General features: G+C 46.4%; 1 protein-coding gene and 1 non-coding gene across 3 annotated transcripts; both read right to left on the bottom strand.

The window, feature by feature from the left end:
- Positions 1 to 14,314: 14,314 nt before the first annotated feature.
- On the bottom strand, positions 14,315 to 21,123 carry LOC147855936 (uncharacterized). Of its 2 annotated transcripts, none has more exons than XM_087329593.1 (5): positions 20,969 to 21,123; positions 19,468 to 20,231; positions 19,299 to 19,380; positions 18,822 to 18,933; positions 14,315 to 14,754 (listed from the first exon to the last, which is right to left on the bottom strand). In XM_087329593.1, the coding sequence occupies exons 1-5, from the start codon at positions 21,089 to 21,091 to the stop codon at positions 14,639 to 14,641; spliced, it is 1,197 nt and encodes a 398-aa protein (XP_087185719.1). In that variant the 5' UTR covers positions 21,092 to 21,123; the 3' UTR covers positions 14,315 to 14,638. The 2 variants fall into 2 exon arrangements, with proteins under 2 accessions (XP_087185719.1, XP_087185720.1); XM_087329594.1 differs by having other exon boundaries at positions 20,981 to 21,123.
- On the bottom strand, positions 17,250 to 17,322 carry TRNAN-GUU (transfer RNA asparagine (anticodon GUU)). Its single transcript has one exon. It is a non-coding gene; the product is annotated as a tRNA-Asn (tRNA).
- Positions 21,124 to 62,608: the final 41,485 nt, after the last annotated feature.

Here is a 62,608-nt window from a genome sequence, read left to right as displayed (position 1 = left end):
ATCAAAGCACAAACTCATGCAACAAAAATAGGCACAAATCAGATATATTACTAGGACAGAAAAGATTACAGAACACGGCCTATGGCCGGCGACCTTACGAGTTTATCTAATTACGAATGACAAAGCTAGTGCTTCCGCCTATAGTTTTCTTCTCTCCCTTCTCTGAGGTACTGGTCCTCGTTTAAATAACTTTTCCCCTAATACACAGCCGAGCCGTCGGTGGCTCGTGATACTCGGACTCGGCGTTTGCTAATTTCCTAATTTTACATTTCTGTCCTCTCTGGACAACACCTGGCACGCCCGTGGGACAGGACCTTGTCCATAGGACCCACGACTTACAAAATACTAACAATATTACAAAAATTGCCTTTTAGGCGTGATCCTCGTTTCATTCCTCCTTTAAGATGTCGAGGATGCTTTCGGGGTCCGGGGTGGTGGTAGGGTGGTCTGGTTGGACTGTCGGTGCGGGGGGTTGAGTTTGGTCCGGGGGTGGCATATCTTCTCGGGCGTCCACCTCGGGTGCGGCCGATTCTTCCGGTGGGGGTGTGGGTTCGTGGGCGCTGACCTCTACTTCGACAGGATCTGGTACCGTGTGGGCGTCCATGGGATGTCTGTTGGCCGGGGCAAGATCCTCCTGTGCCGTGTCCGTGATCTCCTTGCTGGAAGGTTCTTCCTTCTGCTCTGTGGCCGTTGGAGGGCTGGTGGGGATGGCTGCGAGTCGTTCTCGTTCGAAGGCTTCTGCTTCCAGACGAAACAACATCTGACCGTCATTGAAGTCCTCCATTATTTGCTCGATTACCGCGGTGTGAGATTTTGCCAAGGACTGGTAATCCTCGGTTAAATCTGCACGCAGGTTTTGTATGCTGGCTTCGTCCATTTTGTAGAAGCCGCGGCCCTCCTTCCGTCGGTTCTCGGCGTCGGCGCGTAAAATATGCAATTCGGCAGCTTGGGCTGCCCATTCGTCTCCTGCGCAACTTAAATGTTTCCTCGACCTTTTTGGTAAGATGCTAGCGCTGTTTCTCGATCAGTATTCTAATGCGTGTCTCATCCATGCCGGGCTGTGCTCGGATGGCTGCTAATTCCTGTTTTAAGCCGTCGACCTCGGCCTGAATCTTCTGTGTTCTTAGCTCATAGATGGCCTGAGTGTTCTTTGCATCCGCGGTTACGAGCTGGAGAGCCTGCTCGTAACGCTTGGTGAGTTCTTCGGTGGCCTGCTCCCGTTCTTTCTGACACGTGGCCCGGATTTGTTCCCGTTCGACGATTCTTTCTTCTTGTAGGGCGAAGTAGGAATCCAATAATGCGTCTTTTTGCTCCGAAAGTAGCTTGCATTTGATGAAAAACTCGTCAGCCATCTCTTTAAGGGTCGTACGCTGACTCTACAGCTCGGCATTCTCCGCGTTCATCCTCTCCTCCCGTTGGCGATTTCTTTCCTCCTGCCGCTGGTTCCAGTCTTTTGCATTGTCGAGCGCGGCCTGTAGGTCTAGAACCTCCTTCTCTTTCTTCACCACTGTGGCTGCGTATTCCTCCAGCTTGCTTTTGAGTTCGGCTTCCTTGCTCGCGGCTTGCGCTTGTACCCGGCCTAGTGCTTGGTTCTGCTCGTGTATCCTTTGGTCGACCTGGGCTCTTATCTCGGCCATTTGCTTGGAAGCTTCTTCTTTTAGGCGAGCCATCGCCTCTTGATGCCGTTGTTCGTGTCTCTCGGTTCGCCGTTGTTCTTCTTTAAGCTCCGCACGGTAATCCCGGAGCGGGGGTTCTGTCTGGGTTGCCACCTCCTTGGGTGCACGAGGTGGTGGTATCTCGGTCTTCTCCATGGCCGTGGGCGCCTCGGTTGTTGTGCAGGCATCGACCATTTGTAACGAGTCCGTTTGTGTACTGGCCTGCACCTTCAGGATTGAGTCGGTGATGGTGCTTGCATCCATCATTGTTATGTGTGGAGGCGCTGGGAGGGCTTCGGTGGTCGTTACCAGAAGGCTCAAGAGTTGTTGTTCTGGCCGGTTTTGCTCCCAGGCTGCCAGCTTCTGGTTCGCAGCGTGCCATAGTTCTGTGGCCATCTTAGCCTGTTTTTGGGCTATTTTTATCTTTCGGGCCATGTCTTTGGCTGCTTGCGTAGTGCGATCCAGGTCCCGATATGCCTCGATGAGGGTTGTGTTCAACTCGGGGACCTCCATGAGGAGAGCGGCTTGTTTTGCCTGCTTCTTCCTCCCGATTTTTTGTAAAGCCCTGTCCTCCTGGGGCTCAATTTCACCTATTAGCGCGCATTGAATCATTTTTGTTTCGGCGTGCTCCTCTGCCATTCGAGCGGCTGCCGCCACTTGGGCTCTGGCGAGGAAGTCGACCAGCTCGAATGACGTACCGAGGCGTAGGAGCGCACTAAATGTGTAAGCCTCCGCGGGGAGGTCCTTATACCCGAGGACTTCATCCTCCGAGATCTGCGTTGTCTGCCCATGCTCGATCGTTCCCTGGTTCAGCGATGCCTCCTCAGGGGTGATGGCTAGGTTGCTCTGTCTGACCACTAAGGCTTGCTCCTGTTGTGGCTCTTTCTGTTCTTCCGAAGTACGCCTTCATCTTTGATGCCGGGGGTATGTCGACCTCATGGTCCCCTCCTCGTTGCAGATCCAAAACAGCCCGAAGCACGTTGTTGGTGATGGCTTCGGGACTTATACGTTTAGCCACAGTTTGGGCATCTGGGTGCGCGGGGCATCGATGATCTTCAGGTAACCGCCCATTCCTCGTTCCTGGAGCCAGCTGTTGAGGCGGTAAGAGGCATGGTGGAGATGGAGACAGGGTTCGACTGTGTGGAAGCGGGTAGCAAAGTGATGAGGCGAGGGCGAGCCACAGGAGGAACAACAGGAAGAGGAAGTCCAATAGAGGGGTTATGAGAGCGAAAGAGGGCTTGAGAGCAAGAGCGCTTAGCGTGATGAGGGCGAGACGGGGGTTCTGAGCTTGAGAGCGATGGAGATGGGGAGCGATAATGGTCTGTGCTACGTTTTGGAAACGGTTTTAGTAACTTACTCCTAGGGTTTTGTGCCTGAAGCGATTCCTGAAGATTCTGAGTCGTGGGTGCCATAATAAGTGACTAGCACCACGTGTCCTGAAGGTGAGTGGGGTGCTTCTAGTGCTTTGCATGTGCTTAAATAGGTATTAACTGAGTGGTGGCGAGGGGTGCTCCTAAAATTGTGGGTGCCTAGGTGGGTGGTGTAGTTGTAGCTAATCAGTGGCTAAACTATGGTTAATCCTACCTACTACTACTTTTATTAATTTCAAGAAGGTGGGTGAGTCCTTATTCAGGGGGACACGTGGCGTCCTCCGTGGTGATCTCCCGAGTCTTGTTTGTGCCGTGTGGTTCGGTAAACGGTTTGGGTGGTGTAGTCCCTCGATATGGTCGAAGTCGAAAACCATTGGCCCAGCTTTTGACCGTGTCGCCGGTGAGTGTGCCGAGCTGGAACGTCCCGTTGAACTCGTCGATAATCCAGAATGGACCGGTCCACCGAAATCTTAATTTTCCCGGCATTGACCCGAGTCGTGTTTGGAAAAGAAGAACTGGTTTGCCGATGGTGAGCTCCTTCTCTAGCCCATGTCGATGTCGATCCACGAAAGCCTTGCGTTGCCGTTGGCGTTGTTCGAGCTGGGCCATACTCTCTATCCTATCTTCCCCGAGTTCGAGGAGTTGTTCCAGCCGGTATTGCTCGGATTCGGCCTCGGGGAGCCGTGCTTTGACATGAACTTGGAGGCTTGGGACTTGGAACTCTACGGGCATTACAGCTTCTAACTCGAACGCCATTCGAAAGGGGGTCGATTGGATGCTTGTTTTGAAAGTCGTACGATACGCCCACAACGTGCTTTGGAGTTTGTCATCCCAATCGGTCTTGTTTTCATTCACGATCTTCTTCAGTATGGTTTGGAGGATTTTATTGATCGATTCTGCCAAGCCGTTCGCCTGCGGGTAGTATGGTGTGCTTTTCTTGTGCACCACCGCGTAGTGGTGTGTAAGCTCACATATTATATGATTGATGAAGTGCCCACCTTGGTCACTAACGAGCTCGATTGGACATCTGTAACGGCACCAAAGGTGCTTGTACACAAATTTAGCCGTGGATGCCGCCGTGTTATCTCGGAGTGCCTTAGCCTCGACCCATTTGGTGCAGTAATCCGTGGCAACGATAATATACCTATTGCTTGTTCGGGCCGCGGGTGGTTTGAAAGGGCCTACAAAATCCAAACCCCATTTTTGAAATGGGTCCAACGGAAGAATCGGCTGGTGTGGCATCCGTGACTGTTCCATTGGTTGCCCTAGACGTTGGCACAAATCGCACTGCCGGCAAAACTCGTGAGCGTCTTTCTTTGTTGTTGGCCACCATAATCCACTTTGCCAAACTTTCCTTGCCGTGGAATCCCCGGCGTAGTGTCCCCCAGCTACTCCCTGGTGGGCTTCCTGAAGAACGGCGTTCTTCTCGAATTGCCAAATCGCTCGGCGCCATATGCCGTCTGAGCCTTTGTGGTAGAGAATGTCCGAGACGAGGCAAAAATTCCGGCTACGCACTGCAAGGCGTTTTCTCGTGTCAAGGGTCATGTGCTCGGGAGGTACACCGGTAGTGAGAAAATGGGTCATCTCCGTGATCCATTCATCTCCGTTATCGTCTAGTACCGTGGTCAAGTTAAATAGGCTGGCGTCCGGTAGCTCGTCGTACGTTGTTTTCGCCGGTTCTCCTGACTCAAGACAGCTCAAGTAGTCGGCGACGGCATGTTGTACCCCGGGTCGATGCTGAATCTGAAAATCAAACTCTTGTAGTAGGAGCATCCACCGAGCCAACTGTCCGGTGAGGGCTTGTTTATTGACCAAATAAAGAAGGGCCGAGTGATCCACGTGAAAGGTAAATTTTCGGCCCAAGAGATAATGCCGAAATTTATTGATGCTATAAATCATACCGAGGGCCTCCCGCTCGGTGGTGGAGTAATTCTTTTCCGCGGTCGAGAGCCGTCGGCTGGCGTAGTACACGGGCCTATACCAATTCGAGGGTGTGCATTGCATCAGGGCACTGCCGATGGCGATGTCCGAAGCATCTACGAAGACATGAAACGGTTCGGACCAAACCGGAGACTGGACCACCGGGGCATGTGACAACATTCATTTCAGGGTCTGATAGGCCGTGTCCTCGACTGACGTCCATTGGAAAGGAAGGCGATGGACTGCCGCGAGTAAGGGTGTCGTGAAATCGGCCAGGTGTCGTATCATTTGGCTGTGCCACCGGATCTGTCCCAGAAAACGGCTTAGTGCCTTAGCGTTCGAGGGTGCGGTGGCATTCAGGATTGCCTTTACTTTATCGGGGTTCATAGCAATGCCTTCTTGACTGACAATGTGGCCGAGAAGGTTGCCGCTGGTGACTAAGAACGCGCATTTCGCCGGGTTTAAACTCAATCGAGCTTGGCGACATCGGTCCAGGCAGAGTCGTAATTGGGTCATGTGTTCCCGTCGATGGCCATACACGGCGAAATCGTCGAGAAAGACTTGCATGAACGCCGGGATGTAGTCATGAAAGATTTCGGTGATGATGCGCTAGAACGTAGCCGGCGCCGTTTTTAGACCGAACATCATAACTTCTGCTACAAAAACACCCCATTCTGTGACGAAAGCGGTCTTCTCCTGATCCTCCGGGTGCATTCTTATCTGGTTATAGCCGCTGAACCCGTCGAGGAAACTGTAGCATTCGTGGCCGGCTACCGTGTCGAGGACACTATCCGTGAATGGGAGAGGGAAACCGTCGGTGACTGTTGCCGCGTTAAGCTTCCGATAGTCGACGCAGATGCGGATTTTTCCGTTCTTTTTTGGGACCACTACGATCGGGCTCAACGATGTAGCCCATTTAACAGGGCGAATGAAGCCCACTCGGAGTAGTTTGTCAATTTCCTCTTTGACTTTAGCGGCGTAGTTGGGGTTCATCCTGTAGCGCCTCTGCTGAACCAGCCGAGTGTCGGGTAAGATGTGAATTTGATGTTGGTAGTATTGAGGATCCAACCCCTTCATATCGGTGTAAGACCAAGCGAAAACATCCTAGTAGTCGGTGAGGCATGCCCGTTCGTCGGTTGGTAGATTATTGGCAATTTGTATCGTACGGGGATTCTCGTCTGAACCGAGGTTTATTGTTTCCAGGGTTGATGGTTTCACTCGTTGTGAAATGGCGAGTTCGCGTTCGAAAGCCTCCCGAGCATGACGTAGCTCGGCAACTGTGGTTGCATCTGGTTCATCCTGGGGTGGTGACTCCTCCGTGACTTCCTCGTCTTTAGATGGTTCGATGGTTGGTAAAGGCATTGATTTCAAAGAGAGGGATGATCGTGGGATGATCCTCTAGGAAGTCATCGACCTCCTCATCGGCCAACCCGTCGAGCATATGGACCCCTTCCGCGTATAACGGCGAAGTGTTGAGGGCGACGGGGACTCGTTCTTAAGTGATGATTCGGACTTTTGTCTTTCCTCTTCGGAACGAGATCATGTTGCGTTGCCAATGTTGCTTGATATTCGCTGTACGCAACCATGGTCGACCTAGTAACATTGGGTAGGCGCCTTGTGTCTCCAGTCGTAGCACGACGGCCGAGATTGTGAACATGTGGCCTCCGAGTGTGAAGTCGAGATGGAGGATTAAACCAATGGGGCGAACGGAGCGGGTGTCGGCCATCCGAAGCCAAAAGGGGCATGGTTCCCATTGATTCAAGCCTAGGTTGAGACACGTTGACTCGCTAATAACGTTTACGCCGGATCCGCCGTCGATGATGCATCCGTGCAGGTCTTGTCCCTTAATGATGATTCGCACGGTTGGGTTCTGAGAATCCATGAGTGGTGGACCAGTTCCTGCTTCGGTGAGGTGTACCGGTGGTGTCACGGCCTTAGTATTGGCCTGGAGTGCCGCCAGGGTGTCCCGAAATCTCGGCATGAGTGGTAGCAGTTTATGTAGGGGTAGCGAGATGCGGGATTTGGTAAGAACATCCCATAGCTGGTCGTCCTCCGACGACGTGGATGGTGCCGAGGTTTGTGGTACTTCACTGGGCCCGTCCCGCATGTCAGTTTGCATGCGTACGACATTATTTTTATTGGCCTTGTCGACCCATTCTTTTGCTGCCTAACGTACTTCATCCTGGATTTGCCACTGAGTAGTCTGCGCTTTACTCCGGGTAGTGACCGTTTGAACATCGGCCATGATACTGTTCACCGCGGGTGCCTTGCCACGGTTGGTTGTCGGACATTGCGTGGCGTAGTGGCATGGTTGATTACATTTAAAACATGTCACGTTGGCCGAGCTGCTGGTGTCCGCTCAGTCTGTGTGTGGAAGTTGTTGTTGTTGATTCTCGGTCTTGTTTGGTGGTGGGTTGTTCCGAGGTGCGTTGGAGTTGCGCTGGTCATGTTGAGGAGCGTCCCGTCGGCGGTTGTGATTAGGTCTTCTATTGTTGCGTGAGTTGCAGTTGCCGTTTCGCCGATCAATGCGTGAGTTCCTTCGGTCATACCGATCATCGTGATCGTCATCGTATCGAGCATAATCGTCGTGCCGGTCATCGCGATAATAATCACGGTGGTTATCACGTTGGTAGTCGTCGTCTCGGCGCCATCGATCCGGGGATCGCGGTTGGTCGTTATCCTGGTCTCGGTAGATATATCGCTCGTCTTGCCGAGAGTATGTATTTCGTGGCTCGATCTGGCGGACCGGTGCCGCCGTTGTGCGGTTCAACATATTATATTTGCACTGCTTGACCGTGTGAGCTCGAGACTGACAGATCGGACACTGTGGTCGGTGGGGACATTCGAGGGCCAGGTGCCCCGATCCTGAACACGCAGTGCATTGGAGGGCTTGGCGAAAGCGATTTTCCTCTTGGGGAAGAGCGTTTTGCAAGGATGTCATCGAGAAGGCCGTGCCGTGCTGGTTCCGATCGAGGGCGAGAACGCGCGCTATGACTTGTTCGATAGTATGGTTGGCGAAATTTGTAAGTGCGAGAGTCGTTCGTAGAGGCTCTCGTAAACGGGATAGGAAAGTGTCCGGTATATGTTGTGCCGAGACATCATCGACCACTTGTCTGTAGAGATCCTGGAACCGGATCGTAAACTGCGCGACCGTTTCGTGCGGTTCCTGGCATATAGAGAAGAATTGCTAGAGCAGTTCCCGTTTAGGCACCTCGTGATGAAAAAGTTCAAGGAACTTTGTGCGCACGATTTGGAAAGTGGTGGCCTCTCCTATTTCGAGACGAGAGTACCATCGTGCGGCCGGTCCATCGAGGGAGAGTGTGAACTCGGCAATCTTCGAGGCATCGATTTCGGCCGGCGTGAGGCGGTGCGTGGAGTGGTTAGCCTGCCACGTGGATATGAAGGCACGGACGTGTGACTCTGCGTCTGGTCCGTCGGTATATCGTGGGTATGGGTACGGCATGATGTCGTACTGTGGGTCTTCTGGTAGCACCGAAAAAGGGTTTAGTTCCGGTTGATTGACGTCCGGAGGGCTCGACGGGGGTTCTGGTGGTGAATCAACTCGCAATCGAGTGTCCAGTGGTGAGGATTGCACTGGACAAGCCCCCGATTGATCGGGAAAGGATTTGCACTCAGCCATACCGAACTTGTATAACAAGTTGAGGATGTAGTGCCGTTGAGAGATCATGATTCCGGCCGGAGTCCGAATTACCTCGATGCCGAGGAAGTAGTGGAGCTCCTTCATGTCCGTCATCTCGAACTTGTCGGAAAGGAAGGATTTGACCTTATTGATTTTGACGAGATGCTCACCTCCAATGACTAGGTCATCCACATATAAGATGATGACAATCGGACTTGCGGAATCGCTTCGTATGTAGAGGGAGTTGTCTGATTTTGACATACGGAAGCCGATTTGATGAAGATATTGCGTTATCTTCGAATGCCAAGCACGTGGTGATTGCTTGAGGCCGTAGAGTGGCTTCTTCAGTCGGCATACAACTTTCGGATGGGTGCTCGCGTTGAAGCCGGGTGGTTGTATCATGTACACCTCTTCTAATTTGCCTTGTAGAAAGGCGTTCTTGACGTCCATTTGATGGAGGTGCCACCCTTTTGCCGCGGCAAGCGCAATTACGGTCCGCACCGTTGTCATCTTTGCCATCGGGGCAAAGGTCTCCTCGTAGTCAACTCCGTGCGTTTGGGCGTAGCCTTTCGCTACGAGTCGCGCTTTGTAGCGATTGACGGAGCCGTTAGCGTTGTACTTCATTTTGTAAATCCATCTGCATCTGATTGCCTTTTTGTCTGGTGAGGTGGGAATGAGATCCCACGTCTCGTTCTTCTGTAGTGCCTGCATCTCCTCGTTCATTGCTTCGATCCATCGCGGGTCCTTTGCGGCTTCCGAAAAGGTTTCCGACTCCCGTACTATCGCGACCTTCATCATAAAGGCCTAATGGTACGCCATATAATCTTTGTAGCTGAATTGGCTTACGAGGTTCTTTTCACGGGTGGATCAGCAGAGTTTTTCATTTGCAGAGATGAGGGCTTTCTTAGCTCCGATTGGTACCTCGAAACCGCCGAACTCACTGTCGAGTGAGTGAGTCGACTCATCGTCATTGAAGCGATCGTCTTCGTATTCCGACATTTTCGCCTTGCCTTTGTCCATCTTCGGGCTAGGCCGTGATGTGCTTTGATCGCTCAAAGGCTCTTGTGGTCTGCTCAATCGGGTCGTGATCGGACTTTCTTCGAATATGCGCGTAAGGCGATCTTCATCCTCGATCTCTTGTTTGGAAAATTCCGGGTCGAGCGGAGTCGGAGTCGAGGTTGTCTCTGGTGTGTACCAGGATGCGGACTCGTAAAAAATGACGTCTCGACTTACTCGAGATTTTCGAGTTGAGGGGTTGTAGCATTTGTACCCCTTTTGCTCCAATGAGTATCCTACGAGGATACATTTTTCCGACTTCGGGTCAAGCTTTTGACACTTCTCATCGGGGATGTGCACGTACGCTATCGCGCTGAATATCCGGGTGTACGATAAGTTCGGCTTCTTTCCGAAGTATTTTTCATGCGGAGTGACCTCGTGCACGCCGGATGTTGTGCACTGGTTCATTAGGTAGGCGGCCGTATTTGCAGCTTCGGCCCAATAAGACTTGGGCATATGCTTCTTGTTCATCATGGCCCGCGCTACTTCGAGGATGTTCCAATTTTTGCGCTCGGCTACCCCGTTTTGTTGCAGAGTGTGTCGGCAAGTGAATTCTCGCCGAATTCCTTCCTTTCAGAGATACGCCGTGAAATCGTCCGAGAAGTACTCCTTGTCGCCATCCGATCGGAGACATCGTACATGTCGGCCCGTGGCTTTCTCAACTTCATTCTTGAATTTTTGGAAGTGTCCGAACACTTCGCTCTTTTGCCGCATCGGATAGATCCAAGTGTGCCTAGAAAAGTCGTCGATGAAGAGCACGTAATATCGACATCCGCCGAATGTAGCCGTTTGCACTGGTCCCCATACGTCGGAATGGACTATGTTGAGTAGACCTTTGCTCACGTTCCACTCTTTCGGGAATGGGTGTCGGTGTTGCTTGGCGAATTGGCACGCTTCGCATACACCTTCAATCTCCTTCTCTTTGAATGTCGGGAGTCCGATGACGACTCCTTTCGATTTCATTGCTTTGAGCTTTTGGAGATTTATATGGCCAATCCGCTTGTGCCATAACTCTATGTTGGAGTCGGCTTTCATGCCCTTTGCGAACATGGCCGATTTCATCTCATGTGGGTCAAGAATGAACATTCGGCCCTCTCTTCGTCCGCGTGCGATGAGTCGGCCCTCTTTTTCGATGAAGCAACTGCCTTGATTAAATCGAACTTGCATCCCTTGCTCTACAATTTGGTCGACGGAGACCAAATTCTTCGTAATGGTCGGTACATGCAAGACATTTTTAATGTAATTTTGCTTACCTTCTTTTCCAAACAGAACATTGCCGATGTGCTGAATCGGGTGCGTACTGTCATCTCCGGTTTCGACATAACCGGGTCGCTCCGGCTCTCGAAGTTCAAGAAACCATTCTTTATGAGATGTCATATGGTTTGAGGCTCCGGAGTCAACAAACCATACGTCCTCCGGATTGAGGGCACTAGTTGAGGTAGAGGCCGACATAGAGTTTGCTCTATGTTTCATCATTTCAAACATTCCGCCACGGTCGGAGTTGTATGCATACATTCCGCCACGATCCTCGTAGTCGGAGTTGTGCCCGTACATTCCTCTATACTCTTCGTAATCGGAATTGTGCGCGTAATTCGTGAGTTGTCGGCTTGTGGAAGCCGATTAACGCATCTTCTTTCAGCACTCTTCTTCGTGGTGGCCGAGCTTTCCGTAATATCCGCATTCGGTTGCGTTTTGATGGCTCGGGCCGGAGTGGAAGCTCCCCCTTCTTGCGAAGGCTCCTCGTTGGCTTCCGTTTTGCGGCCGAAATTGGGAGTTGTTATCGTAAGTCGGACCTCGTCTGCCTTGTCCTTGGCTGAATCGGCCTCTCGGTCATCCGCGTCCTCTTCCTCCGTTCGAGTGCGTGTAGAGCATGTGGTCTTCCGACTCATTGCTCCTTGTACGCACATGGTTTACTTCGACCAATAACATTGATTGGAGCTCGAAGGAGGGAGATTTCTCCCGTGCTAGAACGGCAGTTCGCATCGCGCCGAACCGTGGTGTGAGGCCGCCGAGGCATATTTGCACCATCTCATCATCATCGATGTTTACGCTTATTGAGCCGAGTGAATCGCAAAGCTCCTTGATCTTCGAGGTGTATGTCGTAATGAACATGTCCCTTTGTTAAATGTTGTTCAACTCTTGGCGGAGTTGAAGCCTTCTTGCGGTTGTGTTTGCCGCGAAAATCTTTCGTAGATTTTCCCATGCCTCCTTCGGCGTCTTGGCTTCACGAATGTAGCCGAGCATGTGATCGTGAACACATGTCGCCAAGCAATACATCACGCGGCTTGCGGCTTGATCCCATGTCGTGTATCCGGGAGCCGCTTTGGCGGGTTGGTCTTCATGTGCTCCTTTGATGTAGCTCCAATAGCCTTGTCCGACAAGGTATTGGTGCATCTTGTACTCCCAAGATGCGAAGTTGTTTCGATCCAACTTCTCGGTAGGGAGAGCGCTCCCCATTTGAGTATTCATTATGTTGATTCTTCTTCTTCTTCTTCTCTCTTCGAATGCGAGCTATGTAGCGAGGCTACGATAGCGATGAGCTGGTTCTTGGTCGTCAGCGTAAAGCACAACACACGATCACGATGAGGCGAATGGGCTAGATCGAGCTACCAAATCGCTTTGATACCATATAAAGAATCGGATATGATTCTTGTGAAGCGGAAGAGATGTGAGTTATGTGTGTGTATGAGAGAGAGAGAGAGAGAGAGAGAGAAAGTGAGAGAGAGACAATAAATAATACACAGAGAATACGCAAGGTAGATTGTATTAACAAAGGAGAAAGACTCAACTAAATACAAGGTGGGAGGAGGGTGCTTTATATAGTCACCCTCTCTCTTCATTAACTACAAGGCTCATGGAGCATGGGGAATGTGAAAACACATAAGTTATGTGTCATAGAATATGATTCTATGACTCATACTAAATGCTAGAATACAAAGAGGTGACTTAATGGTGACTCTTGACCGTTGGAGTGTCTATTCACTCTCAAGGTGAGTTCACACACTAGACCAAGTTGAGCATGATTCTCAACATATCTCATTGTCCATAAGTGTTCTTTCTCTCTTCCTCTCACACTCTCACATACATACACACATATCACATAATCTTCTGTTGCTTAATTACATAATTAGGTACTAATTGATCCGTACTTAATTACCTAATTCTTAACATTTCCACTGTACACTAATTGGTCCATGTGACTCATACCTTAGTTACATTGAATTTTGTCCAATTCATTGTGTTGATTTGTCAAATGATATAGAATGTTCCAACAGTAATGGTACCTTGTTACAATTTGTCAGAATGCATCCACAATATAATTTCTTTGAGTCGCATTGACTATATGAGTTGTTCTCTAAATTGATAAGCAACTTTTTATAACAATGCTATTACAAGGGGTAACTACAAATTTGGAAGCAATTGGTTATCATTTTGCTCGGTAGTTACTAGTTAGATTCTAAACCTAGGCTCTATTGTGGTAACTCTCACCAATATTCCAAACTTTTATTTCCATATATATTCCTTTTATACAACCCAAGTTTATTCCAACCAATAAGCGAAGTGTCAAAAAATTGAATATTTTTCAGATTTTGGTTTTACTTCTTCCAAGGACTATCAAGCTCTTGTAGGAAATGTTAAGTGACCTTGTTATACGAACTCTCACTCGAAGTGGAACCCTCTCAAATAGTTGCTCTCATGCTTAGTGATTCGATTGATGATAGGCAACCTTATCATCAAATCACTACTATGCATGTTAAATGCCTTTACAACTTGCAATTACTTATAGTATTATTCATTGCATTAAGTGATGAATAAATTGACTACTCAAAAGCACTAAGTTAACCTCAATTAACCCACCCTGAATAGACATCATGATTCGTCTTTATTCATAGCAATTCTATAGGATATTTGCTTATCTTAAGGAGACACATTTTTGGCTCTCTTAGATTGTATTCATGAACCTAGCAAAGTCAATGCAGCAAATCACTTAATGATTGAACAATTAGTTGACATAACCATGAATTGAGGAGTTCATCAATATAATTTAGTGTCAATGTAAGTTCACAACACATCAATGTGTCTTTCATACAATACATTTACATTTTTACATGTTTGAGTACATAAAGATCCTTACTTATACTTATGAAACTCTCTTATTGGTATACGACTTCTATGAACATGTTCCCATATGTAATAATGCATGATAGGTGCCAATGTAGTTTCATAAATAACCTTCAGATCACCACCATCTACATGTCATGTACATCTAAGAAAGTTGTTAGGTAGAGGACATTTGTTGAGTCTTGCATGTTAAAGTGAGATGAAGCATTACCATTGGTAGAAGATTTTTGGAGAGCAATAGCAAGCACATGAAAACATATTCTCAACACAAGTATTGAAACTGCATTGGTTGCTTTTCAAGACTATCCATTGTGACCATAGACCAAGGATATCATTTAAGTGAGTATTGAAACTACATTGGTTGCTTTTCAGGACTATCTATTGTGACCATAAACCAAGGAGATCATTAAAGTGAGTATTAAACTACATTGGTTGCTATTTATTGTGACTATAGATTAGGGAGATCATTGTACAAAAGATTGACCAAATAGTGCTGAAATTATGGTACTTAAAACTCTGACATTTTACACTGCATCCATCAAAAGGAGAGATTTCTCTAATATTTATGACCCCAGTCTCATTATAGCATGTTTTGTCAAATCGAAGTATCATGTGTTCAATCAACAATAGACCAACAAATCATATCAAATTTGTTAGTTACATCTACATCTAGTGTCTCTCGTAGTTTAGTTGTGAAGGTTGACTTAAGTATACATTCAAAATTTTCATGAAGTAACATTGACAACATTGCAAGTCGTATATTGTGTTCACTCGCACAAATTTCATGCATAACTTGCATCAATGTCCTACCTCAAAACACCCATAAAAATGACTTTGGTGAACCTTTATGTACATATCTATTGTATTGTCATCTTCTAGGATGTATTGGAAATGTTTTCGGGAGCTTGAACCTTCTTCAAACATGCCGGCCTACCAGCTCCATGGTAAAAATAACCGATCATTCTCATCAGGTTATCAGCTGTGAAATAACCTGTACCCTAGAAAACCCTTGGTGAGTGGACTCCCTCTCTCTCTCTCTCTCTCTCTCTCTCTCTCTCTCTCTCTCTCTCTTCTTCTTCAAGTTTATTATAGCTATGACTTGGTCACACAAGTCTCATTTTGACAAGCTATGGCTTGATTCCAAGCTCACAACAAGATCTACGATATGATCTAACAAGATTAGTTTTGTAATCAACTAAAGCTAATAGGTTTCAGAGGCATAATTCTTGTAGGATTTGGTCCTACAATGGCAAACACTCGTAAGGTGGCGCCCACAAAGCTTGAGAGTATGATAAATAATGAGCCAAGATCACCAATGGTTCTTGATACTAATGCAACAAATTTAGGCACAATGAAGAAAACGCTTATGAGTCACTTGATTTCTCTTCAAGAAACCATAAACAAGCAAGGTGAAGAGATTATGACACTAATGAAGGAGAATGGTTAGCTACAAATTGTTATTAAGAATGATGATCTTAAGAGAATGGTTGCAAATTGTGAAGAGATTCAAGAATGTAAGAAAGCTTCATTCGAAACAAGTGAGCGCCTTAAAAGATTTGAGTTAAAAGAAGTATTAAAAGAAGAAAATATAGACACATTGAGGCGAGATGTAAGTGAGATGAAAAATGTATGCACAACAAAGTCATGGGCCGATGTATGTGGCAGGGATGTGGTATTGAACTCATCTATTATGTATGTGATGAATCAAGAGAAGAATGTAGAAAATATCGATGTTTGAGAATTGAAAGAATGTGAGCAATCAAAGAACATTATCATCCGTGGGATTAAAGAGGAGAGAATCTCTCTCTCTATGGTCTCATAGGTCATATTTGACCTCCGAAGACGATGACAAAATCATCTATCTCTCTAAACGTAATGAAAGTAATGAAGAAGTTTCAAAATGGCCAGGCTAAAGTGACGAAAAAAATTAAAGAACACTTCAAAAGTGCCAAAATGGACTGGCTCCTTGGCTAAAAAATGGATATATGCATTACTAAATCAAGCAAGACACTATACAAAGGTATTTCTTGAGATTGGTAGGATAATTGGGTCAAGACACTACATAGAGGAGAGAATAGAAATCAACTAACTACACATGATTATAATGGGAGGTTAAACTTCTAGGCAGCATTACTGAACATCAACTTGGGGAACGAAATAAAAAATACAGGAAGACAAGCCTGTTTCGAACCAAAATATAGCATTATTGATCATCTCATTTCTTTGGACTGGGTAGGAATGGAGGAGAGTGGGCATAGAGGACAACCACTACTATTCTTTTGTGGATTTCTGGAAGACTTTCATCAAAATCCTAAAGCAAAGTTATAGAGAAATAATGGAAAAACTTGAAGTGCATCAGGCTTGGGAGAAATGATGGCCAGGTTATACCAACAAGATGTAGGTTGAAGACAAACAAAGAGTTTGATCATCCTAAAGAGGAAGGTTGAAGACAAACAAAGATGAAGGTTATATTAAGAGGGGCTGATGACTTGAGCGTCACACTAAAGAGAAGGAAGGTTGCGCTCATATGTGTATGCCTTATTCAGACATCGAGATTTGATGCTTCAAAGTATGAATATCCCTTCTTAGGAAGGAGACAAACATCAAGATAACTTTTGTATTTAGGTCCTATGGGTCAATATTGGCTTCTCTACGAACACTAAAAAAGTCTATCTATCTATCTATCTATCTCGTGACATGGGAAAAATGTGAAGATGTGGAGGCTTATGCTTCACACATTGTACTACATATATTGTAGATAACTATAAAACCATATTCTTTGACGTATGGATTGTACATACCAATAGATGCTAGAGGCCGTCCCATTGTCTGCCATTTGAACCATTGTTTCCGTGTGATTTAGCTCACGTTCACTACAATGTGAGGTAAGGCGTTGTGCAAACTTTGCCCTAAACAAGTTTGGGAGTCATACTTTGATACAATGCTCCCCACCTTTGATCACATTTGACTATACTTTCCACACATCTTCAACTATGCTTTGTTGTTTTGTCATCTGAACCATTGTTTCCATACTTAGTCAACTATGCATATTTTTCCCTAAACAAGTTTGGGAGCATTGAGTATACACTTTGATCACATTCAACTATGTTTTTCACACGTCTTCGATTATGTGAAGATTCGAGTGTGCGGGAGAAGGCAATGTATCAAGCATCGTCTCGTTCGTAGATCAGATTAAAGAATTCTAGGTTTGAGCTGATTTCAAGGTTTTTTGTATACAAGATTAGTGGTATCAATAAGGTCCTCACGTCTTATAAAAGCACCAATACCTCGCTCATGCGGAATGGAAGAAGAGGATCAAGCAACTCTCCATCTTTTCTTTGGCTAGCTTTTTACCAATACTTGCCATTCAATCTACTTACCATTTAACCTATATGATTTGGTTTTTTTTATTTCCGCTGATTCAATTCATGCAGGCCTATTTAAAACCTCTGGTCAATCAATTCTCATGTTTATTTCAGTTACTTTCTCCGGATGCAAGACTCGAACTTGCAACCCATGGATTAACAGGCCACTGCTCTACCAACTGAGCTAATCCGAAACAGGAATGGGTGTATTATTGACCTGAATGAAACCAGCCCTGCAAACCCCCTTTTTCCCTATCTCTATAAGCGAGTGATGGGGTTGTGAAGAGTTCAAAGTGAATTTAGACTGGAATCTGGCTAATCCGATAATTTTCATTGACTTCTTTTCTTGTGTTGAAAGGACGAGTTTGGTATCACGATCAATTCCTTTCTCAAACCCCGGCTGCTGTTGCACGAGGAATTCCTTGACTAATTTCACTCATTGTCACTGTGTGCACTCTTAATTGGAACATTCATTCGTAAAGTTCTTAAACATTGGCTACTCACTTACTTTCATACCAATAGGTTGGTTGTGAGTAGCACATTGGAGTAAAACAAGGACTCCCACTATCACCTACTCTCTTCGGTCTCTATATGATGAGGTATCACATTACATAGAGAGGTTTGGTGGTTTAGGAGCTACAAAAACATCGAAATATTTGAAAGCATTTTCAATGGACAAAGGTTTGTTGGTAAACCTAGATAATAAAGTGATGGTGTTTAACACCACTCAAGGGTGGATAACAAGATCAGAACCAGAATTCTTCTTGGGAGAGGAAAAGGTGGCATATACACAATCCTACACATACGTAGGAGTAACACTTACAAGGCCTCAGTTCTCATTATAGGAGGTTGTTTGTGCTCACCTTTCTTGTGGATACACAGTGCTCTTGAGAGACAATGTGCACATATACAGTTCCAAGAGCCACAAACGAAATTGTGGCTATTTGCTATATTTGCCACGCCAACTCTTCTCTATTGAGTAGAAACCTAGGAAATGAATCTTCATAAGTCAAATAACTAGAAAGATTTGGAGAGACCTTTAGTCTCGATGATTGCCCACATTGTAAGGAGCAATGCTCGACTGCTGAATGCCTGCATGTGCTCGACTTTCTTGTGGATAAACAATGCACTTGGAAGACAATGTGCACATATACAATTCCAAGAGCCATGACCTAACACGTGGCTATTCGATATACTTGTCATACTGACTCTTCTCTGAGGACTCTTCTCTTCAGACTAAGAACTTGGGACTGAGCCTTCACAAGGCAAATAACTAGAAACATTTGGATAGACCTTTAATCTCAATGATTGTCCGCATGATAAGGAGCAAAGCATCAGTGCCCCACGATAAAATTCGAGTAGAGATGGAAGTAGTTCCAATAATCACTGAGGCATTATTCCAATCAGTTACTCTTATCCAATGGCTTTGGGGGCTCCTTAAATGAAGCTACTCAAGGTTGGCATTTATGCCATCTATCTATTTATCTATCTATCTATATTTATATACATATAACACCTATCTATCAATAAGGAACTTAGGGCTCTCAAGGTTGCAGAATCTAATATATCCAATACTATGTCAAATTATATAAATTTGACATCATATTATTCGTCAACTTAAAACTCCAGGTTTCTAGAACAACCATGAGAGATCTTATATCTATATATTAGGCATCTGTGTAAATGAATTCACCTGATTGTTGATGTTGAAGCTTTCCTGCCTTTATAAACAGAAATGTTGGAACTTCATTGATCCGTAAAGCTCTCATCAAATCTATCTCCAAAGAGGCATTTACTCTCGCTAACTAAAAAATAAAGAGCTTTCCGTGAGTTAGAAACTGCCAATAAATAATCATTATGAAAAGTTACAACTCTATGAAACAAATATACCTACATACAATTGAGTTCAAGGGCATGAGGATACAGGAAACCTATAAATATTTCTATAACACTACAAGCAAACACATACTCATGCCCATTAGACGTTATTACCTTCTGCAGATAGATGCAAAAACTATCCCGATTTACAATTAAATTTAAAGAAAATAACCACTCAAATATTAAATTTATCAATCATCAATTCAAGTAATGTGTTGTGAAAAGCCATAGTAACATAGATTCAACCATATTTTGCATAACAGAAGCAACAATAAGAAATGAGATTGAGTACCCGTGGAGGCAATCTATTAGACTTCCATATCTGATTTGCTGCATCTTCCAGCTCCCGAAGCACATGGTAACATTCACGGCCTCTATCAAATGAGTACAATGAAGAAATTAGCTTTGATTGATCAACCTCATTCATATAAGGACAAAAATAAAAGGTCTTTGCTGCTTACTTATTGCCATATCTCTCATACAATACCACAACTAATGGACTTGGATCATCAAACACTGTCTCTCTCCAGTTCATGGAATCAACATCTTTGGCAGACCAAGTCTCTGGTTGAAGATCCCACTCAATATCGGGAACATCTTTGATATCATCATTCTCATCATCATTTTCATTCTTGACCTTTTTTATTTCAAAGTTCTCGGTGAAAAGATCTGAAATCCTAAAGCCCCATCCTTCATCGGGCTCATCTAGCCAATTTGGATCATCTTCGTCCATATAAAGAGGAAATTCATCATCATCTTCTTCATTCTCATTATTGATACTGTCATCGTTTTTATATTTGCGTTCAAGATCCGCATTTATGAAGTCCTGAACTTGTTTGGCAAACTCTTTCGACGTTCGAGAGATGGGGGCCTTTGAAGGGCCAGACATATTTGTATTCTTTTTTATCCACTCATCAAAAGACATGGTTCCATCATCACTTTCTTTTTTCTCGAAACCTTTACTCTTGTCTCTTTTAATATAAGATGTGGCATCACTATCTGATTCAGACATAGTTGCAACATTATTTTCCACATCAGTTGAAATGGAGGGGGATACTGGGGAAGACCTAATATTGGATACAGATTCTTGAGAGTTATTTAGCTTTGCTTCTTCTAAACCAAGGGATTGCCGGGTTTTTCCTCTTTTTGAACTAGTGACCCTCTTAGAAGCACCATTAGGAAACTTGTTGCCCACTTCATCTGAGGCAGACGAAGTGCAAAACACCTGCAATTGCTCTCTCTCTCTCTCTCTCTCTCTCTCTCTCTCTCTCTCTCTCTTTGTGTGTGAACATTAATAATTTATCTCCCTCCCTCCTTCCCTCTCCCTCCACAACTATGTGGCTAAAGCAAAGGACATGGCACCACATACCCTAGCCATCTAAACATAAGATTCTATGAGCAAAATGCAGAAAACACAATAAAAACAAAATTTTCTCCTCTAGCTGGTCACAAGACATGTGCAAACAGTTTAAGAGATGGAATGTGGTAACATTATTTGAGTGATATACTGATGATATGCTCACAATAGCCACCTAATCATCATCACCATCACCATTATCACATTCCTCTGAAGGTAAGTATGCAATCACAATGTTATAAAACACAAGGCCAGAGTGACCATGATACAAAAGAAAATAAACAAAGAAAATTGTATCAGAAAATCTAGAAACAACTATTCACTACACGAAGGCCCCAAAGATTCATGCGTTCATATGTAAACAAAACCATAAACAAAGTGGCCATGAAAGTAGTTTATTGCATCCAGGCTCTAAGAAACAAAGTTTCCAACAAAAAGGTCACAACTACCGCTATAACTGAATTATCATTAAAAAGACGTTAATTGAAGAAGAGAATAAGCAGAGAAAATGTAGAAATTAACAAATACATACTAAAAAAAGGTTCCATTGATATTCATTACAATTAGCTATACCATAGTTCACCTCTCTCTATCTCGGAATTCACACGGTTACATACAGTTTCACTGTTGCGCCCGCGGCAGAGACGAAGATGAGGAGGAGGTCTGAGAGAAGGCACGAACGCTGGGAGAGTGAAACGGTGCAGGGAGACGAGGGTAGCTTCCGCCATAGCCTTCTTCGCTTACGGTCTTCACTTCAGAAGGACAGAGAGCAGAGAAGAGAGCCTTTTCTTTGTGAGTTGTTCTCATTATGAGGAAGGAAATCCTTTAATTCCCAAAATGCCCCTGAGGCTCAGTTTCCAGTATTTTCCCGAAATGCCCCTCGGAGGAAATGAAATCATTTAATTCCCAAAAATGCCCCTGAGGCTCCACAATTTCTGGTATTTTTTTCCAATCGGTTAGCTTGCACTTTGCTCTTGTATCATTCGCCCTAACATGGTCATCATGAAGTTGACCACGTCCTCATTGAAGCCACTCTCAGCCATCTCTTCTATCGGAGACTCCCCCTTGTCGACGCTTCATGTTGGGTTCACCAAATTTTCTCCGTAAAGTTTGTGATCAGTGAGTGCATCGAACCGTTGGGGTTTCTCACAAAATATCAATATCAACTTGTAACCTTTACACAAGAATCTTACACTCTGACCATCACATCCACTTATTTTAATTTACAAATGTGTTTTTATGTTATTATTATTATTATGTAGAGTTATGTGGTTGGACACAATGGATGATTGCCAAATGGCATGCATGCATGTCCGTCAAGTGGCACACAATATGTATGCCAAGTGGCAATCATGCGTGATCCTATGTATGCTATATAAGTGGAAGGTCTACTTAGTGTTGAACCATTCCGATTTAACCCTAGTCTTCAGCACCCTTGTCATCTTGGTTTCCAAGTAATACTTGTAAATTCTCATCTTCTTGTTCTATTATTGTATTCTTGTTTCGTTATTATCTTCTTTTCTTCGAAATCAACATCGTTTTCTAAGCTTTGGTCATGATATTTTGAACCGGAATCCACTCATTTTTTCTCCTCGGGTATCTAGATGAATCTTCTTGTCACAATGGAGACCATTAGTAAACAAGAGTATATGTGTATTCTATCACAACTTGACCTCCTAATGACAAAATTTGTCACATTGGAACAAGAGAATCAAAAACATCTTGGACACTTGCAACAAGTAAGTGTTGAAAAGGCATAGCAACATGAGGAACTCTCTAAACATGTCCAACAACTTGAAGCAATCGTGTTATCTTTTCAACAACAAAGTTCAACCTCTCAAATCTTGTTGAAGGTGTTAGGATTTTGTCCCTCCTAATGGCTTGTAACATACATTATAGTTTAAATTCAAGTTGTAATTTAAGCTTACGAGGGAGATAACCATATCATTGTATGCAGACAGAGTAGTCCTTTTACGAGGGAGTTTGTTGGGATAAAAATCCCACTACGCCCACCTTGTATCTCTTGTGTGAACACATAGTTAACCTAACTATATAAGTGGGTTACTTACCTTGGGAATAGGGTAGTGGAAAGAAATGCTTTTTATTTAATGGATATGTATCCAAAAGGTGGTAGGATAGATCAAGTCAGAGATGTAGTCAATAAGATCTCAGTTCATGATGTGGTGTCATGTCATGTTAGCCATTAATAGCACGACTGGTCTTCATGAAAGTTGGAAGGTTTAGAGCATAGGCAATGTTAAGGGATCATCCCAGATGAATAGTTCACATGTTGGCTCACTTGAAAAAGCAAAAAGAGGAGCAAGGTGAGGACACGCTGATCAAGTCAAGAAGATGCAACTTCAATGAATTTCTGGAGATGAAGATAGTCTCCTACAATGTTCTCATTACAGGATATGGTTCCAATTCGAAACCAGGTTGAAGCTTTTGTCACATTTGTAGGTACTATAAAAGTTGCTGCTAGCATTGGACCAATAGAAAAGGATAGAGAAATGCATGTAAAGATTGAGGAGATGGGCAGACTGAAGAGCAACCAGGAGATGGGCAAGCTGAAGAGAAACCATGTTGTTGGCAATGCATGGCTTGATCTATGTGCTAAGTGTGGAGTCTTAGAGAAAGTACATGAACTGTTTGATATGTTTCCAATTCGAAAGATAGTCTCTTGCAATGTTCTCATTACAGTTCAGTGCTTAAGCCAATGGTTACATGAGATAGAAAGAAGATTCTTGTAGGTGTTCACCGTTCTTTGTAGTTTTATACTGTGAGTCTTTGTAGTTTTTATTGATCTATCACGGCTATGACCTTTATAATGTTGTTAGTCTAATCATTTTGTCATGTAGGTACAATTTATACTAATGAAGAATATGTTTTTGGTAAAAAAGGATGAGTTCGAAAGTTAATGCAAGATAATCTGTGTGTGTGTGTGTGTGTGTGTGTGTGCATCCTCTTGAATCATGTACACAGTGCATACCCATATCTTAAATCACTATGAGAATGAGAGTTGGGGATGTATCCGACTTTGGATAAATGCGTGATGCCAGCCTTGTTGAGGTGTCCGAGTTTTCCACGCCATAGTGATGACACGAGAATATCGACCATAAACAAGTCACCCTCTTTGAGTGTGACATATAACGAGTACAGTGAATGTACTTTCGGACTGTGAGTAAGCAAGAGGTTCCCCCTATGGAGTGTCCACCCTCCTAATGAAAGGCCGCCACGAATGCCGTCTTTGTCAAGTTTTCCGACTAAGATCAACAGTCGTAAGAGCTCAGGTACATGTCAGACATTGTGTAGTACCAATGTAGAGCCTCTTGGAAGGTTGAGGTCTACAGTGCCGATTCCAATTATGGCACAATGTTGCGAATTTTCGACTTGAACTAAATCGGAATGCCGAGTTGGATATTGTCAAGATTGGATGGATGAGGGATCACGTGGTAGGATGCACCCGAATCCAGGAGTCATCTGATCGATTCCTTACTCGTAAGCAGAACTTTTGATTTGCTTGAGTATTCTATGAACAAGATGTTGGGATCATTCATCAATACTTCGACTGAAGAGCTGATGTAGTTAACCTCCTCATGCCAACCACTCTTCTAATCAGTTCAATGAGCTTTATCATTCTTGGCTTTGAGTGCGTGGAAATCAGTCTTCATATGTCCGGGTTTCTTGCAGTAGTTGCAGGTTCGGTTGTCCCGAGACTTGCTCCGGCTTCACGCATTGTTCGGAGGTCGGGAAGAACTTCTTCCTCGAATGTTCGGTCGGTCGACCGAACCTTGTACTATGTAGGCATCATTGGCCAAATTGTTTGTAAATGATTTCCTCCGAGCAACTGTTGGGAAACATGTCCCTCCGGATGGGAAGAGAAGTACTGTGTTGGTGAGTATCTTGGCCGAGGCCGAAACCAAAATCAAAATCAAAAATCAAAATCGTTTCGGAAGACATAATTATAAATAGTCTAAAATGCCCCGTTGTCGCGTTACTACGCGCGTGCGTGGAGAAACGAGGCGGGACCACCGGGGTCTTGAACCGAAGAGCAGGTGATAGAAGGGGAAAGAGAAGGAGAGAGACGCCCAGTCACGTATGAGCAAAGAAACACAGGGGCATGGCCCGTCAGCACAGAAGACGCGAATGGACACAAAGACAGGGAGAGACAAGTGTTTGTATATTAACGAATAACAAGTACACAACAGAACGCGCGAGCGGCTACAACCGAACAGGCCGGCGAACAAATGTCGATGCCTGTTTGTCTGCGCACGAAATGGGGATAGGATGGAGGTGCTGCCGGAAGCACACGGGCGTTCCTCGAAGCAGCGTGAGCCTCCTGAGACTTGCAGAGAAGAGCAACAGAGAACAGATAGAGGAGAAGCGTTCGGTTCCGGTCCGACAACACTTCGTCCTCCTCAATGCGCGCCCCCTTCTCCTTGCGTCTCCCTCTCCTTTATAGCGTCAAGAAGGGAGCCGTCTCCCTCATTTACTTCCTACCTACCGAATCTAACTACCCCGGATCTCTCTCTGTACCTAATTCTCTATATTATATACACTAAGAGCGCGCACACGTGAAGGGCCGGTTCATGTGCGCTATTCACCGATTGCGCCAGGGGACGGTTTTCTTCACGACATCCGCCCCCACCTAACCGCGCATCCACCGGTATGCGCCAAAATTGGTTTCTGGTTGGAGAAAACCGGTCTGGGTTCCGTTTCTTCGTCCATCGGTTCGCCCTCCGTTTCGGACTGCTCGTCTTCGCTGTCCAGGCCTCTTAGATCCGGTTCGTCGTCGTGGCGTTTCTTGAACTCTTTCACCCGCTTCCCTGCTACCGGCATTGCCATCCTTGTACCGTCGAGTTCCGCCAGGTGATACGTCCCGTTGTCGTTGGCGCTCGTTACCATGTAAGGCCTGAACCACCGCTTAGCGAACTTCCGTGTTGCTCGGTGCTTGTTGTCGAGGCTGCTGTCGTAGACTAGCACCCTGTCGCCTTCCTCAATTTTCTTTGGTCGGAGCCGGTGCGTTCGGTCGAACTGGGCTTTGTTCTTCATCCTTGCCGCCCGAAGTTTCTCCGCCGCTCGTTCCACGTCCTCTGGCCTCCGCTCGAGCTGCCGTATACGCGCCGCTAGTAGTTCTTCCCGACTCATTTTGTTACTCCAGTCTACTGTCGCCCAAGAGGAGATCATCCGCTCCATCGGCATGATCGGCTTCTGTCCGAACATGAGCTCTGACGGCATGAACCCGGTTACCAAACTGTGCGTTGTCCGGTCCGCCCACAAGGCGTAAGGTAACAGTCGTGGCCAGTTTCCGACCTGGTCTCCGCATGCCCGGACTAGCGCTTTGACGATTGGCCCGTGCCCACGCTCTACCTTCCCGTTTGCCTCCGGATTGTACGCTGTGGTGAGTGAGAGCTTGACCCCCAACCGGTTGAACAGCTCCTCGGCCTCTTCGGCGTCCAACTCCCCGCGGTCAGGCACGATCTTTCCGACGCACCCATACCGGCATATCACGTCCTCGATCAGGAACCGACACACGACCGCGGTCGTTTTGTTCTGCAGGGCTCGGCCTTCCACCTGGTTCGTCAGGTCCTCCCGGGCCAGCACTAGATATCGCATCTGTCCTACGCCCATCGACATCGTCACCAAATCTACCATCCATTTGAAGTGGATGGCCGGAGGGTATGTGGGGTGAAGCTCGTCCCGATGTCGGACTATGGAGTGCACTTGATAGCTCTCACAAGTTGTCACGAACCGATGCACGTCCTGGTACAGTCCCGGCCACCAGTACTTTCCCTTCAGCTTCTCGAACGTGGCCCACGTCCCACGGTGCCCAGCCCAGGGGCTGTCGTGGTAGGCCTTCAGCAATTCCTCATGTTCCTCCTTCGTCACCACTACTCGGAGCGGGATGTTGTTCCTCTTCTTCGGGTGCTTCCACAAGTATCCGCCCCAGAGAAAGAACCGGTACACTTTCTTCCGGATCCGGTTGGCCTTGTCCCTTGTCCACGATGCGTCCGGCATCATTGTCCTTAAGAATCCCCCAATCTGCAACCACTCCCCTTCGTACTTGCTCTCGTTGAAATCGTTAAGCGCCGGAGTGCTCCCCCCTTCGGTTGTTACGTAAGCCGCCTCGAAGAAGTCTACGATGACTTCCTCGTCCTCCGAAACCATGCCGCCCTCGTCGTTGAATCACGCCCTCGAAAGCATGTCGGCCATGGCATTGTCTTTCCCGGAAATGTGTTGTATTTCCGGATCCAGGGACTTGATGTACGCTATCCACCTGAGCATCGCCAGGTCCGGGGTTGCGCATCCAGAAACCATGCCGAGAATCGGCAGGCAGTCCGTCTCGATAATCACCTCTGTCCCAATTAGATAGTCTTTATCGGCCTTTACCGCCGAAACGATACCCCAGAGTTCGCGTTTAACTTGGGCGTATCCTCGCTGAGGACCTTCGCGCCGAACTGGATTGGGAACCGGACGCCGTCCTCGTCTTCTTGGTTGACGACCCATCCGATCCCGGTCGGACTCGTATCTACCGTTATGTAGACGGGAGTGCCTTTCTCGTAGACAACCTTCTGGAGTGCCGGAGCCGCAGCAAGAGCCTCCTTCATCTTTCGCACCGTCTCCGTATGCTCGTCTCGCCACTTGAATTTTCGCCCCTTTTTTAGCAACCCGTACAGCGGCTCGGCAACGTGGGCGTAATGTGGGATCCATATGTGGTAGAACGCGCATGCTCCCAAGAACCTCCGTACCTCCGTGACTGAGTTACAGTCGGGCTTCATTGCGGAGATGGCTTCCACCTTTGCTAGAGACGGTTTCCGGCCATACGGTCCGCATAGATGTCCGACGACCATGATCTCTGATTGCCCGAAGGCCGATTTTTCCTCGGAGAAGGTGAGCCTCGCGTCCTCTAGCCTCTGCAGCACCCTCTCGCAGTCATCAATGTGTGTCGCCACGAATTTCCGGCATCCATCCGGTCCGATCCTTTCGTCCTTTTCCTCCACCGGACATCCCTTGATTGGGATGTCATCCAAGAATGGCATGGTGATGTCCGGGATACAATCCCTCAACACCTTGTTCATCGCATTCACCATGTGGGCCACTGAGTTCGTCCCTCCCTGTGGCAGGGTACACATCCGCACTAGGCCGAGAGGAGTCCGCATCGTCGTAATGTCTCTGCTTTCCACGGCTAGTTGGAACTGATCGTATCCCGAGTACAGATCACCGACCGAGTAGATCGACCTTCCGGCGAAGGCCTCCGCGAACTTGTCTATCGTTGGTCCGATTCCCGCGTTCCGAATGGTCATTCTATTGACCGGTTGCAGGTCTTGAATGAAGCACAACGCCCCGTTCTTCTTTGGTACGGTAAACCACCGGTTCGAGTACGGGGCACTCGATGGTTCGAGGATGCCCATATCAACTTTCTGCCTTAATAGCTCCATCAGCTCCGGGATGTGAGCTCTCGGTACCGAAATTGGTTTGAGATTCCACGGCACATGTGGTACCGTGAATATCACCATCGGCTTCACGACTGCCAGGTCTACGCACCCGATCTCTCCCGGCGAGAATGCAAAGGCTTTCCCGTGCCTTCTGAGCATTCTCCGAAACCGGTCTTCTTCCGTCGGCAGTAGGAACCCGCCCCCACCTACCTTGAGCTCCCGTAGCGTTCTGTCGGTGAAGGCATGCCCTATGCAGGCCGGATCTCGTAAACTGGGGTCCGACGCGACCCCCTTGATTCGTAACTCGCTGCCCTCCGGTAAGGGTGCCGCGACTGGCCTTACCTTTCGGTGCACAGTTTTGTACTTCGTGTTAACCCGGGCCGTCCGATCCGACTCGAGCCCTCGATTGAAGTCCGTGATGACTTCATACATCTCTTTTGAACAAACCGGTATCGTCCGGTCCTCTTTAAGGCCCTCTCCGACCACCTCTCGCAGTCTTCAGAAGGTATCGTTGAAGGAGACCACCTCCACGGCTCTGTTGATTTCCTCGCTGGGCCCGAGAACTCCGCACGCCCGAAGTCGCTTTTCCGCCCTTGTCTTTTCTCGGCCTACGACGCCAACTATCGTACACCCTCCGTTGTCGGAGAAACAAAACTTCCTACTTATGGTACAAGGTTTCTTCGGTTTCGCTTCTATCGTACATTTGTGGGGTTTTCCCGGAGTGTCCGGACTGTCGCGGCCCCACGCCTTGGCAGCCCTCTCTAAAACTCCTCTCGGTTCTCGCCATCGAGGGACTCGCGGTTTCGCTCGCGGTTCGGTCGCATCGTTAGGAACTGGACCGAATGACGCCCGTCCTGACTTTTGACCCTCGCGTAAGCCGACCCGTTGTCCAACACCTTGGTCTCCATTCGCGCCGCCGTAATGTACGGTTCCCCTAGAATGACCGGGTGCGAGGACGTTTCCTGCACAAAGAAGTGCTGGTCTATTTCGACGTCGCCGATCTTGACTCGCACATTTGGGCAGGCCCCGTGTAGTTCCTCGGTGGCTTGCGTCGCTGCCCGTATCTTCCACCCGTGCTTAGTGTTGATCGGCCATTTCCCCTTTTTGTAGAAGTCCATGGACATCAGGTTTATTTCCGAACCGTGGTCCACCAGTGCCACCACTGATTCCTGAACATCTCCGATCTTCACCGGGGTTTCCGTGGTCGCTCGGGCCCAGTGTGGCCTCGAATAGTGGCTCTCCGCCCACTCGTCTTCCAGCACCATGTCCTCTATGTGCGCCGTCCGCACTTCCACCGGCCTTTCCAGTTCTGCCTCTGTCGACAACCTCTTCCTTTTTACCAAGTCCACGATGGAGTCGTGGAACTCCTTCTCTGCTATCCCGAGCACCTCTCGCAACGACAGTTCCACCTTGCTGTCGAGGATTCGTTCTTCCAGGACCTTTCATAGGTCCGTGGTCCTTTCGATCTCCGTGCCCAACCGGTATCCGCCCTTCTTGTGGTTATCCCGGGCACTGGACTCACCGGCCTCAATTCGTTTCGGCCCGAATCGGGTTTTGTATCTCTGTGAGGGTCCGACCCTTCCGTTCTTACCTACCCATTTGTCTTCAACTAGAGCCTCGTAGTTCTGGCAAGCTGCTTCGACGAAACCCGTCTTTTCTTCGACCGGGTCACTCCATCCGGTTACCTCCTAGACCCGCTTCTCCGCGCGGTCCGCCTCGTCTCTCTTTAGTGTGGCACCGGCGAGGCCTTCCAGCACCGTCGGCCAGAAGTCGGCTTTGCTCTCCTTCCGGGCCCCGCTGCCCCCGACCCGAATACCGGCTGATGCTGAGTAGTGGACGGTCTCCACGTGCCGGGCTGCCGCCTCTTCCATCAGCCTTTTCATTCCTCCTCTCCCGTCGTTTCGGTTCAGGGCCCTCCGGGTATCGCTGGCGTGCACCCGACCTTCCCACAGGTACACTACCCGGCTTCTCAAAACCTCCATAAAGTCCCCGCAGTCTTTCCGGATGTGGCCGACCTCATCGCACCACATGCACCTACTTCCTGCCGGAGGCCGTCGGTCACGAGCCTGATCGCCGCCTTCCCTCTGAGCCTGGGTGATCTGGAGATCCTTTACCGCTCGTGTCAACTCCTCCAGAGCTGTTCCCCCGGACGAGCCTCTGATCACGCCGGTCGAAGGCGAACCGGTTTCGAGCCACTCCCGGGTCTCTTCCCTTCGTGCCTGCGGTATCGGTTCGAGCTTCCTTGCTGCGACAGGTCCCGCCCCGGTCGCCTCTGTATCAGCTCACTCCCACCGTTTGTCAAAACGGCCGTAGACTCTCTTTACCGCGGCCCAGTCGGTCGTCAGCCCGTCTTCGGTTTCCAGTAAGGAGCCAACTTGCCCCCGATCCCGTGCGTCAACCAATTTGACAAACAGTAGGACACGACTTGTGTCCAGAACAGTCCGATCGAGCGCCGAAAGGCGCGCAAAGCGTTCCTCAAACTCCCGGAGGAGTACCGACGCATTTCTTCCTTTGTTGGGGGACTCCACCCACTCCATGAAGCTCCACTTCGAAAGTCGAAGCGCGTCATCCAGCCCTATTTCTCCAGGAGCCGTCCTTCGAACTCTTCCCAGGTCCGGCTCTCCGCCCGGACCTCGAGTACATCCGCATGGATGCCTGGCATCGCCACTCGAGGGAATCCGGCAAGACGCCTCTCTTCCGGAATATCCCCCATCAACATCTCCGCCCGATAGGATGCCAAATAACTCGTGGCATCCTTTCCACTGAACTGGCCGATCATACCGACGATCGCCTCAATAGCCCTGTCAAGGGCGCCGGTGCCCTCGCGTGCGCTCACTATCCGGTCCACGGCCGAAGCCATGGCCTCTGCAAGATCCGACCCCCTCATCTTCTGCTCCTCTACCGCCTGTTTCACGTCGGGTTCACCAAAGATGTCGCGTTACTACGCACGTGCGTGGAGAAACGAGGCAGGTGTCATGATATGGCAAGACTCGAACCCATGACCTTAGGTTATATGGGTCGAGCTCTTGACCATTAGACCATCTATTGTAATACGTAGGATATTATTTTCATTTACATTTTATTATAGGAAATTAGTGTATATTCCAGATTTCTCTGGAACATTCTAGAAGCTTCAGGATTACTCCTGAAAACACTATAAAAGAGGGCACTAGGCATTATGTTGAACCAAATTGGTTCAACGCCAGTCTTAAGCCTTTTAGCCGCCGTTGTATATTCTCTTCATATAATAAATATCTTTCTTATCATCACTCACTCTCTCTCTCTCTCTCTCTCTCTCTGTCTCTCTGTCTCACTCACTTCTCCCTTCTCTCGAAGAAGTTCACACCTCTCGTAGTACTACTCCTTCGTTTAGTACTGATTCCTTCTCTGTCTCAGTACTGTTCATGACAGTTTGAACCAATTTTCCCTACCTTCTGTCTCTCTCATTTCCTACTAATCTTTTATTCCTCTTTTCTTTCATCCCATGGCCACTGTTAGCGCATTGAAGAATATCAATCTGTTTTCTCGGAATTTCAATGCTTGAAGGAGAAGTTCCATGCTTTGGAACAAGAAAACCAACGGTTGCTGGGGGATCTTCAGCAAATCTCCTTAGAAAAGCAGCAAACGCAACAACAGCATGGGGAACTTGCGTTACGCGTGCAACAACTCGAAGCCACCATCGTAGCGATGCAACAACACGGGCCCGGAACACAAGGGATTCATAAAGAACCTAAGATTGGCCTTCCCACAAAATTCGACGGAACGCGATCGCAGTTTAGAGGGTTCCTTAACCAGGTACGATTAGTTATTCAAATGCATCCTTCCCGATATCCCACCGATGCATCACGAGTGGGTTTAGTAGGCACTTTGTTAAGTGGCTCAGCGTTGTCATGGTTCGCTCCACTATTAGAAAAGGAATCTCCGTTACTCAACAATTTTGAAGAGTTTCTAGGTGAGTTTAAAGCATGTTTCGGAGATACTGACAGCATCAGGACCGCAATCAACAAAATCCGGCGATTATGCCAAGGTGACCGTCCAGCCTCCGCATACGCTGCAGATTTTCGCCTACTCGCCGCCGATATCCCTTGGGATGATCAAGCGTTGATGGAGCAATTCCGTTATGGTTTACGCAACGACGTCAAGGATTTACTCTTGACCTTCCCCGAAGAGCCAAAGTCCCTAACAGAAGCAATCAGTCGCGCGGTGAGATGTGACAACCGCCTCTTTGAGCGACGTTCGGAACGACAGCTACAGATGCCAAGGGCAAGATCAGAGCCCACCTACGCCTCAGTGGTAGCAAGACCTTTTCCGAGGGAGTCATATAATGCGCCTCCAACGAATACTCCGACTCCGATGGAGATTGACACTACACGTCGTCGAGGGCCATTATCCGAAGAAGAAAAGCAGCGACGCCGTACAAATCGACTATGTCTTTACTGCGGTGGACCAGGACATATCGTAATAAATTGCCCCCATAGGCCAAGAAGACAGGTAAACCAAATAGTCGCTAGTTCTAATTGTACTAAATCCGAGCCTATTTCAGTAGGGATATCTGATAGTCCTAATAGTACTAATATCCCAGATCTAGCAAACAAATTTGATGTCCTTAGTCAGTTAGAAGAAGAGTTAAACGACTAAGTCCAGCCAAAATAGGAGCCGTTTGGTTGGACAGCCCTAGATCTGTGCAGCCCATTAGTGGTTCCATTCCCTCTAAGCAAGTTAGTGATGTATTTGTAGCCCAAGTAATAGTTAGTACTAAAAGTACCCCTCCAGTACATGTCCTAGCACTCCTAGATTCCGGAGCTAACTCTTGCTTTATGGATAAGAAATTTGCTCAAGCTCATAAGATATCCCTAAGAAAACTCCAGTGTCCAGCCTCTGTAGTAGTCATTGATGGGCGTCCCATTGCTTCCGGAAATATCATAGAAGAGTCAGAGCCCATTAATATTGTCCTAGATAACTTAGCATGTGTAGTATCATTTAATATTATTAGTATCCCAGAACATCCTATAGTTTTAGGACTACCGTGGTTCGAGTTACATAACCCTGACATAGATTGGAGAACAAGAGAAATCCGGTGTCGACAAACCCAAGGGTCAACTCAGAAGATGGCAACCATTTCGCTACGTCAGTTGCGTAAAGAAGGGCACAAGGAGGAAATGTTCCTCTTTGCAATATCAGTAAACCCCTCCAACACCACTAAAGAAGAATCCACCGTTCAACTTCCCGAGAAGTATCGTCATTACACCGATGTGTTCGATAAAGTACAAGCCAACACACTTCCTCATCATCGACTGTACGATTGCCCCATCGATTTACAACCGGGAAAAGAGCCGCCATGGGGACCGATCTACAATTTGTCACCAACCGAGCTGGAAGTCCTTCGTGCCTATATAGAGGAGAATTTGGAAAATGGTTTCATTCGACATTCGAAATCTCCAGCCGGTGCGCCCATTTTCTTCGTCAAGAAAAAAGATGGATCGCTTCGTCTCGTTGTAGATTACCGTGGCTTAAATAAGGTTACAATCAGGAATAGGTATGCTCTTCCCCTTATCTCAAGTCTTTTAGAACGGATCAATGGTGCCAGGTTCTTCACGAAGATCGACTTACGGGGAGCATATAACCTCGTACGGATCCGACCAGGAGACGAATGGAAGACCGCATTTCGCACCAGATATGGGCACTTCGAGTATACTGTCATGCCGTTCGACCTCACTAATGCGCCGGCAGTCTTCCGGCACATGGCTAATGATATATTCCGAGATCTATTGGATGATTGTTTGATCATCTATTTGGATGATCTACTGGTTTATTCAAAGACCCAAGAAGAACATGATTCTCATGTACTATTAGTACTAAAACGACTTCGAGAACATGGTCTGTATGCAAAGCTAGAAAAATGTAGTTTCGGGTGCAACCAAGTGCAATTTCTCGGCTACATCATTTCGTCAGAAGGCATCTCCATGGACCCAACTAAGGTCAAAACGGTGGTAGAATGGCAGACTCCGCGTTCGGTACGGGATGTGCAATGCTTCTTAGGCTTTGCCAATTTTTACCGGAAGTTCATACAAGATTACTCAAAGATCGTTCTACCTCTCACACAACTTACCAGGAAGGGACAACCGTTCATCTGGTCTGAAGAAACGGACATGGCTTTCGAGAGTCTTAAAAAAGCATTTACATCGGCTCCAATTCTAGCTCATGTCGATCCGGAGAAACCATTCATTATCGAAGCTGACGCATCGGATTTTGCATTGGGGAGCATTCTGTCACAACAGGGGAATGATGAAAAGCTACATCCTGTGGCTTTTCACTCACGCAAGTTTGATGCCGCCGAAATCAACTACGAAATTCATGATAAGGAGCTATTGGCAATAGTGGATTCTTTTATGCAATGGAGGCATTTTCTGGAGGGATCTTCTCATCCAGTCACCGTATTTAGTGACCACAAGAATCTTGCCTACTTTCAGGATGCTCGTGTGCTGAATCGACGTCAAGCTCGGTGGGCCCACTTCCTCACGCGTTTCGACTTCAAAATTACATATCGTCCGGGGAGGCACCAAGGGAAGCCAGATGCATTATCACGGCGTTCGTATCTAGCACCCCGTCCTGGCGAGCCAGCTTTCGATAACCAAAAACAAGTCATCTTGGGACCGGCACGACTACAAGCAACACAAATCTTTGACATGCCTATGGATTCCCACGTTATCGATACCATACGTGAAGACTTGAAGACAGATGCGTTCGCCCAAGCTATACTAGCACAAATTGATCCCTCTCGAGCGTCGTGTTCACAGTCGCAACCACCAGGTACGGACTATCGGCAATTCAAATACCATGATGGATTACTCTTCTTTAAAGAACTTTTGTATGTTCCTAATGGTTCTTGCCGCCTTCGAGTAGTACAAAACTGTCATGACACATATACAGCTGGGCATTTTGGTAGTACTAAAACATTACATTTAGTACAACGATCATTCTGGTGGCCCTGTATGCGACAATTTGTCGAGGATTTTGTTCGGACTTGTGATACATGTTGCAGAGCGAAAATGCCAAAGCATCATCCATATGGTTTATTAGAACCATTACCAATTCCAAGCAAGCCGTGGCAATCCATTGCTCTAGACTTCATCACAGATCTTCCAGTCTCTAAGGGGTTCAATGCAATTCTAACGGTGGTCGATCGATATACGAAGATGGCTCATTTCTTGCCATGTACTAAGGAGATCTCTAGTGAAGACACTGCCGAAATTGTCATGCGTGAAGTATGTCGGCATCATGGACTCCCCGATAGTATCATCAGCGACCGTGGACCCCAGTTCGTGTCAAAATTTTGGAAGCACCTTTTTAACATGCTCAAGGTCACTTGTAATCTCTCTTCCGGCTACCACCCACAAACTGACGGCCAAGCTGAACGAACAAATCAAACGTTGGAGCAGTATCTACGGTGCTTTCTCAGCTATCATCAGGACGACTGGGCAGATATTCTCCACTTCGCCGAATTTGCCTATAACAACTCTATCCACGCATCCACTAAAGTTACGCCATTTTATGCTTATACGGGATGTCACCCTCGGTGGAGTGTACTTGAAACCCCAGAGGTGTCCACAAATCCGTGCGCAGAGGATCGTTTGGAGCGGTTACGCAAGATACAAGCGGATTTATCTACTCATCTCCAGCAAGCTCAACAAACACACAAGGTCTACGCGGATCGTCATCGACTTCCATCTAGTTTTAATATTGGAGATCGAGTGTGGCTGCTACGACGACACATCAAGACTACTCGCCCATGTGAGAAGTTGGATTATCGGCGATTAGGTCCTTTCCGTATTATTGGAAAGATTAATGATGTCGCTTTTCGTCTCGATCTACCTCCTCAACTTCGGATACATCCGGTGTTTCATAGTTCTCTCTTCGAACCCTACCACGAGAGCACCATCCCAGAACGTCTTATCCAACCTCCACCCCCGATCGAGCTTGAAGATGGGCCGGAGTACGAGGTTGCCGCCATCCTTGATTCCAAGATTGTTCGCAACAAGCTCTACTATCTAGTCGATTGGCTAGGCTATAGTCCCAGCAAACGTACTTGGGAACCGATTGAGAATGTAACCAATGCTCGTGCTCTTCTTGAAGACTTCCATCGTCAATATCCACACAAACCGGGTCCTCAATCCAAGACGACTCGTGACACTCGTCGTTTTAAAGGGGGGATAGTGTCATGATATGGCAAGACTCGAACCCATGACCTTAGGTTATATGGGTCGAGCTCTTGACCATTAGACCATCTATTGTAATACGTAGGATATTATTTTCATTTACATTTTATTATAGGAAATTAGTGTATATTCCAGATTTCTCTGGAACATTCTAGAAGCTTCAGGATTACTCCTGAAAACACTATAAAAGAGGGCACTAGGCATTATGTTGAACCAAATTGGTTCAACGCCAGTCTTAAGCCTTTTAGCCGCCGTTGTATATTCTCTTCATATAATAAATATCTTTCTTATCATCACTCTCTCTCTCTCTCTCTCTCTCTCTCTCTCTCTCTCTCTCTCTCTGTCTCACTCACTTCTCCCTTCTCTCGAAGAAGTTCACACCTCTCGTAGTACTACTCCTTCGTTTAGTACTGATTCCTTCTCTGTCTCAGTACTATTCATGACAGCAGGACCACCGGGGTCTTGAACCAAAGAGCAGGTGATAGAAGGGGAAAGAGAAGGAGAGAGACGCCCGGTCACGTATGAGCAAAGAAACACAGGGGCGTGGCTCGTCAGCACAGAAGACGCGAATGGACACAGAGACAGGGAGAGACAAATGTTTGTATATTAACGAATAACAAGTACACAGCAGAACGCGCGAGCGGCTACAACCGAACAGGCTGGCGAACAGATGCTGATGCCTGTTCGTCTGCGCACGAAATGGGGATATGATGGAGGTGCTGCTGGAAGCACACGGGCGTTCCTCGAAGCAGCGCGAGCCTCCCGAGACCTGCAGAGAAGAGCAACAGAGAACAGATAGAGGAGAAGCGTTCGGTTCCGGTCCGACAACAGTTCGTCCTCCTTAATGCGCGCCCCCTTCTCCCTGCGTCTCCCTCTCCTTTATAGCGTCAAGAAGGGAGCCGTCTCCCTCATTTACTTCCTACCTACCGAATCTAACTACCCCGGATCTCTCTCTGTACCTAATTCTCTATATTATATACACTAAGAGCGCGCACACGTGAAGGGCCGGTTCATGTGCGCTATTCACCGATTGCGCCAGGGGACGGTTTTCTTCACGACACTGTATGGGCTATACTTGTGAATAGCCAAAAAGTTGTTTTTGTTTATAAGCAACTAGGGCAAACTTTAGTAAGTGTAGTTGATCATTATTGAAAAAGTAAGAACGAGGTAGTTGCCTCTATAACCGTGAGTGAGAGTGTAACTCTGTAACCATCTGTTAGATGAAGGAGAACTTGAGGTCTTTGTCTCCGAGTTCCGTATTTGTACTTCCTCTCTACCATAGTGATCTGTTTTCTCGGGGTTTGTGGACCCCCGTGGTTTTTCCCATTTCGGGTTTTCCACGTAAAATATCGGTGTCTCTGTGTCTTCACGTTTTTCTATCTGCCTGCTAATTCTTGGTTTCTGTACATGAATACGAATGTGTAACCAGTTGTGGTCGGTTGTTTCCTAACAAAGTGGTATCAGAGCGATGGAAGACTTGTTTGGCGGCATGTTTAAGCTAACCGTCTCCAACTACTCAGTGTGGAAGTCGAAAATGAGAGACATGCTCGTGTGCAAAGACCTCTGGCTGTCGGTGCAGTTCGGAGATAAAAGACCAGACAATATCGATGCAGCGACTTGGGAAGTGTTGCATCTAAAGGTAGCCACATATATAAGGTGTTTTATAGACATGAGTCTATACAACAACTTCGGCGAAGAAACAGAAGCAGACGTCCTATGGAAGAAGATCGACGTCATGTTCGAAAACAACACGTCGTGAACTGAGTCTTAGTATTTCGAAAAATCGTGAGGCTCTGGTATCAGGATGGCTCTAGTATGGCGGAGCACATCAATGCCTTCCAAGGATTGATGAACCAAACCACCTCTCTAGAAGTACCTCTGGCCGACGAGGTATTAGCATTGTTGTTGCTAGGATCCCTTCTGGACAGTTGGGAAATGATGGTTGTCACATTGGGCAACGTAGGACCGGAAGGGAAACACCTATCCCTAGAGCAAGTGAAGTCGAGCTTGCTAAACGAAGAAGCTCTCCAGAAGGACCAAGAGTCCAATACCGACCAGAAGGCCTTAGTCACGGAAGGTGACACGATTCGGGGAAGAAGCTGAAATCGAAGTTCCCAAAACCGAGATAAGTCGGGGACTAGGTCAAAATCGAGGGGGAGACCCACATGCTTCTATTGTGGGAAGCCGAGGCACTTCGAGAAAAACTGCCGACACTTTCGAAAGGAGAAAGGGGGAGTTGATGGTGTAGCGCTGAAGAAAATCCTAGACCCGGACAGGAAGGACACCCCAGCAATTGTTGTGAGTGAGGAGGAGTTGTTGCTCATTAGTGAGCAAAACGAAGTGAATCTCGTAGGCAAAGAATAGACGTGGGTGGTCGATTCGGGTGCGTCGTTTCACCTAACCCTTGACCGAAAGTGCTTCTCATCCTACAGAGTTGGAGATCTCGGATCTATAAAGATGGTAAATGAAGGAGCATGCCGAATCGTCGGCATTGGAGATGTGTGTTTGAAAACCTCAATCGGGTGCAGACTCGTGTTGAGAGATGTATGACATGTTTCGAAGGCTCGATTGAACCTAATATTAGTCGATCGGCTAGATGACGAAGGCTACATGGGTAGCATCCGGAACGGTGTCATGAAGTTCTCCAGAGGAAGCTTGATCGTGGCTCGAGCTCGGAAGAACAACACACTTTACATAATGAATGCTCGAATATGCCGAGGGGAAGTAAACGTGGCAGTCAACACGGTCGGTGAACTGTGCCACAGGAGGTTGTGCCACATGAGCCAGAAAGGGATGCGAAAGCTTACCTAGGACAACCTCATTCCGGAGGTGAAGAATGTGCAACTTGAGAAGTGCATTGATTGCTTGGCCAGCAAGCAGAATTGAACATCCTTCCGAGCAAGGCCCTTGATGAGGAAGAAAATGCCGTTGGAACTCGTGCATACAGACGTATGCTATGTGGACACGAAATCACATGGTGGTGTCAGAACAAAGTAAGAGATTGAACGATTGAAAGAAGGTATAAGAGAATAGAAGGAGAGAGGAGAATGGATTGATAAAAGAAGAGCGGGTTTATTAGAATAGAATGATTACAAGGATGAGTTGGATACAAGGTGGGCTTGGAGCTAAAGACTAGAGTTGATTTGAATTGATTTAAGAATACATTTATGCCCTTATTTATAGGTTCCTATAGAATAGCTTAGAGATATCTATAATGTTCTAGAATGTTCTAGAATGTTATAGGACATTCTAGAACATTCTAGAACATTATAGAATGATCTAGAGTTTTTACAATAATCAATGTAATATAGAAAGTAGCTTTTATTTTCTCATATGACAATAAGCTATCTGAATGGTTGAGGTTTTCAACTATGGATTACAAGGTTTGAGGTTCAAGCCCGGGTGACGCCGTAATGGTCATGTGTTCATGACACAGTCTTGGGTTCAAGTCCAGGTGAAGCATAATGTTCACGGATTCATGACACTATCCCTCCTCTTAAAGGACGAGTGGAAGGAGATGTTAACAATGTAGGACCGGGTTTGTTGGGATGGTGGCGATGGAAGTCGTCGATAAGAGCTTGAGCATTACAAACATTATCGACGGGTTCCCATGTGCAATCGCGTGGGGTTAGCCTAGCCAATCAACTAGATAATACAACTTATTGCGCACAATATTAGAATCGAGAATGGCGGCTACCTCGTACTTTGGGCCATCACCAAGTTGGAGAGGAAGCGGTGGCGGCACGACACGATTGGGAATCGAGCTGGTGTGGCAAGGTTCCAAAAGAGAACTGTGAAAGACTGGATGAAGCCGCAAATTTGCAGGAAGATCAAGACGGAATGGTGCATCATTAATTCGCTTTGTGATGACAAAAGGACCCAAGAGTTTATAATCTAGCTTATCACACAGTCGAGTAGTCTTTATGTGATGGCGTAACAACCATACCCGATCACCAACCTTGAACGGAGACGGAAGACGATGTTGATCTGCGTGGGCCTTATGTTGGGCTTGAGCTTTTTGAAGCTGTGAAGACAACTCGGATTGGAGGTATTGGAGTCGGTGGAGGTGCTGCTCCTCACTAGGGTTTGGTGAGATCATTGGAATGTCCAAGAGACACCATCGAGGATGGTTGCCAATATAGGCATAGAAAGGTGTGACCTTGGTAGAAGAGTGTATGGTGTTATTGTATGTAAACTCTACAAGATGCAATATATGACTCCAATCATCTTGTTGTTAACTGATGAAACATCGAAGATACTGCTCAAGTGTTTGATTTGTGCGCTTTGTTTGGCCATCAGTTTCGGGATGATATGATGAAGAGAGTTTGCAAGAGATTCGGAGCCCGTCACATAGGTGCTTCCAAAAGTGAGAGATAAATTGCGGACCACGATCACTAATTATGTCGTTTGGAAGACCATGATGACGAAATACTTCACGCATAATGATATCTGTTGTTTCTTGACTATTGATGCTTTTTACGCGGGGCAAGAAATGTGCCATCTTGGTTAATCGATCCACTACGGTTAAAATAGCATCAAAACCCTGTGAAGGTGGTAGATCTATAATGAAATCCATAGAAATTGACTGTCATGGCTTGCTCGGAGTCGGAAATGGTTGTAACAACCAATAAGGATGATGCCTAGGCATTTTAGCTTGACAACATGTGTCACATGTGCGAACGTAATCTTCAACAAATTGTTGTAAATGAGGCCACCAAAATGATCGCTTCACTAGCTCCATGGTCTTAGCAATACCAAAGTGTTCGGCCATACGGGCATCATGACAGTGCTCCAACACTCGAAGGCGTGGTGATCCATCAGGGACATAAAGGAGATTCTTGTAGAAAAGTAAGTTATCTTGCCACTTGAACTCTTATGGCGTCGAGATGTCCCTGGCAATGTGGAGCAAAATGCATGATTTGAATCAAGGTGGGCGAAGACATCCTTAGCAAAATCATCAGAGTGAAGTTGTTGTCGAATAGTATCAAGAAGACTTGAATCCAGTGGTGTGGCACAAACCGTGGTTGCTTGTAGTTTTGCCTTTGATTGTCGGAAATTGGATCTCCAGGTCGAAGTGCCAAATATGAGCGTCGAGATAGAGCATCTGCTTGCCCTTGTTGTTTCCCTGGGCGGAAAATGATCTTGAAATCAAAACGAGTTAAAAATTGCGCCCACCGAGCTTGTCGCCTATTTAGCACTCGAGCCATTTGAAAATATGTCAGATTTTTGTGCTCACTGTAAATGATGATTTGATGCGGTGAACCTTCCAAGAAATGTCTCCATTGCACAAAAGAGTCGACCACAACGAGTAACTCTTTGTCATGCACCTCGTAGTTGATCTCCACAACATTAAATTTTCTTGAGTGAAACGCGACTAGATGCAACTGCCCATCTTCACCTGGCTATGATAGGATGCTCCCCAAGGCAAAGTCGGATGCGTCTGCCTCAATGATAAATGGCAACATGAGCTAAGACAGGAGCTGATGTGAATGCCTCTTTCAACTGAGTAAAGGCTTTGTCTGCTTCAGGAGTTCAAACAAATGCTGGATTTCTCTTGGTGAGTTGAGTAAGCGGCAATACAATCTTCGAATAATTCCATATGAATTTGCGGTAGAAGCTGGAAAATCCAAGGAAACACTAGACATCGTGGATGGAACTTGGAGTATGCTATTCCAATATTATTTGAGCTTTCGTTGGATCCATGAAGATACCTTTGGATGAAATGGTATAACCCAAGAACTCAACTTCTTTGCAATCAAAACTGCACTTCTCCAGTTTGGCATAAAGACCATACTCTCTTAAGCGTTGGAGTCCTTCCGCACATGTATATCATGCTCCGCCTGTGTTCTAGAGTAGATCAATAGATCATCTAAATAGATGATGAGAAAGATATCTAGAAAATCTCAGAAAATGTCATTTGCCATATGTTGAAACACGGCGGGAGCATTTGTGAGCCCAAAAGGCATGATTGTATACTCGAAATGGCCATACTGAGAGCGAAATGCAGTCTTCCACTCATCTCCCGGTCGAATAAGGACAAGATTATATGAACCCCTCAGATTAATCTTGGTAAAATGATTTGCCCCACCAATGCACTCTAAAAGACTGGAAATTAAAGGTTCCTTCAATCGTTCAATCTCTTACTTTGTTTTGACAGTTTGATTCGAATTGATTTGAGGATACATGTATGCCCTTATTTATAGGTTCTTATAGAATAGCTTAGAGATATCTATAATGTTCTAGAATGTTCTAGGACATTCTAAAACATTCTAGAATGATCTAGAGTTTTTACAATAATCAATGTAATATAGAAAATAGCTTTAATCCTTTCATATGACAATAACCTATCTTAATGGTTGAGGTTTTCAACTATGGATTACAAGGTTTGAGGTTCAAGTCCGGGTGACACCATAATGGTCATGTGTTCATGACACAGTCTTGGGTTCAAGTCCAGGTAAAGCATAATGTTCACGGATTCATGACAGGTGGCTCATAATATTTTGTGACCTTCATTGATGACTGTAGCCGGAAGATTTCTGGATGAAGAGTGTGTATTGCTGACCGATCAGGGGGAGCCGGAAAGCTTTGAAGAAACTAACGAAGATACCCACAATTGAAAGTGGTTGAGTGCCATGCAAGAGGAGATGAATTCCTTGCATGAGAACCACACATATATGAACTGACCGAACTGTCGAGAGGAAAGAAGGCACTTTGGAATAAATGGGTATACAAGTTGAAACCGGGAGATGGAGGGAATCCACCCAGGTACAAAGCACGAATCATCGTGAAAGGTTTTCAGCAGAAGAAGGGTGTCGATTTCGATGGTATTTGCTCCGGTTTTAAAGATGACGTCAATCCGAACCGTGCTAAGCATTGCGGCCAGCATGGATCTCAAAGTCGAACAACTGGATGTCAAGACGCCATTTTTGCACGGTGATCTCGAAGAGGAGATCTATATGCACTAGCCGGAAGGATTTGTGGAGAAAGGTAAAGAGAGCCTAGTATGCCGACTAAGGAAGAACCTGTACGGGCTGAAGCAAGCACCTCGACAATGGTACCGCAATTTTGAATCCTTCATGACCGATAACAAGTACCACAAAACGTAGGCCGATCACTGCGTATTTGTGAAGAAATTCAACGGATGAGATCTCCTCATCCTCCTGTTGTACATGGACGACATGCTGATTGTCAGACGGGACCACAGGAAGATCCGAGTGTTGAAGAAGGCCTTGAGCAGATCATTCTCGATGAAGGATATGGGTCCGACAAAGCAAATCATGGGGATGCACTTTGTTCGGAATCGAACAAAGAAATTTTTGTGGCTGTCACAAGAAAAATACGTGACAAAGGTGCTCCAGAGATTCAGCATGGAAAGCGTGAAACCAGTTGGCTCGACACTACTGATGAATTGCAAGCTAAGTAAAGAACAATGTCTGAAATCGAAAACCGAGAAGGTCGAGATGCCAAAAGTTCCTAATGCCTCGTCGGTTGGAAGCCTGATGTATGCAATAGTATGTACCGGGCCGGACATATGATACGCAGTCGACGTGGTTAGCCGATACATGAGCAACCTTGGAAGAGAGCATTGGGCTGCCGTGAAGTGGATACTTCGGTTCCTAAAAGGCACCTCGAACACGTGTCTTCGTTTCGGTTCAGGTAACCCCAAACTGGAAGGTTATACTGACTTGGACATGTCGGCTGATGTGGATACCAACCGATCCATGTCCGGGTACGTAATGACTTATGCAGTGGGAGCCGTTTCGTGGCAGTCGAGGCTGCAGAAGGCCGTGGTGTTGTCGACCACGGAAGCCGAATATATGGTTGCAGTGGAAGCGGTGAGTTGAGAAGGAAATCATATGGATGAAGGAGTTTATCGGTGAGTTGAGAAGGAAATCATATGGATGAAGGAGTTTATCGGTGAGTTGAGAATTTGACAGGAGGAATTCCAACTCCATTGTGATAACTAGAGTGCCATCCACCTTGCGAAAAATGTTGCCTACCACTCGAGGACCAAACACATCCAGAGAAGATATCATTGTCTCCGAGAGTGAGTAGAAGAAAAGGAGTTTGCTCTAGTAAAGTCCACGCGGCCGAAAATGGATCGGATATGCTGATGAAGGTGTTGTTAGCCGAAAAGCTAAATGCGTGCCGCCAGACAGTCGGTTTGGTGAAGTACCCCATGCCGGAGTGAAGGGGGAGTTTGTTGGGAAATATGTCCCTCCGGATGGGAAGAGAAGTACCATGTTGGTGAGTATCTCAGCCGAGGCCGAAACCGAAACCGAAACCGAAATCAAAATCAAAATCAAAATAAAAGATCAAAATCGAAAACCGAAATCGTTTCGGAAGACTATAATTGTAAATATTCTAAAATGCCCCTTGTGGGATATACTTGTAAATAGCTAGAAAGTTGCTTTGTTTATAAGAAACTAGGGAAAACTTTAGTAAGTGTAGTTGGTCATTATTGAAAAAGTAAGAATGAGGTAGTTGCCTCTATAACCGTGAGTGAGAGTGTAACTCTGTAGCCGTCTATCAGATGAAGGAGAACTCGAGGTCTTTGCCTTTGAGTTCCGTATTTGTACTTCCTCTCTACTATAGTGATATGTTTTCTCGAGGTTTGTGGACCCCTGTGGTTTTTCCTGTTTCGGGTTTTCCACATAAAATATCGGTGTCTTTGTGTCTTCACGTTTTTCTGTTTGCCTGCTAATTCTTGGTTTCTCTACACGAATATTGTTAGGATCTCGGTCCCCCCGGATGGGATACAGAGTACCCGACAATGGATGATGCAGACCCGGTGAGAACCATATGTGGAGTACCTGGCAATGGATGATGCAGATCCGGTGAGAACCGGATGATGAGTACCTGGCAAGGAAGACCCGATGAGAATCGGATGTTGCAGGCCTGGTGAGAACCTCTCATTGGATGGACGGGACATATATGTAAATATGTTCCAGAGAGCCCACTAGGGCTATATTTGTAAATAGCCCGAAAGTCATATCAATTCTTGGTTTCTGTACACGAATATTGTTAGGATCTCGGTCCCTCCAGATGGGATACGGAGTACCCGGCAACGGATGATGCAGACCCGGTGAGAACCGGATGTGGAGTACTCGGCAACGGCTGATGCAAACCCAATGAGAACCGGATGACGAGTACTTGGCAAGGAAGACCCGGTGAGAACCGGATGTTGCAGGCCCGGTGAGAACCTCTCATCGGATGGAAGGGACATATATGTAAATATGTTCCAGAAAGCCCATTGGGGCTATATTTGTAAATAGCCCGAAAGTCATATCAATATAAATATGACCTAGGGCAAACTTAATAGGTATGATCATAGTTGTTGTTATTTCGTATAGTGTAATTGGTGTAACGACTGTACAGAGAGATAGATAGATAGATAGAGAGAGAGAGGGAGAGAGAGAGAGAGAGAGAGAGAGAGAGAGCGATACAGAGCATGTCTCTGTTGTAACCGCCGCCAGGCGAAGACCGTGAGCAAGAGGTCGTTGCCTTTGTGCTCCATGTTGTATTAATTGGCATAGTGATAGTTTGGAGTCTGTGGACTCTTGTGGTTTTTCCCTCTCGAGGGTTTTCCACGTTAACATCTTGTGTATTCTCTTTCTGTTCGTGTACTTACCTCCATTCCCATTTCTCCTGTGTTTGATTGTCATCAAGTTATCTTCGCTTCGGTTGTGGCCGGAGATTATTCCGCTTATTTCTCGTCAAAGTGGTATCAGAGCAAAACGACACAGAAAAATGGACGATTCGTTGGGAGGCATGTTCAAGCTCACTGGCTCCAACTACTCAGTGTGGAAGTCGAAGATGAGGGACATGATCGTGGTTAAAGATCTTTGGTTGCCGGTTCAGTTCGGGGACAAGAGACCGGACAAAATCGATGCCACGATATGGGAGGTGATGCACATGAAGACAACGGCGTACATACGGTGCTTCATCGACATGAGTCTATACAACAACTTCAATGAAGAGAGAAAGGCTTATGAGATCTAGGAGAAGATCGGCATTATGTTTCAGAACAAAAATGTTGTTAATAAGGTTTCGGTATTTCGGAAGCTAGTAAGACTCCGGTACCAAGATGGCTCCAGCATGGCAGAGCACATGAATGCCTTCCAGGGGCTGATCCACTAGGCAACATCATTGGAAGTACCTCTCGCCGATGAGGTACTAGCACTACTCCTGCTCAGTTCCCTCCCAAATAGCTGGGAGACGTTGGTTGTTACTTTGGGCAACGCCGGGCTGGAAGGGAAACGGTTATCCTTAGCAAGAGTGAAGTCGAGCTTGCTAGATGAGGAGGCACGTCGGGAAGACAAGGATACGAGCTCCGACTCCAAAGCGCTCCTTACCGAATCGGAACGCGGAAGACAAAGGAACTGTAGTCCCCAGAACCGGGAAAAATCGGGGACATGGTCAAAGTCAAGGGGGAGGCCTACTTGCTTCTATTGTGACAAGTCGGGACACTTCCAGAAGAACTGTCGGCACTTCCGAAAAGGCAAGGAAACCGACGGTACCGATTCGAAGCGGACATTGGACCGGAACGGTAAAGACTGGAGGGGGCCGGACCGGAAGGGAACGACGGCAATCGCGGCAAGTGAAGAAGAGTTGATGCTCATCACCGAGGAGAGTGAGTTGAACCTTGCCGGCGACGAGACAACGTGGGTTGTCAATTCCGGAGCGGTGTTCCACCTTACCCCGGACCGGAGATGCTTCTCATCCTACACAGCTGGTGATCACGGCTGTGTCCGGATGAGGAATGAAGGTACATGCCGAATTGTTGGCATAGGAGACGTGTGGTTGACAACACCAACCGGATGCAAGCTGCTGCTGAAGGATGTCCGACACGTTCCGGAGGTTCGACTGAACCTGATATCAGCCGGTCGGTTAGATGATGAAGGCTACACGGGTAGCATCTGGAACGGAGTCATGAAATTCAGCAAAGGGAGCCTGATAGTGGCTCTGGCCCGGAAGGTCAACACGCTGTACCTGATCAATGCCCGGTTATGCCTAGAAGAAGTGAACGTGGTTTCCGACACTGCCAGTGAGCTGTGTCACAAGAGACTGTGTCACATGAGTGTGAAGGGGATGAAGAGGCTTGCCGATGACAACCTCATTCCAATGAAGAACGTGCATCTTGAGAGGTGCACCGACTGCCTAGCCGGTAAGCAAAACCGGACCTCCTTCCGATCAAGGCCACTGATGAGATGTAATGCACCATTAGAGTTGGTGCATACCAATGTGTGTCAAGTGGACACGAAGTCCCATGCCAGAGCGTAGTACTTCGTGACATTCATAGATGACCACAATAGGAGGTTGTGGGCCACACCGTTGAATACGAAGGATTAGGTGTTATCCGTCTTCAAGGAGCTCCACGCAAGAGTGGAAAGAGAAACCGGACTGAAGCTGAAGGCAATTCGAGCAGATAACGGACGGGAATATCGGGGGCAGTTCGAGGAGTACTGTTGCTCGAAGGGAATCCGGCTTGAATTTACCATGCCGAAGACACCGGAACTAAACGGGCTAGCTGAGAGGATGAACCGAACCATAATGGAGAGGGTCCGGAGTATGCTAGCACATGCTAAACTACCCAAGACGTTTTGGACTGAGGCGCTGACGACAATGACGCATGTGATAAACAGATAACCCTGAGTGCCCTTGGATGGAGACACGCCGCAAAAGGTGTGGACCTATAAGGAAGTGTCCTACCGGCATTTGAAGGTGTTCGGGTGTCTCACGTACGTGCATGTTGCTAAGGACCGGAGAGGAAAGCTGGATCCAAAGACCCGGCCATGCATATTCCTCGGATACGACGATGATGAGTTCGGCTACCGAGTGTGGGATCCGGTAGACAAGAAGGTTTTCCAGAGCCGAGATATTATCTTCATGGAGGACAAGACTCTTGTCGACTGGGAGTTGGAGAAGAAGATAATGAACTCCGATGAGATTCGGACCCACCTGGCTAAGAGCCGGTTGACACTCGAGGAACTAGCCGATTACGGTGTGGATACCGAACCGGCAAAAGAAGAAGTAGAGGAAGCTGAAACCGGAACCGGCCAAGACCCTGAATCGGATTTGGATGAAGAAAAAATAGAGGAGCCGGTTGCCGAAAGCCAAAGATGGAGATATCCTCTCAGAGAGAGAAGGCCCCCCCGGAAATTTCCGGATGCAGATCATGTGTTGCTGACCGATGAGGGGGAGTCGGAAAGCTTCGAAGAAGCGAAGGATGACACCCATAGCCGCAAGTGGTTGAGTGCCATGTAGGACGAGATGGATTCCTTGCATGAGAACCACACGTATGAATTGGTGGAGTTGTCGAAAGGAAAGAGGGCACTCCGAAACAAGTGGGTGTACAAGTTGAAACCGGGAGATGCAAGCAACCCTCCAAGGTACAAAGCCAGGGTCGTGGTGAAGGGGTTCCAGCAGAAGAAGGGCGTGGACTTCGACGAGATATTTGCCTCGGTAGTAAAGATGATTTCCATCCGGACGGTGCTGAGCATAGTGTCAAGCATGGACCTCGAGGTAGAGCAGTTAGACGTGAAGACGACGTTCCTCCACGGCGACCTCGAAGAGGAGATCTACATGCAGCAACCGGAGGGTTTCGTGAAGAAAGGGAAGGAGCATCTGGTTTGTCGGTTAAAAAAGAGCCTCTACAGGTTGAAGCAGGCTCCCCGGCAATGGTACCGGAAGTTCGACTCCTTCATGAACGATCAAGGGTACCACAAGACGCAGGCCGATCACTGCGTATTTGTGAAGAAGTTCGAAGGTGGAGACTTCCTAATACTCCTCTTGTATGTGGACGACATGTTGATCGTCGGACGAGACCAAGTCAAGATACAAATGCTGAAGAAGGCCCTGAACCGGACCTTCTCAATGAAAGACTTAGGTCCGACAAGACAAATGCTGGGGATGCATATCATCCGGGACCAACCAACGAAGCAATTGTGGCTATCACAAGAGAACTACGTGACAAAGGTGCTTCAACGGTTCAACATGTCAGATGCGAAACCGGTCGGATTGACACTTTCGGCAAACTGCAGGTTATCCAGTAAGCAAAGCCCGAAGACGAAGGCAGAGAAGGCGGATATGATGAAGATACCATATGCCTCTGTCGTTGGGAGCCTAATGTACGCAATGGTGTGTACCCGACCGGATATCAGATATGCAGTTGGAGTGGTGAGCCGGTTTATGAGCACTAGAATGCGGTAAAATGGATACTCCGATACTTGAAAGGCACCTCAAGTATGTGTCTCCGATTCGGCTCCGGTAAACCCCAACTTGACGGTTTCACCGATTCGGATATGTCGGCTGATGCTGATACCAGCAAGTCAACATCCAGATATGTCATGACATATGCGGGGGGAGCTGTTTTGTGGCAATCGAGGCTGCAGAAGACGGTTGTGTTGTCAACCATGGAAGCGGAGTACATGGCGGCTGTGGAAGCCGGCAAGGAAATACTATGGATGAAGGACTTCATCGAAGAGCTAGGGATCCGACAAGAGGAATACCGGTTCTATTGTGACAGTCAAAGTGCCATCCACCTTGCGAAGAATGCAACGTATCATTCCAGGACGAAGCACATCCAACGGAGGTACCACTGGATTCGGGAGCGAGTAGAAGACTGAGAGTTTGTGTTGACGAAGATCCACACGGAGGAGAACGGGTTGGATATGCTGACCAAGGTGCTGACACCCGACAAGCTAGATGCATGTCGGAAGTGGATCGGATTGACGAGGCATCCCATGCCGAAGTGAAGGGGGAGTTTGTTAGGATCTCGGTCCCTCCGGATGGGATACCGAGTACCCGACAACGGATGATGCAGACCCGGTGAGAACCGGATGTGGAGTACCCGGCAATGGATGATGCAGACCCGGTGAGAACCGGATGACGAGTACCTAGCAAGGAAGACCCGGTGAGAACCGGATGTTGCAGGCTTGGTGAGAACCTCTCATCAGATGGAAGGGACATATATGTAAATATGTTCCAAAGAGCCCACTAGGGCTATATTTGTAAATAGCCCGAAAGTCATATCAATATAAATATGACCTAGGGCAAACTTAATAGGTATGATCATAGTTGTTGTTATTTCGTATAACGTAATTGGTGTAACGACTGTACAGAGAGATAGATAGATAGATAGAGAGAGAGCGATACAGAGCATGTCTCTGTTGTAACCGCCGCCAAGCGAAGACCGTGAGCAAGAGGTTGTTGCCTCTGTGCTCCCTGTTGTATTAATTGGCATAGTGATAGTTTGGAGTCTGTGGACTCCTGTGGTTTTTCCCTCTCGGGGGTTTTCCACGTTAACATCTTGTGTATTCTCTTTCTGTTCGTGTAGTTACCTCCATTCCCATTTCTTCTGTGTTTGATTGTCATCAAGTGATCTACGATTCGGTTGTGGCTAGAGATTATTCCGCTTATTTCTCGTCAAATATGAACATGTAACCGGTTGTGGCCGATCATTTCCTAACAACAACTTCCGTTAGGATTGAGCTCATGACTTCCTAGTACTTCACGATAGCAGCCAACACATTTCACACAGTTGTGACGAAAGTTTCCCACGAAGGAGGGAGACTACTCATGAGCAACATTGCTTTTAATCTGTCTTCGATTGTAGTCCCGTGGGCCAAATTTTGGGACCTTAGGCTTTTACACTCGTTGAGTTGTGCATGGACCGAGTCAGATTCTTTCATCCAAAGGTTGTAGAGACGCCGGATCAAATATATCTTTGTTGTGGCGACCTTCTTTTCATAAGTGTCTAAGAGTGTCTTCTATAGTTGGAAGGTAGTCGAACATAATTGCACTGTGAAGTACATCGAATTTGACAAGTTCATCTGAATGGTAGCGCGGACAATTCGGTCCAACTTCGTCCACTCATTCGGCTTATATCCTTCTGGAGCGTTTTTAGTCTTGATTGGGTCGATTTGACCCTTGACTATCATGTAGTCCTGCATCTACTCCTTCCCGAAGTTGAAGTTCGACCCGTCGAAGTTCCTTAAACTCACCTCTAATGAGCCGGATGTTGATGCCATTTTGTGTCAGTTTCGGGAGGCTTTGTTCGGGGATGGCTATGAACAACGATTGGATGTAGCTGACTGGCTCAACCGAATTTGTTCTTGCCGAGTTTGAACAGGAGCTAAATCATCTTCGACTATTGGTGTGTTTGGCCTGGTGTGATTACAACGGATTGGCCTAGTCGAATTGGATCTGAATTAGCTGATTGATTAGCCTATTGGATTTAGGATGGCAGTTGGGTTCTAAAGTTGCTCGGAGTGTGTACGGTGAGTGGAGGGACAAAGCCAATTGATCTTCCCGAATATCACCTAGCCGAATTGAGCACAAAGAGCGATCACAGATTATGTGCCGTTTGTGCCGATTATCCAAGCTGATCTTGCTTCGAGTAACTACGACAATTAGAGGGACAAATCCGGATGGTCTTCTCGAATATCATTTGGTCGAATGAAGCACAGATGGGGGTTGTTCTTGGGGCAGATTTTGCTTCGAGTGGTTACGAAGAGTGAGTGAACATCATCGGATGACCTATTCGATTATCGCCTAACTGAATGGAGCACAAGTATGGCCGTTAGATTTGGAATCCCATTTTGATCGGTTATAGTCACATAGACAAAGAGTGACTGGTTGGCTTACTCTAGAGGTGATTTAATGCATTGAAGTGCAAACTTGTGGTTGTTTCTTCTCAGTGGAATATGGTCTTGTGAGAGTTTCTAGACCGAATATTTCAGCTGAAATAAGATCCCAGAATCTGTTATACTAGAGTGAAGTTGTCGAAAAGATCTTCAGAAAGTGCAAAAGAAGAGTTGTTGATGGAGGCAAAGGGCGACTAGTTGTAGAATCAAAGACACCAAGCTTTGATACTAGATGTTGTAACCAGCCTCGGGTGTGGAACAAGATCAACACTCTTCAAATGAAGATCAACCAGTTGATAACAAGTACAGAGATGTATTAACAGATTCTAGACAAAGAAAGCAACATAGACAAGATCAATAAGAAGGCAACAAGAAGAGAAGAAGACACCAATAGGTACAGAACCGTGTAACTGTATTATTCTCTCAAAGTTACAATGACACAGTATACAAAATGAACAACCTTTTAAAACTAGGTTACGAGAGTCAGTTCAAATACCAATTAACTTAGGGCAACTGCCCTTTCCACTATTTACATAAATAGCCTAAACCTAGCATGTCCAAATAGGATAGTGTGAATACATCCATTATTTCCCATATTTGACAACAATCACATGGTCGATGATCAAGAAGTGTCTTGGCCTTTACCTTATCAAACACATTAGAGAATTATTGATACTTTGATGGTAAATGGACATCAAAATCTTGTGGGTTTGAAAATGGGGTTATGACCACTACAAACAAGAACATCTCTTCTACCCTAGCTTCTTTATGTAACCTTTGTAGAGAGATATTTGATATATTTCTTGGCCTTAGCTTTGAGTTTGATGCGAGGTTAGGACCATTGCAAACACGAACATCTCTTCTAACCTAGCTTCTTTATGTAAGCTTTGTAGAGTGATAGTTGGTATATGTCTTGGCCTTAGCTTTGAGGTTGATGCGATGAGGAGCCTTGAACCGTTGTTGTCTTGCAAGTCTATGACTTCATGCTTCCTCCAATCAATCTTTGGATTATAGAGTTTGAACCAAGGGAACCCAAGAACAATTCGATGTTCGGGATTGCTTATGATATTGAAAGTTATTACACAAGCTAAATTACTGAGAACTACATGAATTGGCTCCGATTGTTTAGTAATATCTCTTGATGGCATATGCAATAGAATGTAAATCACTTACTACTACAGATGCTAGACGAGAAAGATTATAAAGTAGAATTTCTTGTGTTGTGGCAAAATTCCAATCCACGAAACATGAGTTGGCTCATGAATCTAAGAGTGTAGATACAAGAACTTGTTGACATCTTGATATGCTAAGTTGAACTGTCGCTAAAACTTTACTAATTGGATTCAATGAAATGGAACCTATGCTCGAAACCAATTTTATATGCTTTGGTTTGATCAAGCAAATGGCTCCGATTATGGTTGGACTTACTCGTTTAATAGGTCATCCAATTGGCTTAGAACATCAAAATTGTTGGATTGAGGGCCGCCCACCATGGTGTGAAAATTGCGAGGAACATACAAAATCAAGTGTGGTTCTTCACACATGATATGAAACAATAATAGTAAAGATACTATTTTAGATTAGTTTAATATCTTGGTACGAAAAGATGGATGTCTTCAAGAGCTTTCGAATGTACTTTACATTTCAAACAGACAACTAAATGTCAAGTTATGTGAATGTGAAGTTTGAGAAAGAGAAGAGAAAAACAAAACTATGAGATCTCCCACATAGATAGGACAAATCAGGATCCCATAGTATAAAGCAGAGCCAGTACTTATTACTTTTTGTCTATATGTGGAGAACAGAATGTTCTTGGGCTAAACTATGGCTTAACTACTCGTAATCGTTTTGGAGAACCGAACCGGACGATCACGACGATTTCGGTGTGAAACAAACAAAATCATCTAGACTAAAATTTGTATACAAAGGGATGCAAGCAAGGCTTGAACATTGCACCTCCAAGATAGGAGGCAATAAACTTACCACTAAGCCAAGTCATTTCCCTAAAAATGATTTTTCTATGATTATGCTTTCACATGTAAATTCTCATATTAGAGCTTGATTGAGTGACATGGTTATCATGCATCACATGTAATGCATGAACGCTAAATGGCAAACATGCATCACATGCATTGTATGCATGTCATGTACCCTCACATGCATCGTATTCATGGGGGCATCTATAAGAGAGTGGATGAAAAAGATCAAAGGGAGCGATGTCTGAATCAAGAATTTAATAAGAAGAAAATCCGTTATCCAATTGATGATATATCTTGTTCTTCAAATCTAAAGTCAAGAGTTCAAGCTTAATCTCTCTCTCTCCATTTCAATCTTTCTCAATCTGTTTCAAAATTGGAATCTTAATCTCAATCTATCTTAAATCCTTTCTTGCTAAAGTTAGTACAAACTTCGAATCCTTCTTGTCCAGGACCCCGCCGGTTCCGCCTCACGATCTGCACGTAGTGAAGGATCTTCACGACAACAGTTGAGGCAGAGCTTGTGAAACGAAATCTCACTCTGAGCGGCTACAATCGTAGGAGTGAAGTGAAGCCGATTGGCTCACTTCAATGGTGATTTAGAATAGTGGAGTGCAGATTTTGCCGGTGTTTCTCTTTACAAAAAACGATCTTGTAGAGAGTTGACAGCGAAGATCTTCATGGTGTACTGAAGAAGAGTTGTTGATGGAGTCAAAGTAGACAACGGTAGTAGAATCGAGAACACCAAGTTCTAATACCAGATGTTGAGAATGGAGCCGTATTGTGCAGAACAAATCAGCACCCTCCTAGAGTGAGGATCATAAGTGGATGCAAGCAAGGTAGATTAATGGCAACTAGAGATAGAATCAAGCAGCAAGATCAAAGAAGAACGCAAGAGAAAGAGACGATTAGGCACAAGATAAACTATATTTCAACCAACCCAAAACTAGGTTACAAAGTGAGTTTATATACTTACTGACTTAGGGCAACTACCCTTCTCACTATTTACATAAATAGCCTAAACCTAGTGTGTACAAAAGGAGACAATGTGAATACGTTCATTAGAAACCCACATTCAACAAAACACATTGCAGGAAAGACGAACACCATGGCTGACATGTTGTTGAGGGCAAGATTTGAGAATGAAAGTGACATGGTTTCGGAAGATGAAGACGTCACCCTCGACTTCTTCAAGATGGCCTGACTATCGGTCGAAGACAAGGACACACTAACACTCCACGCCTTCAACGAGGACGAGTACGAAGGAGAGTGGTTACTGATCAACAGATTCTTAAGAACAATGACGGTGGATGCTTCGTTGACGAAAGAGGAGGCTCTACGAATCCGGAAGAAAGCTTACCAATACTTCCTGAAGGGAGGATTCCTCTGGCGACACCCAAAAAGGATAGGAATGCCACGTCAAGTGGTGGTGAAGAAAGAAGAGCAAGTGACGTTGATGACTGCCGAATTCCATGAGAGTCCTTGGGCGGGTCATAGAGGAACATGGGCGACGTTCAAAAAGTTGAAGGAAAAGTACTGGTGGCCAAGCATGTACATAGATGTACTCCATTTCGTGTCCACATGCGAAATTTTCCAAGACATTCGAACATACGTCATCGTGATGAGTTACGGCCGACATACCCGATCACCATACACTTCAAATGGATGGTGGATCTGGTTTCGATACCAATGGGAGTGGGACAAATGAAGTACTTAGTACTGGCAAGAGAAGACCTGAAAATTCAAGTGGAAGGACGAGCCTTGGCAAATAAGACGATGTCAGCTGTTTGCAAATTTCTACTTGAAGAGTTTGTTTGTTGATACGGATGAGTGGGAAAGATAGCTGATCGAGGGGAGTTGGATGCACGCGAAGCAACGGAGCTCTTCGATCGACTATGCGTGAAGCTCTCCCTCACGACTGCCTACAATCTAGAAGCGAATGGGAAGATCGAGCAAGGGCATGGACCAATCGTCAAAGCCATCGTACGAGCATGCAACGATCGAGTCGAGAACTGGCCACGACTATTGCCCTATGCCTTGTGGGCCGACAGAACTACACACAGTTCAGTGACTGGGTATATGCCAACAGAGCTTATGTATGGACAGAAGCCGGTAATGCCCATTGAAAGGACGATCACATCATGGGTAGCGATACCATGGGAGAACGAGATGAGTCGAGAAGAATTATTAGTGGTACGGATAAGGCAGCTTGAAAGAAGGCCTAAAGATCTAGAAAAAGCGCAGAAGATGATGGAGGCAGCCCACGTGAAGAACAAGATTCGGTTTGATAAAACACATCTACTGTGTCCCAAGAAGATCGAAGAAGGAGATTGGGTATTGGTCTACAACAACAGCCTTGACAATCAACACAGGACAACAAGAAAGTTCACAAAGAAGATGGTTCAGACCATATGTGGTGACAAGTGCCAACGACAATGCCACATACTACCTTGCGAAACTAGACGGATCAAGGTTCGCCATACTCATTGCGGGAAAAAGAGTAAAGATTTTCAAGAAAAGACAAGACGAGGATCCTGACCTCGATCAACTCGACGATGAAGATAGTAGGACTGAACCTACAGACTTGAGTAATGTGAACGAGGACATGGAGGGATCTAATTAATCACCGTAGCTAAAATCTCACACTCTCTTCTTGGCACATACCGGAGGATGTGCGGTTTGGCGGGGGTGGATGTCGTGAAGATTTTCACGATCTATGGGTTTAAAGACTTGATATAGGCGATCCACCTTAACATAGCTAGATTTGGTGTCACACATCCTAAGTTTATCCCGAGGATTGGGAGACAATCTGTCTCAATTATCACTTCCGACCCGATCAGATAGTCTTTGTCCATCTTTACTGTAGACATAATACCCCAAAGTTCCCGCTTAACTTGGGCGTATCTTTGTTGTCGTTCGCTGAGAACCTTTGTTCCGAACCGGATGGCATACTGCGCATTACCTTCTCCTTCTTGGTTGATGACACACCCGATTCCGGTTGGGCTTGTATCTATAATCACATAAATCGGCTTTCCTTTGTATAATCGGCCTTCCTTAGTGCTGGAGCTTCAAGAAGTAGTTTCTTCAATCTTCGCATCGCATTTTTTATGCTCATCTCGCCATTCAAACTTCATTCTTTTCTTTAGCAATCCATATAATGGCTCGGCGACATGAGTGTAGTGCAGAATCCAGATATGATAAAACGCGCATGCTCCAAGGAACCTTCGAACCTCCATTTGGTTTACGCATTCTTCTTTCATGTCCTGGATCTCATTCACCTAGATGATTTTGTTCGTTTCACACCGAAATCGTCGCGATCCGTCTATCCGGCCTATCCGGTCTACATCCGACCCGGTCCGGTTCTGGTGCCGGTTCGGTCGCCGTCCTCATTCTAGTTCCAGTTCGGCGCCGTCTGCCGGTTCCGGTTCCGTCACCGTCCGTCCGGTCCGGTCGTCCAAAATCATTACGAGTAGTTAAGCCACAGTTTGGCCCAAGAACATTCTGTGCTCCACACATAGACAAAAACTAATAAGTTCTGGCTCTGCTTATATACTGTGGGATCCTGATTTGTCCTATCTATGTGGGATATCTCATAGTTTTGTTTTTTTCCTCTCCTTCTCAAACTTCACAGTCACATAACTTGACATTTAGTTGTCCGTTTCAAATGTAGTAAAGTACATTCGGAGGCTCTTGAAGACATCCATCTTTTCATACCAAGATATTAAACTAATCTAAAATAGTATCTTTACTATTATTGTTTCATATCATGTGTGAAGAACCACACTCAATTTTGTATGTTCCTCGCCATTTTCACACCATTGCCGAAAATCTTCACAACACCATATTACATTGGATTAGACAACAATCGAGTAGGTCACCTGGCGCTAGTCACTCGCTTGTCGTAATCACTCATAGTTGTCTAGGCTCCAGGAACAACCCCCGCTTCGTGCTTCATTTGGCTAGACAACACTCAGAAAGATTAGCTGAATCTGTTCTTCTCATTGTCATAGTCATCTGAAGTAGGGTTGGCCTGGATAATTGGCACATGCTCTGTGTTTAGAAATCTCGAAAATCAACATTCGAAATCGAATTGACATACTCGGGTCGAACTCGACTAGGTTAGTCATCCGTAGTCACTTCAGATCGAATCTCTTGAATTTCGAATAAGATTGTTGGAATATTGCTCGACCACAACCGAGTCTTGAACACTTCTTTGAGAATGAAACACAGAAATGGGAAGTGGAGAGTACACAAAGGAAATACACAAGATGTTTATGTGGAAAACCCTAAATGGGAAAAAAACCACGGGAGCCTACAGACTCCAACTATCACTATAGGAGAAAGGTACAATCAGAGCCTCGGAGGCAACAACCTCGAACTCTGTATCTTCGCCAACCAACGGTTACAAGAGAGTATCACTCTATATCTCACTCTCTCTCTCTCTCTCCCTCTATCGCTCTCTCTATATCACAATATGACAATAATAATAACAACCACTCAAAGTGATTGCCCTAAGTCATATTTATACTTATATGAACTTAGGGATATTTACAAATATAGCCTCAATCAAAACATATTTACAGATATGTCTTCTCTTCCGGTTCTCACCGGGTCTCCTCCGGTTTCCGGATCTCTTCCGGTTCTCACCGGGTACTCTTTATTCACCACCGGATCCCATCCGGAGAGACTAATTTCCCAACAATCTCCCCCTTCACTCCGGCATGGGATGTCTTGTCAGCCTGATCCGCTCTCGGCAAGCGTCCAACTTGTTGGTCGTCAACACCTGGGTCAACATATCTGACCCGTTCTCCTCCGTGTGGATCTTCGTCAGCATGAACTCTTGATCTTCTACTTTCTCTCGGATCTAGTGGTACCTCCGCTGGATATGTTTCGTATGGGAATGGTAGGCCGTGTTCTTTGCAAGGTGGATGGCGCTTTGACTATCGCAGTAGAGCCGGTATTCCTCCTGTTGGATCCCTAGCTCTCTGATGAAGTCCTTCATCCAGATTATCTCCTTGATGGCTTTTATAGCTACCATGTACTCCGCCTCCGAACAATGCAACCGTCTTCTACAACCTCAACTGCCACGAAACATCTCCCCCTGCATAAGTCATGACATATTCGAATGTCAACTGACTAGTATCTGCATCAGCCGACATATTTGAATCCGTGAAACCATCGAGTTGGGGTTTTCCGAAGCCAAACCGGAGGCACATACTCGAGGTGCCTTTCAGATACTGGAGTATCCACTTGACCAGGTTCCAGTGCTCTCTTTCGGGATTGCTCATGAACCGGCTCACCACTCTGATTTCATATCCGATATCCGGCCGGGTACATACCATCGCATACATCAAGCTCTTGACGATAGAGGCATATGGTATCTTCACCATATCCGTCTTCTCCGCCTTTGTCCTCGGGCTTTGTTTTCCGAATAGCTTGCAATTTTCCGGAAGTGTCGATCCGACCGGTTTCGCCTCTGACACGTTGAACCGTTGAAGCACCTTTGTCACATACTTCTCCTGTGACAACCACAACAACTTCTTCAACCGGTCTCGGATGATGTGCATTCCCAATATCTGTCTTGCCGGCCCCAAGTCTTTCATTGAGAAGGTCCGGTTCAGAGCCTTCTTTAGCATACGAATCTTGCCTTGGTCTCGTCCGACGATCAACATATCATCCACATATAGGAGGAGTATCAGGAAATCTCCTCCATCAAATTTCTTCACAAACATGCAGTGATCGCGTCTTGTGGTACCCTTGGTCGGTCATGAAGGAGTTGAACTTCCGATACCATTGCCGGGGAGCTTGCTTTTGTTCGTATAGGCTTTTCTTCAGTCGGCACACTAGGTGCTCCTTCCCTTCCCTTCCCTTTCAAATCCTTCCGGTTGATGCATGTAGATCTCTTCTTCGAGGCCGCCATATAGGAATGTCGTCTTGACGTCCAGTTGCTCTACCTCGAGGTCCATGCTTGCCGCTATGCCCAATACCGTCCGGATGGATGTCATCTTTACTACCATGGCAAAGATCTCATCGAAGTCCACTCCTTTCTTCTGCTGGAAGCCCTTTACCACGATTCAGGCCTTGTACCTAGGTGGACTTCCGGCATCTCCCGGTTTCAATTTGTACACCCACTTGTTCCGGAGTGCTCTCTTCCCTTTTAGCAACTCCGTCAGTTCATATGTGTGGTTCTCATGCAGGGAATCCATCTCATCCTGCATGGCAGTCAACCACTTGCGGTTGTGGGTGTTTCTCTTTGCTTCTTCGAAGCTCTCTAGCTCCCCCTCATCGGTTAGCAACGCATGCTCTGCATTTGGAAATCTCCGGGGGCCTTTTCTGTCTCGGAGAGGATATCTCCGTCCTTGGTTTCTAACTGCCGGTTCCTCCGTTTGTTCCTCATCCTCATCCGATTCGGGATCTTTTATGGTTCCAGTGTCTTCTTCTTCTTCGGTAGGTTCGGTTTCTTGTTCATATCTGGCCGGTTCGTCGAGTGTCATCCGGTTACCGGCTAACATCCGGTTTTCAATAGGGTATATCATTGTGTCCTCAAGCCGGTTTTCATTGGACGATCACAGTTCATCATCTTCTTCTCCGACTCCTAGTCGGCAAAGGTTCTGTCTTCCATGAAGACTATGTCCCGACTCCGGAACACCTTCATGTCGACCAGATCCCACATCTGGTAACCGAACTCATCATCGCCGTATTCAAGGAATAGGCATGGCCCACAACTTTCGGCTATGGTCATCTATGAACGTCACGAAATACTGCGATCCGGCATGTGACTTTGTGTACACTTGACACACATCGGTATGCACCAGCTCTAGTGGTGCATTCCGTCTCATCGATGGTCTTCACCGGAAGGAGGTTCGGTTTTGCTTGCCGGCCAAGCAATCAGTGCACTTCTCAAGTTGCACGTCCTTCACCGGAATGAGGTTGTCTTCGGCAAGCCTCTTCATCCCCTTCTCACTCGTGTGACACAGTCTTTTGTACCACAACTCACCGGCAGTGTCGAATGCTACGTTCACTTCTTCCCGGCATACTCGGGCATTCATCAAGTACAATGTGTTGACCTTCCGGGCTCGAGCCACTATCAAGCTTCCTTTGCTGAACTTCATAACACCGTTCCGGATGCTACCCGTGTAGCCTTCATCATCTAGCTGACCGGCTGATATCAGGTTCAGTCGAACCTCCGGAACGTGTCGGACATCCTTCAACAGCAATTTGCATCTGGTTGATGTCGTCAACAACACATCTCCCATGCCGATAATTTGGCATGTGCATTCATTCCCCATCCGGACACAACCATGATCAACGACTATGTAGGATGAGAAGCATTTCCGATCCGGTGTCAGGTGGAACGACGCTCCGGAATTGACAACCCATGTTGTCTCGTCGCCGACAAGGTTTAACTCATTCTCTTCAATAATGATCATCTATTCTTCTTCACTTGTCTCGATCGCCGACGTTCCTTTCCGATCTAGGCCTTTCCGGTCCGAACCGTTTCGGTCCGAACTCTTCTTTGAATCGGTAGTACTGGTTTCTTTCTCTTTCCGAAAATGCCGACAGTTCTTCTGGAAGTGTCCTCGCTTCCCGCAATAGAAGCACATGGGCCTCCCCCTTGACTTCGACCTCGTCCCCGATTTGTCCCGGTTTTGGGGACTCCGATACCGACCTCTTCCCCGGTTTTGGTCATACTCCATGACCAAGGCCTTTGCATCGGTTCTAGACTCGCGGTCCTTCCGACGAGCTTCTTCATCTAGCAAGCTTGATTTTACCCTTGCTAGGGACAACAGTTTTCCTTCCGGCCTGGCGTTGCCCAACGTGACAACTAACGTCTCCCAGCTATCCTGGAGGGAATCGAGCAGGAGCAATGCTAGTACCTCATCGGCGAGAGGTACTTCTAATGAGTTTGCTTGATGTATAAGCCCACAGAAGGCATTCATGTGCTTCACCATACTGGAGCCGTCCTAGTATCGGAGCCTCACTAGCTTCCGGAATACCGAAACCCGATTAACGGCATTCTTGTTCTAGAACATGATGCCGATCTTCTCCTAGAGTTCATGAGCCTTGCCTCTTCATTGAAGTTGTTGTACAGGCTCATGTCGATGAAGCACCCAATGTATGCCGCCGTCTTCATGTGCATCACCTCCCACACTGTGGCATCGATCTTATCTGGTCTCTTGTCCTTGAACTGAACCGGCAACGAAAGATCTTTAACCACCAACATATCCCTCATCTTCGATTTCCACACTGAGTAGTTGGAGCTGGTGAGCTTGAACATGCCACCGAACGATTCTTCCATTTCCTGTGTTGTTCGCTCTGATACCAGATTGTTGTAAAAACGCAGAATATTGCTTGACCACAACCGAGTCTTGAACACTTCTCTGAGAATGAAACACAGGAATGGGAAGTGGAGAGTACACAAAGGAATACACAAGATGTTTATGTGGAAAACCCTAAATAGGAAACAAACTACGAGAGCCCACTGACTCCAACTATCACTATAGGAGAAAGGTACAATCAGAGCCTCGGAGGCAATGACCTCGAGCTCTGTATCTTCGCCAACCGGCGGTTACAAGAGAGTATCACTCTGTATCTCACTCACTCTCCCTCTGTCGATCTCTCTATATCACAATATGACAATAATAACAACAACCCGTCAAAGTGATTGCCCTAAGCCAGATTTATACTTATTTGAACTTAGGTCTATTTACAAATATAGCCTCAATAGGCTTACTCAAAACATATTTACAGATATGTCTTCTCTTCCGGTTCTCACCGGGTCTCCTCCGGTTTCCAGATCTCTTTCGGTTCTCACTGGGTCCTCTTTATTCATCACCGGATCCCATTAAGAGAGACCAATTTCCTAATAGATTCGGCTTGTGTTCAAAATTGACTAGAACGAATTCGGGTGAGCCAGTCTGCTACACCCAACCATTGTTCGTAGCCAACCCCGAACAAAGCCTCCCAAAT

This window comes from Azolla caroliniana, unplaced genomic scaffold (genome assembly GCF_043228905.1).
Source record: "Azolla caroliniana isolate FFs.n. ecotype wild unplaced genomic scaffold, voAzoCaro1.0.p SCAF_13, whole genome shotgun sequence".
Lineage (NCBI taxonomy): Eukaryota > Viridiplantae > Streptophyta > Polypodiopsida > Salviniales > Salviniaceae > Azolla > Azolla caroliniana.
The sequence above is the reverse complement of the archived record's forward strand: the minus strand, read 5'-3'. Positions and strand labels throughout refer to the sequence as shown.

Bases quoted from the DNA above. Each gene is read 5' to 3' on its own strand.
- LOC147855936 (XM_087329593.1), bottom strand. From the start codon at position 21,091: ATGGCGGAAGCTACCCTCGTCTCCCTGCACCGTTTCACTCTCCCAGCG. The intron at 20,232-20,968 runs GTGAATTCCGAG...GAGCAATTGCAG, and splicing joins GTGAAACTGTATGTAACCGT to GTGTTTTGCACTTCGTCTGC. The intron at 18,934-19,298 runs GTACTCAATCTC...TTTATTTTTTAG, and splicing joins CTAATAGATTGCCTCCACGG to TTAGCGAGAGTAAATGCCTC.